The sequence below is a fragment of the Phaseolus vulgaris genome, chromosome 7 (assembly GCF_000499845.2).
Source record: "Phaseolus vulgaris cultivar G19833 chromosome 7, P. vulgaris v2.0, whole genome shotgun sequence".
NCBI classification, from domain to species: Eukaryota; Viridiplantae; Streptophyta; class Magnoliopsida; order Fabales; family Fabaceae; genus Phaseolus; species Phaseolus vulgaris.
In genome coordinates, this window is record NC_023753.2 from 23,066,409 (window position 1) to 23,138,497 (window position 72,089).

Sequence of the window (72,089 nt, forward strand, 5' to 3'; positions counted from 1 at the left end):
CCAAAAATTTCATATAAAAGAAAAAAAACTTAAAAATATTTCATTGCTTTGTTAGATGTGTACTTTTGGAATGCAATGTCAAGGAAATCGCTCAAATTAAACCAGAATTGAGAGAGAATTGAATGGTAAATAAAAACTCAAATCTGCCTTGAATAAACATTTTCATAAAAAAATATAAACAAAATTAAGAAAGAAAAAGAAATAAAAATGTTTAAATCCTATAACCGTGAATGAAATGAAACTTTGAAACTTCTTTTATAAAACTCTGAATCTGTACTAATTATCTCGTTCATTTACATCTCAAACCTCAAGAGCCATTGAAACATTTTCACCGATTTTATTCCCAATCGATTGGCTTTCGCATCATAATCTCCACCCAAGCGACGTGGCTTCGGTGACTACTGCCAGCAAAGAACCTTCCAAAACTTCAAAAAGACACCGAGAGCCATTGAAACATTTCACCGATTTTATCCCCAAACGATTGGCTTCCGCACGTAGTCTCCACCTAAGCGATGTGGCTTCGTCATCTATTGTCAGTGAAGAACCTTCCAGAACTTCAAAACGACATAGTATTTGAAACAACCTTCTATTAAATAGTATTACTTTTAAATAATAAAAATTAAAAAGTAACCAAATATGAACAAAAAAACGGGCATAACTTAATCACTGGGACAAATGATCATTCTTGAAATATAAGGATTGTAGTATTGTCTTATTTTCTTACAAACAAGAAAAGATCTCTAGCTAAACTTGTAATTTATACACTGTTGGAACTCAGAATAGGGGACGAATATTTTGATAATTTTAGACAGTGTTTCTCTGCTAGGGTTTTTCCCTGCATCTTGCGATCTTATCAAGAATCCACCAATTCTTGTGGCGATCATCCTTAGACTTATCAAACTTTTTTTGTGGCGCCTTCCTTTATCCAGGTTTCTATTGTTACTGTTTTGAATTTATTCCGTTCCGTAACCCTAAATTCCTAATTTTATTGTTATTTCTATTTGGATTCATATCAGTTGGTATTCAGAGCAAAGGCTTTAGTCATAATATAATTGTGCATCCAGTATTTTTTTTTCTCCTCATTATTGTTCACATACTGTTCATGGTACTATTCACGATATTGTTCACGACACCACGGTATTGTTCATTTTTTTTTTAAAGCAGAAACAGAAAAAAAAATAGAAAAAAAGGAAAAAAAAAAGGAAGAAGAAGAGGAAAATAGAAATAGAAAAAAAAAGAACAAGAGGAAAACAGAAAAAAAAAAATGTAGCTCTTATTCAGTGCATACTTGGTGTTTGTTAAAAGTTCTAAAAGTGTCCTGTCTACATATTTTATTTTTTCTATATATTGTTTTGCTTGCTGTTTTTTAATTGTCTTGCTTGTTTGTTTATAGTGAAATTGTTCTTCACTGTTTTGTTCTTTACTATTATTTTTTAATTGATTCTGATTGCTACCTTTGAAAGTGATTCTGGATTATTGATTGCTTGATTCTTGTAAGAACCTTACATAGTGAAAGAGTGGTAAAAGGCAGTGTGATCATTAGAAAAAAAGCCTTATTGTGTGAAACACGAGTGTTGAGTGTAAACACGTGAGAAAGTGGTGTGAGGCCCAAACTTATTGTTATTTGTAATCTGTTTACTTGAGCATGGCAGGGGAATCGTCAGATAGTGGACTTTCTCAACTACAGATGCAAGCCTTAACACAACACTTGGAAAGGATAATGAAACAACAAAGTGATGGACTCCATGAGAGGTTGGATCAAATGGAGCAAGCACAACAAGTAAATCCAGAGAATAGAGGAGGAGATAGGAGGAGGATAAGAGAAAATGATGGAGAACAAAGAACTCTGAGAATTGATGGAATAAAATTATATATTCCCACATTCAATGGGAAAAGTGATCATGATGCTTACTTGGAGTGGGAAATTAAAGTAAAGCATTTGTTTGTTTGCAATGAGTACAATGAGGAGCAAAAGATGAAGTTGGCAGCAGCTGAATTTTCACATTATGCCTTAACTTGGTGGAATAAATACCAAAGGGAGAGAATTAGATATGAGGAACCCATGGTGAACACTTGGACAAAAATGAAAAAGATTATGAGGAAGAGATATATTCCAGCAAGCTACAATAGGGATTTGCAACTCAAACTTCAAAGAATGACTCAAGGGAATAGAAGTGTGGAGGAGTATTTTAAAGAGATGGAGGTGACCATGATTAGAGCTGGAAAGAATGAAGAAAACGAAGCAATCATGGCAAGATTTTTGAATGGATTGAATCGTGATATTAGGGATGTTGTGGAGCTGCAAGAGTATGTTGACATGAAAGAGTTGTTGCACAAGGCTAACCAAGTAGAACAACAACTCAAGAGGAAGGGAATCATGAAGAGTTCTAACAATGATAAAAATTTCAATTGGAAGGATAAGGCGATGAAGGATAAAGGAGTTCCCTCAAGTTCAGTCACTTCTTCAAGTGGGAAGTCACCTCAAAGATATAGTAATTCACCACCTAAAAGGAAAACACATGAGGTAAAATGTTTCAAATGCTTGGGAAGAGGACATTATGCTTCAGAATGTCCAACAAAAAGGAATATGATCAGTTTATCAAAGACACAAATAGTCAGTGAACCTTCAAGTGAAGAAGAGAAGGAAGAGGTAGAGGTGGAGTTGGATACATTGGAGGGTGATTTGTTGATGCTTCGAAGGCTTTTAGGAAGCAAAATGCAAGCTTTGGACCAAACCCAAAGGGAAAATATTTTCCATACTAGATGTTCCATTCAAGGGAAAATATGTTCACTCATAGTTGATGGAGGAAGTTGCACCAATGTAGCTAGCTCAAGACTAGTTACCAAATTGAATTTGGAGACAAAACTGCACCCAAGGCCATACAAGCTTCAATGGCTTAGTGAAGATGGAGAGATGACAGTGAGTAAGCAAGTGGAGGTGAACTTATCCATAGGACAATGTAATGATAATGTCTTGTGTGATGTGGTTCCAATGGAGGCAACTCACATTTTGTTAGGGAGGTCGTGGAAGTTTGACACCAAGGCTATTCATGATGGTTTCACCAATAAAATCTCTTTCATGCAGAATAATAAGAAGATCATTCTCAAACCCTTATCTCCTATAGAGGTGTGTGAGGATCAAATCAAATTGAGAGAAAAGAGAGTCCAAGAGAAAAGAGAGATGAGTGAAACACCTAAATAGAGCAAGAGTGAAACACTTAAAAAGAGAGAAACACATGAGAGAAAAATGAGTGGATTACTGAAAGTGAATGAAGTGAAGAAGTTGCTACTTTCTAGCAAACCTCTTTATTTACCTTATTGCAAAAACAACACTTTGGTTGCTGACCATTCTAACCAAATTAATTTTCTTCCTAGTGTTGATTCTGTTTTGCAGGAAATCCAAACTCAAGTTGAAGAATTGATGAACAAAGGATGGGTATAAGAGACCATGAGCCCATGTGCTGTTCCAGTAATTTTGGTGCCTAAAAATGATGGTTATTGGAGGATCTGCACAGATTGCAAAGCACTCAATAACATTACCATTAAGTATAAACACCATATTCCCATGTTAGATGATTTAATGGATGAATTGTATGGTGGTTGTATATTTTCAAAAATTGACTTAAGAAGTGGTTGCCATCAAATTAGGATTAGGAATGGAAATGAATGGAAAACTGTCTTTACAATAAAATATGGATTGTAGGACTGGCGTGTGTTGCTATTTGGGCTAACAAATGCCTCAAGCACTTTTATGAGATTAATGAACTATGTTTTGAGAGAATTTTTGGGCAAATTTTTTGTGGTGTATTTTGATGACATCTTGATCTATAGCACTAGTTTGGAATTACATGAGGAACATTTGTGTGCTATTTTAAATGTTCTTAGAACAGAAAAGTTGTATGCTAATATTGAGAAATGCACATTTCGTACTGAACAAATTGCATTCTTGTGTTTTGTGGTAAGTGCCAAAGGAGTTCATGTAGATTATGAAAAGGTGACAGCCATCCAAGAATTATGTTTACATCATGTTGAGTTTTCTTACAATATGGTTGTTGACAACACATCGTATTGTGATCCATTTGAAATTTTGTATGGATTAAATCCTTTAACTCCAATAGGTTTGTTAACTATGCCTAACATTTCTATTTTAAAGCATAAAGATACATAGGCTAAGGTTGACTATGTGAGAAAGCAACATAAAAAGGTTGAAGCACAAGTTGAAGGAAAAGGTGAAGGTTCTTCTAAACAAGTTAACAAAAGAAGAAAGAAAGTAATCTTTGATCTGATTTGTCTCCTTTTACTGCAGGTGATGAAGCTTTGGATTTAACTTCAAGTCTTTTCAAGAGGGAGGGAATGATGCGGACATCCAAGCCCAAGGGCGACTAATCTTTTGGAGGCCCACAGTTTAAAAAGACTAAGTTGATTACACGCACAACAAGATTGGAATATTAAAATAAAATAATATTATTATTTTATTTGGAATTAGTATTTGAACTCAAAACCAAGTACAGAGTATCAACCTAACCACTGGGACAAATGATCATTCTTGAAATATAAGGATTGTAGTATTGTCTTATTTTCATACAAACAAGAAAAGACCTCTAGCTAAACTTGTAATTTATACACTGTTGGAACTCAGAATAGGGAACGAATATTTTGATAACTTTAGAGAGTGTTTCTCTGCTAGGTTTTTTCCCTGCATCTTGCGATCTTATCAAGAATCTACCAATTCTTGTGGCGATCATCCTTAGGCTTATCAAACTTTGTTTGTGGCGCCTTCCTTTATCCAGGTTTCTATTGTTACTGTTTTGAATTTATTCCGTTCCGTCACCCTAAATTCCCAATTTTATTGTCATTTCTATTTGGATTCATATCACTCTCTCTTTGGGTATTGTTGATTCTCTTTAACTTTAGGTGTTCTCTGACTCTGAGGGACACTGCTGAACTCTTTGGTGAGTATTTGTGGTTTCATTTTGATTGCTTCCATGTTGAACTCGCGGTGCCTCCTTCCGTCCTGGATCTCTCATTGGCTTCCTCTCCTCTTAGTTGCCTTATAAATGAGACGCGTTTACTTTGAGCGCTCTGGGAAGTGTGAGGAGGAGGAAGCAATGGTGGTTGTTGTTGTTGTACAGCGGTGATTGAAGAGGAACTGAGACGGGTGAGAGTAGGTGAAGAACATAGAGCGTGAAGGAAGAGGGTTCAAGATGTGTCAAAATTTATGAGCAATTTTTCTTTGGAGTCGAAATATAAAAGAGAAAAGGAAGTGGATGTAACCGGTGAATCCTTCGTAAGGAAGTTAATGTTACTGGTGAAAACTACTCCTTCTAAGGAAGTGGATGTTACTGGTGAAGGTGAAAACTACTCCTTCTAAGGAAGTGGATGTAACGGGTTAAAAACTACTCATTCGTAAGAAAGTGGATGTAACCGTGGTGAAAACTACTCCTCTATAACCACTCAATAATAATGGAAAATGATAATATACTCAAGAATTTTTTTTCAAAATTGCTCACGTTTGGCCACTACGTTTCCTAATTTTTATTTCTCTCTCATAAAACAGACACTTCCTCTCATTATGCAATTAATTTTCAAAATAAATTATCTCTTTCAATTAAAACAGTTGCTCCATTTATTTCAAATATTTTTTTAAATTTATTTCTCTCATAAAAAAGACATTCTCTCATTATGCAATTAACTTTTAAAATAAATTATCTCTTTCAATTCAAAACGGTTGTTGTATTTATTTCAAATATTTTTAAATTTATTTTTCCCTCATAAAACACTTATCTTTTTCAATTCAAAACGGTGGCTCCATTAATTTCAAATATTTTTAAAAAAATAAAAAATAACGGAATGCCCAAAATACTGAAATAAAATCAAATATAAATCTAAGGATAAAATAGTAAAACATTTAAGAACTGTTAAAGTAGAAAATCTCCTTTATATATAGGTATAGATATATTACATAATAATATAATAAAATTATAATTATTAATAAACTTATTTAGGCCAATAATACAATAAGTCTATTAATTTGAAATAGCTTACTTTATATAAATTCGTAAGTTATACAGAGATTTTTATATCAATGAAGTTAGGCCTTTAAAAAATTCCTATAATAAGCAACTAAGTCAGATTCACATTTTATTTTTTTAGCAAAGGTCAAATTCAGATCTATAAAATATGTGATATAACGAGTTATTTCTAATCAAACATTAAATTTGAGGAGTTAAAATATTTTTAAAAATAACTTTAATAAATAGTAAATCGAAGAGACTAAAACTGTTTTTTCTTTTAATTTAAAAGGTTAAAACAATTTTTTTTCATTTGAGATTGAAAGTTGGATTCACCCTATTGTAGAAGGGTGACTTTAAGATTTTATATTTTTCTTAAGAAACAGTTGTCAGGAAGAAATTTAAAATATTGTGTAAACTTTTAACTAAAGGAATGTACGTAAATAAAATAAAATTACAGAATGATTTCTTGAAGATTTATAAAGGCAAAATTTGGTGTGGTGGATGACTAAATATAGCGTTTGAGGGTGTTTTAACCGATTAAGACCTTACCTTCTAAAGCTTCTAATGGTTAAGTTTTGTTAATTGGAACACCCTCTGATTAGTTCAGGGTAAAGTCATATGGTTCTTTTGGAATATAATTATTTTTTTGTATTTTATTGGAGATTCCTTGTAATATTCAAAATACACTTAAAAAAACTTCATCTTATTAAAAAATTCTTGCTTAAATATTAAAATTTAAATATAAAAGACACCACAGAAAATTATTTAATAATAATCACTACAAGAAAATTATAAAATAGAAACCAATTTTAGAGACAAAAAATAATTAGTTGTATACTGGCGAGACCTCGGACATCGGCTGAAGAGATCGACATCAGTGACATCGAACCTCGGCGGTCTAGTCACTTAATGGGCCACGTAGGTGGGCCCCATAAATAATAATGAGTTATTATTCATACAAGAGAGGGACCTAAGTCATGAGAGGATTCATGCATGCGGTGTGTATAGCATGTTCAAGTCTAGCACAAGTAAAATAATCCTTGGAGGCGCTAAGGCTCGTTAGGGTTAGGGTTTCCAAGGGTAGACTGCATGCATGACACGTGAATATTTAGGACACCCATAGAACAGATGACCCCGCAACGCTGGTACATGAGTTGGTACCATACTGTTAGAGATTTTGCACTCTAGAAGAGGCAAGTCCTGTTTCGCGGCTACGCTAAGCTTGTGCAACGCGTCACAGGATGCCTCACCAGTAACCCTAATTCCACTAAAGGAAAGATTTTCGTGGGACAGGGAGTTGACCTAGATACAACCTATATAAAGGGTGGTAAGAACCCTAGAAAATGTACGTCGTTTCTAAGAATGAAACTGCTTTACATACTTTACTGTTTCTTAGCCCAATACTGACTTGATCGTCGAAGTGCAATCAACAGGTAGGGCCCCCTCTGTTTCAACGGAGCCACTCTCAGCTACCCAAGGAGAGAGCGAAAACCACCATGAGATAGGAAGAGTCACCATCTGCCTTTGAAGTCAACGACGGCTGAGTCAACCGGTGAGAACAAGTTGCAATAGTAACTAAATTAGATATCACTTTAGAAACTAAAAAAAAAAAGTTGGTTTCTAAATTAGTTTCTATAATTGTTAGATGATTTCTAATTTGGTATCTAATTAGCGACCAAGATTTTTGCTACCAAATTTAGAATCTAAATAATTGGTAGTTAAAACATTGATTGCTAATTAGATACCAATTTAGAAACTATTTAACAATATAATAGAAATTAATTTAGAAATAAAAAAAAAATAGTTTCTAAAATGGTCTCTAATTTAGTTACTATTGCAACTAATTATTTTTTGCTCTAAAATTGATTTCTATTTCATGATTTTCTTGTAGTGAATTAATTTTAAATACAAAAATAATTAATTTTAAATATAAAGTAGTTAGTAGCTAAAACTTAATTAATATTTTATATCAGTTTAGAAACAATTTTATAATTTTTTATTAATAATAAAAACTATTTTAAATATCAATATTTTTTAATTTATAGTGTAATATCTAACTTAGTTACTATAGTAATTAATTTTTTTTAAAAAAAAATAATTATTGTTATATAATTTTCTTGTAATGAGAATACTTCAAAAAATAAAATCAATATACCAAAGAAAATTCAATTTAAAAAATTATATGATTAAGTGACAATCTTGATTCTTAAGTATCACAATAAAGAATATATTCTATTTAATATAGAAATTTATCTATGATCTATCATTATTTATTTGATGATAATTGTTTTTTCAAATTAATATACATATACATTACAAGAAAATTATAAAATAATTAAATTTAGAGAAAAAAAAAGTAGTCACTATATCAACTAAATTAGATATTATTTTAAAGACTAAAAAATTATTTATATTTAAAATAGTTTCTATTATTATTAAAAATTTATAAAATAGTTTCTAAAGTGGTATTTAAATTAACTATCAAGATTTTAGTTACTAATATTTTAGATTCTAAATTAGTTTATAAAAGACTAATAGACACTAATTTAGAATATAAAGTATAAGTACCTAAAACTTTGATAGCTAATGGTTAGATACCAATTTAAAAAATTATTTTATAAACTTTTATTAATAATAAAAATTACTTATATATAAATAATTTTTTTAGTTTATAAAATGGTATCTAATTTAGTTAAATAATAATGAATTATTTTGATATCTAAAATTAATTTATATTTAATAATTTTTTGTAGTGATATAAATATATATATATATATATATAAATATAAGTTAACTATTTTGATAATTAAATAATTTAAATTATAAAATAATTAAATAACAAACTTAGAACTAAAAGTATAATATAATTCTTTTGGAAAATATATTAACTTATTGTTTTTTCACAACCATTCATTTTCTAGATCGAAATGGTTCATAAATACACCTAGACTTAGCAGTATATATATACCCATGTTAGGGTTTAAATGAAGATGCATGAATTGAATTTCTTGGATAATGGAAACCTATACATTACTTTGAACTTATTTGTGATTCACAGACGTAAGCCTGAGAAAAAAAATTAAGAATGTTTATCCAAGGTATTGTAGTTGATGTAACTGACATTTATATAAAGAAATTATTAGAAATTTTGAGCTAAACAAAAGTTTATTTATGTGAATAGATCCTAAGCCATTGCCTTCTTAATTGCTGCAGCCATTTCATCATAGGCTATTTCCCATGCATTGCTCAATTCTTCGTTCCATTTGTCTCCAACTGCTTCCTTTATTGTTTTCAGCAGTGCTTCTTTTACCACCTACCAATCAATCATGTTAGCTCTTATTATGATCATTAAATTTCATATTAAACTTTTGAAATGAGAAATGCTATGATATCCTCATTTATTATCCCATCACATTGGCTTATTCATTTTATTCTTGGATGATAAAAAAAATATCATAACATTACAATGATTTATTATTCATCATATACCGCAAATTGAGCATCGGTGACTTTTTTTTCAGCATGAACAGAACCAAGTTTGGCATCAGCCACCACTGTTCCTTTTGTTTTAAGTTGGACAGCAGAGTCTCGCACCTGGAATTCAAAAATCATCATGTCATACGAAAGAAAGAAATAATATATGATTACATGCAAAAATACTTTTAGCAGGAGAAGATGTTAGATTTGTAAAAACACCGTCTAAAATAATGTTCATTGAAGTTTTTTTTCGGTCAAAAACTATTTTTTAATTTATTGAACTCAAGATTAATTTTATTTCTGCACAAATCAAATATGAAGTTTGGTACTAAATTGATTGCTTTGACTGATTAGATTATAATCACTCATCCCTAACGCAACCTGTCAGACTGTCATATTTTAATTAAATACATGTTTAATATTAAAATCAGGTGAAAATATTATAATTTTACTTGTCATTCTTAAATCTGTTATTATCACTGCATTACATATGTTTTACTTGTAGTTTTTTAAAATGCCAACAAAAGTGAAAATGAATATTAAGAAAATTTAGAAACAATGGAGTTGAAGTAATGAAGGAAAGAAGATAGTGTGAGTAAAATGGGACAATATATGCAATCAAGAGGGTTTGGAATTAAAGATATCAAGTTGTTAATATTGACTTATTAGGAAAATAGAGATAGTGGTTAGGTGTAGAAAAAAAGGGTTTGTGGAAAGTTATTTTGGAGTGTAAGTATTGATAGAGAAACTTAAATAACAGGGAAAATAGTTAGCAGGCAGGAATCTAGGGGGTGGGGGAATATTATGAAAGGGACAAGTGATGGACAAGGGGGAGATTGGTTTAAGGATAATATTGTGTGAAAGTTAGGAAAGGTTAATATGATTTGTTTTTTGGAATGATAGGTGGATTTTGTGAAGACCCACTTATTGAAAGATATCCAAGATATATGTCAATTCCATCAATAAATAAGTGACACTCGAAGATCTAAGTAGATGGAATAATGAAATGTAGGAGTAAACCTAGAATGGAGAGTGGTTTAAATGGGAAGTAACTTAGTTAAATAAAATGATAAATAACTAGTTCGACTTAATCCCAGTCTATGTCCACGATTATAAATTTATTATAAACAATGAGATTTCAACACAAAATTTCTCTCAAGTAAACAAGTGAATTCTCAACTCTAAGTTAAGAAAAAATTGTTCAGTACAAGATCCTTTATAAACAGACAAAATTTTCCAACTAACTCTCAACAAAAGATGCATCAAAATAAAAACGATTCACGTGCACAATGCTTCAGTGTTTTGGGACCATGAAAAACCAATGGAGGTTTGAAAGTTATACAGAAGAGATAGACAGTTTGAATAGAAGCTTCGGTTCAAAGAGAGGATCTTTTACCACAAGACAGTCTAAAGCCTCTAAATAGTCTACTACCTTTGAGATGACCTAGGAACCTTTGAACACGAATTTTTCTAAACCAATCTTCAAAAATCTTCATGTTGGTTTAGTACAAATCTTCTGAGTGATAAAACACTCACTTTCTCTAAACTCATTACAAGCATAATCACCTACAACTAGATTAAATCCAAAAAATGAAAGAACTTACTTTCAGGTAAAACCTTCGTGATCATATTAGAAGGATTATGATATGTTGAAACATTTGCCACATTCACAAATCCTCAAGCAATTTCTTCTCTCACGAAATGCAGTTTGACATCAATGTGCTTTGTTCTCTCATACTAGACTTGGTTCTTCAAAAGCTAAATAACGCTACTATTGTCATAGTAAATGATTACAACTTTGTCCTGCACTTTTAGCTCTTCTACTAATCCCTTAAGCCATAAAGCTTTTTTCGCAGCTTTTGCCATGGCAATATACTCTGCCTCAGTGGTTGAAATAGGCACTACCTTTCGGAAACTGGTCTTCCAAGTGATGGCAATACCATAAGCATTAAATACATAGTCAATGAGAGATTTTCTTGTGTTTAAAAACCCAAAGAAGTTTGAGATAAAAAAAAAACCCTTCTATCGAAACTTCTTCGATAGACCGTCTAGCTCCACCATAAACCAAGACTTTGAAGAGTGACATCTTCAAGTAACAAGTGATCCACTTAAGAGCTTGTTAATGTGCTCTACTAGGGTTAGACATAAAATTGCTTACAACACTCAGCATAAGTTATGCCAAGGCGTGTGCAAACCATATCGTACATAACAAAACCAACTAGATTAACATATCAAAGACCGCAAATATAGCATTGTTCCTCCCTCTTTTTAGGAGATTGTTCATCACTCAACTTGTAGTGGGAAGCAAGAGGTGTGGAAACAAATTTTAGGTTTGTCATGCCAAACTTATCAAGAATTTTTATGAGTCTCCTGAGACAAGTATAGATGCTTCAAATCACATCGTTTAGTGATCTCAATCCCTAATATCTTTCTAGTAGCTCCCAATTCTTTTATTTCACACTTGTTATTCAGCTTAGATTTAACCTTTTTTCACCAAGGGTTTACTATTTATTGTTATCTGAATATCATCTACCTATAGCAGCAATATAATGAACATACCATCTGCTATAAACTTGAAATAGACACAAGTATCATACTTGCTACGTTCAAAACCAATTCTAGCAATGAATTCATCAAATCGTCTATTCCATTGCCTTGAAGATTATTTCAGACCATACAAATATTTGCTTAATTTACAAACATAATATTCCCTTCCTTCTATCACAAATCCTTCTAGTTGCTTTATGTAGATAGTTTCATCCAAGTCTCCATAAAGGAAAACATTCTTAACATCTATTTGTTCCACCTCAAGGTTAAGCTCAATAACCATGGCTAACAACATCCTTGTGGATCTTTGTTTCTCAACAAGGGAGAAAACATCATTATAATTGACTCATTCCCTTTGTGTAAACCCTTTATCCACCAGTTTCGCCTTGAATCTTGGTTTATCAATTCCCGGAACCTTATCTTTTCATTTGAAAATCTATTTATAGTTTACCAACCTAGAACCTTGGGTCTACAAACCAGAATCTAGGTATTATTTAGATGAAGCGACTTCATCTCCTCAGTCATGGCGTTTATAAGTCATTGAGTCTTGCTCTACAAGAAAAATTGGTATTATATACTACACCAATCCGTATGTAAGACACTAAATTTTTTATGTAAAACATAGTTACATACGGATTACATATAAAAAAAATTGTATGTAAAACTGTCGTAGGTAGCTGTTACATACGGATTTAGAATTCGTATGTAATTACACCAGAAAGTTACAAACGGAAATATCCGTATGTAATTACTAATGTATTACATATTGAAAAATCTGTTTGTAACTGTAATTTTGCTTTTTTTTGCATATCCAACTTTCTTCATCTCCCCTCTGAGCTTAGCAAGCATTGCCTGAATTACAGAGTTCTTTTCATGAGAACTATCCTTTGCTTGGAAAACATGGACTCTATTCTTTACTACAACCCATATATAACTAACATTTTTTTAATACTAATATCTCTCATTTCCTTCCTAATAGTAGTGGCTTTTTCCCATCTGCATTTAGGAATTACGAGAATTAGCAAAAGAACCATAAACAATGTTAATTCAAAAGGAATAGACAATTTTAGTTTTAGCTAAACATGTTAAAGCAACTGCAGAAAAATGAAAACCACCACAACAATAATACTAGCCTTATCCTACTAGATGTAGAAAAATGAAAAAAGAAAGTAAATTCTTTTGAAACTAATTAGGATGGGCTACTTACTCTACAAAATAAAATGAACAATCCAGCTAACTTGTCAATTCTATTCAAGAAGGAAACTTAGTTATCATAATTGTGAAGTTTTACCTGCCAGTAGATGCAAGCATGTTGGAAAACATTACATGGTTGCTAGAGTCATTAGGATCAAGCTGGAATAACTTTTTTATTACAATTTTCCCCAACTTTGTGTTCCCAATCATCTTACATGATCCGAGTAGAGCTCCCCGTACAAGTATTGGCATTCTTTTAATAAATTCATATGCACGATCTACCGAACCAGACCTCCCTAGAAGGTCCACAATACATGCATAATGCTCAGCGCTCGGTTCAATTTCATATTTCCCTCTCATGGCTTCAAATATATGCAAACCTCTTTCCACTACCCTTGCCTTACTACACGCTGACAATACCAAAACTAGTGTAACATAATTTGGTGTTATACCAAGCTTCTTAGTGTCATCTCCTCAAATAAACTCAATCTCATATCAACATCGCCTAAATGTGCATATCCATCTATCATTGCATTCCAAGTGATTAGGTTCTTCTCAAGCATTTCTCTAAAATTTGCTTTGCGTTCTCAATATATACTTCCGCATTTTCCATACAAATCAACAAATGCACTCCCAACAAATATATTCTCCTCGACACATGCTTTAATAGCAAGAGCATGAACTGGCCTGCCCAATTCAAGCCCTCCAAGCTCTGCAACGCACTGAGTACACTCGGTACAACATATTGGAATGAACCGTAAAACTGTTTTCTATTCCATTTTCATCATGAAAACCTAAAAATAAGTGTTGAAAAACACTTGAGTATGATGTTTCACACTCTTCACCTCCAATCTCGTTAAAACTTTGTTTGCCACATCTTTCAGCTTCCAACAATGAGATGGTGGTCGTAAAAACTAAGGTTGCGAATGGAGCTGGAAGAAATCGTGAATGGAGCTGGAAGAAATGTGTGGTTTGGGAATGAGGGTTACAGAAAATTCTGTGTGTAATGTATATTTACACATTGAATTAAATTCGTATGTAAATATCCGCATGTAACGCTCACTTTACATACGGATTTAAATCTGTATGTAATAATCAATATGTAAATAAACAATTTCTTGTAGTGTTGTCCTTATTTCCAAAGGCAGACGATACACTATAATGTTCATCTTCCAACACCTCACTAGCAACCACCAAGGAACAGGTTGTAAGCTTTGCATAACCATACCCCCTCTAAAGCTCTGATTGTTCTTCTAGTTCTGTCTCTTTTAGAATGTCTTCCCATTGCTACCAGGCCATCTCCAAAATTGGACGTCTTCATGTCAAACTTTTCATTTAATCTTTTGGGTTCAAGGAAACCTGAACCTCCTTAAGAAAAATGGTTTCTCTCCCATACAACAAGGTCTCCTTAAAATGATCATGCACATCTGGACAGATCATTACTCATCTTGTACAAGTACAACGCCTACTTGAAGTATGGACGATTCACTAGGGAGTTAGTCATATATAAGATTTTAAGCTTTGTCCATATTTTCACTACGGTCTTCTTCTTCGAGACTTACCTTAACACCTTGTCACCAAGACTCACACAATTGCACTATATGAGTATTCTCCAATAGCACAATCATGCCTTTTTCTATAATGGTTCTGTCAAGTTTGGATTCACTTTCCAAAGCTTCAAGGAGGTCCTATTGAACCAGAAGAGCATCTTCAACCGTCATAGCCCAAAATCATTCAAGGTAATGAATTTCTCAACCCCATACTTTCTTCGTTCCACACTCACTGAACCAATTTGTAAAGAAAACTCACAATTCACTGAACCATTTAATACACACAAACGCAAAACAAATAATAGAGGAAATCTCAAGAATTGAGAAAGTAAACAAGAACAAAATAAACAAAGAACTACATAGAGAAAATTTAACATGGTTTGACTGAAACTCAGTCTATGTACCACTATAAGAAAATCACTAAATAAAAACTAGGTTTAGAGACCAAAATAATTGGTTACTATTTGATTAAATTAAAGACCATTTTATAAACTAAAATATTTATTGGTATCTAAAGTAGTTTCTATTATTAATACGGATTTATAAAACGGTTTCTAAATTGATATCTAATTATTAGTTACCAATGTTTTAGCTACTTATTACTTTGTATTCTAAATTAGTCTTTTAGAGACTGATTTAGAATCTAAGATATTAGTAGCTAAAACCTTAATAGCTAATTTAGATACCAATTTAAAAATCATTTTATAAATTTTTATCAATAATAGAAACCACTTTATATATAAATAATTTTTAGCGACTAATTTTTTTTGTCTCAAATTTTGGTTACTATTTAATGATTTCTTTTGTAGTGTACATGGTCAGAAATTCACTATGGACAGAATCTGAGATTACAACAAGAAGTTTCTCTCAAGTCTTACAAGTGAATCTCAACTCAGAGTTAAGAAAAAACTATTTAGTACAAGGTCCTATATAATCAAACAAAATTGTCTAACTAACTCCCAACAAAAGACATGCCAAAACAAAAAATACATCACGTACACAATGATTGCGTTTGGGGAGCGTGAAACACCAACTAACACTTGAAAGTTATACATAAGAGGTAGACGGTTTGAACAAAAACTCCAGTTCGGATAGACAATCTTCAATCACTAGATGGTCTTTCGTCACAGGATACTCTAAAGCCTCTAGACAATTTACTATTTAAGAACTTTTAAACATAGATTTTTCTAGACCAATTTTCACACATCCAATTTTTTCTCTTGGAATTGAATGACAAACAAAATAATGTATGGAGATGTGCGTGGATTGAATTAATTTGGGTTATAGGTATCACTTTTAGAAACAAAATTAACACATGACATAGAGCTTTTCACGTTGACACGATTAAAAACATGGAAGTCGATGGAAGTGGATAGACAACAAATATCCAAGAGAAGTTTTCACATGTACACTTAAAAACATAGGGGTGCTTAGATAACAAATATCCAAAAGCATAGTTCACATTCTCTGGTGCCTTTTTTTTTTTTATCAGCAATGAATAAATAAAATTAAAGGGGATACTTCAGGGGTATCCCAACCCATATACAGTAACCAGAAGTGGACTTCCTATATCATCCACAAGCGAAACTCTCCTTTATGGTTGGAGCAGAACAACCTTAAAGTGAGAAAACCCTACCCAAAAAAATAACCAACATCGGCGACCACCGATTACACATATGGTGAACGCCGCTTCATCGATCGGCGATCAGGTTGACCTATGGAGAACGCCGCTTCATCAACCGGCGATCATGTTGATCTTTGCATACCTACGGCGACCACCGACTACGCACATGGAGATCGCCGTTTCTTCAACCGGCGATCATGTTAACCTTGTATAACTTCAGCAACCTCCGACTACACACATATGGAGAACGCCGCTTCTTCGATCGGCGATCATGTTGACAGAACGCCGCTTCATCAACCGGCGATCATGTTGACCTTTGCATACCTTCGGCGACCACCGACTACACGACCGGCGATCATGTTGACCTTTGCATACGGCCACCGACTACGCACGCTAGGAGATCGCCGTTTCATCTAATGGCAATCATATTGACCCGAACGCCGCTTCATCGACCGGCGATCATGTTGACCTTTGCATACCTTCGACGACCACCGACTACGCACGCATGGAGATCGCCTTTTCATCGACCGGCGATCATGTTGACCTTGCATATCTTCGGCGACCACCGACTACACACATATAGAGAGCGCCAAATCATCGACCGACGATCATACCTGTTCCTTGTTACATCATATCAGGTTCAATTGATACACATAAGGCACTGATTAAGATTCAAATGCCAATCAGAAAATGAATATGAGAAAGAACCTGCCCTATATTTCAACCATAACCAAGAGAGAAGCTGAGCCGCTTGAAAGATTTCCTTAGAATCGGGGACCCCTTGTCTAAAAATCACCCTATTTCTATGCTCCCATATACAACGTACAATCGCTGCCCACACTCCCTTCCATACCTGATTCTGTTTCTCGGTCATGTGAACAAGGTGGAAGTTCTCAAAATGGCTGCCAATATCCTTATTATTTGCTCCCAAGATACCGATCCATCTGCAGCATAACATCCACACCCGATGTACATAGATACAGTCTAGAAAGAGGTGCTGAGTGGTTTCTTCTGCCATGTTACAGAACACACATAGAGCTGAATTTACTATAATGCCCCGTGATTCCAGGTTCCTTTTAGTTGGTATTCTGTCCCAAAGAATTCTCCACGCAGTAATCATAACTTTTGGTAAAGCTTTGGTCTTCCACAACAAACTAAACACATCACTATTCGGTCTAGTGTCTTGGTTGGTCAGTAGGTTGTATGCAGATTTCACAGTGAAAATCCCCTTGGTATCCCCTCTCCATGTAATAAAATCCTTTACATCTTTATGTAAGACTTCCTTATCTAGAATTTCCAATAATTCCTCCTCCTGGTCCATTTCCCATTGGAACCTCTCCCTCCTCCATTTTAAGTTCCATTGCCATCCACCTTCTCCCCATAAACCGATCTCCCCCACTGTCATGCCTTGATGTAGGGACAAAGCGTATAATCTGGGATATAAATCCTTGAGCTTACTGTGACTAACCCAGTGATCTTCCCACATCCTAATTGAGTCACCAGACCGAACTTTCCATTCTACAGCCTTTTGAAACCACCATTCGCCCTCACCTTCTCTGCAGATTTTAAGTAGATCACTCCACCACCTTGATTGTTTTTTCCTCTGGCCATTGGTATTACTAGACGCCATTACATATTTAGACTTCAAAATATCTTTCCATTTTCCTTCTTCTTCACTCATCAACCTCCACTTCCATTTCGCCAATAGAGTAGAGTTGAATTTCCTAATATCTTTGATTCCTAACCCACCTTGTTCAAGAGGCTTACAAATGTTCTCCCACCTCTGGTGCCTTAATCCTATAGTATATATGTTTAAAATCTTTTAGGTAGCAGAAAAGACTTACAAAATAGGAAAACAGGCTGTAAATTTAGGTGGCAAGGTGAAATGATTAGGGGTTGTGAAGCTCGGATACGGCTAAAAAGGCGTCGTCGGTGTTTCCGATACACCGCGGACACGGACACACGGCGGAAGCGTGCCCGACACGGTGTGGGACGCTTTTTATTGGACCGGAAACGACCCTCTTTCTGGATACGCCGGAGGAGGCACGTTTCCCTCCTTGGACACGCTAGAAAAGCTAGAAAAAAAAAACGCGGTTCAGTGTTTTAAAGACCTCTTCTCTTCCACACTAAATCTCAAACAAAATATTAAAATTTCCAAAAAGTAAAAGTTAAACATTATGTTAACAAAATATATTACTACATTTTAATTTATATATAGCCGTGTCCCGTGTCCTATAATTTTCAGTTTAGCCGTATCTCCGTATCTATGTCCGTGTCGTATCCATGTCCGTATCCGTGTCTGGGCTTCTTTGCAAGGATAAGCACAGGCTTTGTGCAGGAAAGCTGAGCACTAGGAGGTTGGGGCAGGTAGCCACTTACTGCAGAATGGGGTGAGAGCTGAAATGGATTTGTGGGTAGGAAAAGATTCAATGCATAGTGAAATCTGAGTTGTCAATGGGGCAAAAGGGTAGGTACCTGATCACCAAAGACTCAATACAATGTTGACAGTTCAGAAACTGATTCTGAGGGAGTGTAAACACAAAAATCAAACTTTGGGAGAAGGAATGATATCACAACAAAGTCTACTAAGAACCTCATCTGTTTACAAGTCTTTTGGGGTTTTAAAAGAACATAAACCTGAGATTATTGGGGCAAGGTCTAAGTGGCCCAAGCGGTTTTAGCTGCTAAAATGTATTGGATAGGTATAGTGTCTTGCAAGGTACATAACCATAATTTTAGTTGGATGAGACTTACCAATCCAAAAAGCTTTTCAGCATGTTCGGCGATCTTAGGATTATTGGGATCTACTCCATTGTGAAGAAATGAGAAGATGTTCTTTGCTTCTGGTTCCTTCTCCAGTATCCTTTTTATTTAATCAAACAAAAAGCAAAATAAGAAATTCTATATAGAGGATCTACTTCATATAATAAGAGTGAAAACTTACAAGGTGAAGAACGTAACACTATGACGAGAAAGGTTTCCCTTGAATGCCTCCCATGAGCTATTAACCAAGGCCTCTTGTTTCTCTGTGAAAGCGCCCATATTTCTTTCTCTATTTCTTTTCTATTCTTCTTCTATGCAACAATTTCACTTTCACATCCAATTATTCTCTATATATATGTATAGATGGTTTCGAGAGTGAGAGAAACTATAACTTCTTTTCTGTGATTCTAATTCAATATCTCTCTTCCCTTGTGGCGTGTGGAACATGTCAATCCAAATGATGAGGTGAATGTCAACTTTTCCAAAACATGTGATAAAAATCACTTTTAAATTAGTCAAAGTAAATACGGAATTCAAGTATTACTATGAATTTTTTAAATCTTTAATTTATTTTTCCTTTCAGCTTTGACGTAACTGTAATTCACGCTGTTACCTGCACAATTCACGCTGTTGAGTTTATAATATATAACATTTTTGTATATCATTACAATTTTAAATATTATAAATTATACTTTAATTTGATATAAACATATAAATATTATATTATGAATATTAATATCAAACTATATAGTTAAAATTTCAATCATAAAAAATACTCTAACAAATTTGAATAAAAGTATACATGTTATCCTTTTAACTTTTACTTGGTATAATTATCTTAATTAGTATAACGATAATTTTTTTTTAATATATGTTATGAATATATTTAAAGAAATTATTTGAATCAAATATTAGAATAACAATAACAATGTGTCATCTTAGTTCTTATTTCTTTTTAGTAAGAATAAGTTTGTATATAGTTTCTTGTTAAATTATATGTTTTGAATTAACAACTTATAATTTAATGTCAATTTTTATTTTTTTCATGTTAACATAAACTTGATTAAAGTAAGAAAATATTGATTATATTTAACAATATATAACTCTTCATTCTTCCCTTAATTCTTTATTTTAAGTGTCACAACCTTCTTAGGAAAGTATTTTTAGAGAATAAGAAGAATGCAACAAGAGACAAAGAGAGCACATCCTTACCTAGTTTCCACACCCAATCTCACGTATAAGAAAAATAACTTTCATCTCGAGTCACTTTATGTTGCCTCACTCACTATGACAAAATTTGAAATAATTAATTGTCTCATACATTATCCACATATTGATCGAGATATCTCTTGTGTCGCTGACAGTGAAAAAACTGAAGAGGAAAACAAGAGAAACATAGTTGAAGAAATTGAAGAGAAGAATGAGAGATTAAACTCAACAGTATGATGACAAGTTTCAGCACATCCATTTTTTTCGAATTGAAGGAGGAAGAAGATTGAAGTGATCATGAATTTAGAGATTATTTATTGTTATTTCTATTTATTTGTGGAGTTAGATTCGTTGAATTGTTTTTGTATGTTTTCTTGTTAAACTAAAGTTTTGGAAGGAAAACATGTTTCTTGCGGAGTTTTATGTGATAAATATAAATATATATAATGATAAAAAGTAAAAAAATATGAATAGAAAGGGTATATGTGTTTCCTATTAAAATAACTTCTTTAGAAGATATAAATTATGGATCGCAAACAGAACACTTTGTAAATACATAACTTGAGATTCTTTATCCAATAATAATATATAAATTAATTATTTTGAGCAACATTTTGAGCAAAATTTATTTATTACAGTTTAATTTAGGGCAATAGAAGCCAATTTATGCCTTTTTAATAGCTGCTGCCAATTCATCGTAGGCTAGTTCGAGAGCAGTGCTGAGTTCATCAGTCCATTTGTCTCCAACTGCTTCCTTTAATGTTTTAAGCAAAGCCTCTTTTACCACCTGCAATTCATACATACCCATGCTTTAGCTCTTATTTCATATCAAACTTCAAAATTTAACACTATAAAACAATATTCATTAACGCTACCAGAAACTGAGAATCGTTTACTCCTTTTTGAGAGTGGATAGAACCAAGTGCAGCATCAGCCACCACTGCTCCATTTGCTCGAAGTTGTGCAGCTGAATCACGCACCTACAATTTCAAAAATATCATAATATTATTATTAATTCATGAAACATCCAAAAATGACAAAAATTCACATAAAATTTGATTTGGTTGAGACTTACCAATCCAAAAAGGCTTTCAGCATGAGCCGTGAGCTTAGGATTAGTGGGATCTACTCCATTAGCAAGAAATGAAAACAAGTTCTTTGCTGCTGGTGCTTTCTCCAGTATCCTATTATTTTTATATATATTATTTCGTCAAACCAAAACACAAACAAACAAAACACACATGTTTAAACAAAACACTTACGAGGTGTAGAACACAACACTGTATTGTGGAATGTTTCCCTTGAATGCTTCCCATGAGCTGTTCACCAGAGCCTCTTGCTTCTCAGTGAAAGCACCCATTTTTCTTTTCTACTTTTCTCTTATTTCTATCTCTTCAATTCAAGTTATGCAACAACTTCACATCCTCTACTTCTTTATATAGAAACCTAATTGGAGTCAGAAAAACTAAATCATATGTCTCTTGTAATTGGCTTGTTGAGTTGAGGGTGTCAATTGGCATGACGAAAAGCCAATAATCTTTTCAAATAATAAAAGAATTCAGTTAATCAAAGTAAATTCGTAATTTAATTACAAGTGTGGTTAACACATGCCCTAAGGACATTAATTAAGAAATTAAAAGAAAAAAAGATTCTGCATTTTTTGTATTACAAATTATACAACAAATGCAACACCCAAAAATAATCTATACTTGTCCAGTATATGTAAAAATCAAAACTAATATAAATATATATTTTATACATTGTTTTTAACCACATGTTTTCAAAATATAGAATAAAAGAAATTAGAAATGAAATATTACATCTCTAAATCTGCATGTGAGCACCTAGAATCAAACATCAAATATTGTCATTATATAATTATTAATAGACTTATTTAGACCAATAATTCAATAATTTTATTAATTTAAAATACCTTATTACGATATATACATTCGTAAGTTATACATAGATTTTTATATCAATGAAGTTACACCTTTAAAAGATTTCTATAATAAGCAACTAAGTCAGATTCACATTTTATGATTTTAGCCAAAGGTCAAACTCACCTATCAAATATCACAATAAAAATATTATTAATAAAAATTAATATAATAAATAACTTTAAAAATGTTATTTTATATATAATATAATGAATTATTTCTACTTTAATCAAACATTAAATTTGAGGAGTTAAATTATTTTTAAAAATAACTTTAAATTCCTAGACACTAACACTGTTTTTCTTTGAATTTGAAAGGTTAATACAATTTTTTTTTAATTTGAGATCAAAGTTGGCTTCACCCTATTGTAGAAGGGTGACTTTAGGATTTTCCTTTTTCTCAACAAACAGTTGTCAGGAAAAAAATTTAAATGTTGTGTAAACTTTTAACTAAATAATGTACGTAAATTAAATAAAATTACAGAATGATTTCTTGAAAATTTATAAAGGCAATTTAGTGTGGTGGAGGAGTATAGCGTTTAAGGATCTTTTACCCGATTAAGAGTGTGTTAGCTTCTCACCCTATTAGAAAATTATTAAATAAAAGCTAATTTTAGAAATTAAAAATAATTAGTTGTTATATTGATTAAATTATATACTATTTTAAAGACTAAAAAAAATTTAGTTTATAAATTATTTTCTATTATTGATAAATAGTTTTTATATCGGTACGTAATAGTTACTAAGGTTTTAATTATCAATTATTTAAATTCTAAGTTTGGTAGAAAAAATCTTGATTAGTAATGAAATATCAATTTAAAAAATATTTATCAATAATAGAAACTAATAATTTTTTTAATTTAAAAAATAGTATCTAATTTAGTCAATATAACAACTAATTATTTTAATCTCTAAAATTGATTTATATTTAATGATTTGATTGGAGTGTTAAGCTTTTAAGGGTTGAACTTTTGGAAATTGGAATACAGCTTAGGGTAAACTCATGATTCTTTTGAAATATAAAATTTCATTACAAGCATGTAATAGAAACCAATTTTTAGAAACAAAAAATAATTAGTTGCTATAGTGACTAAATTATAAACTATTTTAGAGACTAAAAAAATTTGGTTTCTTAATAAGTTTCTATTATTGTTAAATGATTTCTAAATTGATATGTAATTTGCTACCAATGTTTTAACTACCAATTATTTAGATTCTAAATTTGGTAGCAAAACTCTTGGTTGCTAATTAGATACCAATTTAGAAATTATTTAACAATAATAGAAACTAATTTAGAAACCAAATTTTTTTGGTCTCTAAAATAGGCTCTAATTTAGTCACTATAGCAACTAATTATTTTTTATTTCTAAAAATTGATTTTTATTTCATGATTTTCTTGTAGTGTTTATTGTATTTTATTGGACATCCCTTCTTGTAATTACATTTTAAAAAATTCATATTATTCAAAATTTCCTACTATTAAATATTAGAATTTAAGTATAAGAGAATACTTCAATAAAAAAAACTAATTCATTAAGGAAAATTTGGGCAATATTTAAACTAACCAAAGAAAAAATCAATCTAAAAATTTATATAATTAAATGACATTCACTACAAAAAAAAGTTATTAAATAAAAATTAATTACTATAATAATTGAATTAAATATTATTTTATACACTAAAAAATTATTAGTATCTAAAGTAGTTTTTATTATTAATAAAAAAAATTATAAATTAGTTTCTAAATTTATATTTAATTAGCTATGAAGATTTAAGTTATTAATTACTTTATATTTTAAAGTTGGTAGGTAAAACTTGATAGATAATTATATATCAATTTAAAAATTAGCTTATAAATTAGTTATTTTGATCATTAAATCATTTAAATTGTAAAATAATTAAATAATAAACTTAGAACTAAAAGTATAATATAACTCTTTTGTAAAATATATTAACTTATATTGTCTTTTACAGCCATTCATTATTTCCACAAACCAAATGGTGGGACACTCTTTCAAACCTGGTTAATTTATTGGGTGATGATATTTTGACACCCTGCTCCACTTTACACCCACAACAAAATATTAATATATGTAATTAAAAAAAATTAAAAAATGAAAAAATCTCCTTAATGAAACTATAGACAAAATGTAAAATGTTAAAATAATTTTTAAAATTAAAAATGATTAAAATATTAATATTTAGTGGGGTGTAGGGTGGAGCATGAGGTGTAAAAAAACCCATTTTCCTAATTTTATACACCTAAACTTCGCATTATATATCCCAATGTCAGAAAACTTCGTTAAATTTCATGGGGTGAGGGATGCAGTCGCTCTTGAAAGAGCATTAGAGTCCATTTGAATAGGAACTTGGAAATTGTAAGGCAAACAGACCCAAGTTCGGAAGGCAAGCGAGCATAAATTTTGTAAGGTATGTAAGCTCTAAGAATGACACAATTCTCTTGCAACGACAGACTCAAGCTAAGAAAGTATGGAGTCAAAAGACTCAACGACCCTTTGCCCAGGATGTTAAGAGTGGGAACATGAGTTCCAATCGGAAGGGTGATGAAGACCACACGCCTATCTTCAGGGTTGAGGTGGAGTCGTCCACGTGGTTGAAGAATTGCTTTGTTGGAAGGTTGTTGGTGGCAGTGTACGTGCAGTTTGTTGAGAGTTTCCTCCTTAGAGGGTTCAACTTTGTGGAGCAAACCGTGTTTTGAACTCATAGGGGTGTTAGTCAGTATGCTCGTAGAGATTGATGAGGTGACCACTGAAAGAGACGATTTAGAATACGCAAGGTTACATGTTAGTATTCCGGTAGGAGAGGCGGTGAATATGGTAAAGTTAGTGAAAATAAATGATACTCTATGTCAGGTGTTCCTCGAAGAAGAGTTTTACATCCCTGATCATTTTTTAGGGTCGTTCTTGGAGAAGTGGGGCGTGACCTCTGAGGCTGAATCGAAGGTTTAGTTGGGCGCCAACGATGGTGAAGATTTTTATGAGTCAGAATGTTCTGATTACGATGGTAGGACTAGGAGATGGGTGGAGAAGAGCAAACAATTCAGTTTTCGCTTGAAGCAGGAGTGCCTCCAAGTGGCGGCGCAAGCTTTAGTGGTGCAATTAATTATGTCTCGAAAAGCCAGAATATTACTTTAGAAACTAGGAAAGAGGGTATAACATTAAGGTTGTGTTTGGATTGAGGGGAGGATTTGAGGGAGTGAATTTGGAGTGATTTGAGATAAAAGTGTAAAAAAAGTGAGGTTGTTTGGATTAAGGTATGTTAGAGTGAATTTGTGAAGAAAGTTTATTGAAATTTGTGAGTGATATGATGGTTGTAAGATGTTTTTTTATTATTTTAAAATATATAAAATGTAATTTACAAATTTATCCTTTCCTTAAAAAATATTTAAATAATAAAGTATGAGATATTTTGTGTAATTTGTAGTTAATTAAAATTTTATATATGCATATAAAATATATTTTCATAAAATTAAATCAAAATCAAAATTAACTTTTATTATTGTTAATATTATTATTTAATAAATTTATTTTAATTATTATTAAATATGTAATTTATTTTTATTTTTATTATTATTTTAAAAAATTATTTTAGTTACTAGTATTATTTATAATTTTATTACTTTTTTTGTATATTATTCCTATTTTAAATTTTAAATATATTACTATTATTTTATAGTTTTTACATTTATATTATTGTTATATGAATATATTTATTTTATTACTATTATATTATATTATTAGAATTAAATTTTTTTTTATGTTATAAATATATAGTATTTTTTTTTTATAATATATATATATATATATATATATATAAAGTGTTATTTTATATGTATATAAAAAGTAATTAAGGGTAATTTTGACTTTATACGTTACTATGTGAATTTTTGTAAACTTTCGCTCCTATTCTTCTCATGACACTAGGGATGGCAAAGCGGGGTGGGCCATGTGGGCTGGCCCGCAGCCCACTGGTAAAAAACGAGGGGTGGGTTGACCTTTTCAACCCTCTAACCCGCATTAGCCCGCCCCACATTAGCCAGCGGCCCGCTAACCCGCAAGAAAAAAAAATTGTCATTGTTTTACTGTGTGCAGATGTCGAGGAAGATTATAATTATAAAAAAATAGATGAAAGTTCTTCTAAGGCGGGTATCCAATGTTATTGAAATGGAAGAATGTCAATAATGTTTATGTTTAATGTTTTGGAATTAGGTATTTTTAATGTTTTAGAAGAGGAAGAATAATGATATTTGATATTTATCTTAATGTTTAATTTTTTTTTATGTTTGACTATGTTTGAAAAGGAAGAAAAAAAAATTAGGTTTGATAATAACAAATATATAGGTTTCATTTGACAATTTTTTAAGAACAAAATGTAAAAAAAAAAAATATTTAATTTAAAAAAAAAAGAATGTGGGTTGGCCCGCAAACCCGCGGGCTAGCTCTTATGCGGGGTAGGTCGGGAATTCTAGCTCGCAATAACTTTGCGGGGCGGGCCAACCCGACTCGCATTTTTGCGGGCCAAGCGTGGGGCGGGTCAATGCGGGGCGGGTTGGCCCGATTTGTCACCCCTACATGGCACATGAATTTATTTTATGCCTCTCCCCTAAATCAACGTCTTTTCATCTTCTTAAATCATTGTAAACAAATCAAAACATTCATTGCCTTGAGTGAACAGTGTTTACGGGATCCAAACGGAGCCTAAGTCAAAATTTTGCTACAGAAACGAGGAAAGAGGGTATAACATTGTCCGAAATTGTAATAGATTATTCTGGTTGAAGGATAACAGTAGTGAAGCTAGGAGAATGTGGACATCGGGAAGGAGATGGGCTTCTTGCTTGTTGGGGAGGAAGAAGTCGCTATAAGTAGGTTACACTCTTTGAAAAATCGGGACAATAGGAGCAACAGGAGGGAGAGAAGTGTTTCTGATAATGAAAACTATTAGCCTGAATATAAGGAGGTTAGAAGGAAGTGTTAAAAGAAAATATTTAAGAGATATGATACCTAAAGAAGAGGTAGGATTGATTTGCTTGCAAGAGTCTAAATGCTCAAGGTTCAGAAGGGAGAGTTGTTTTTACCTATGGGGTTCTAATGAAGTTGATTGGGTTGAAAATGATGTTGTTAATAATGCAAAAGGAATTATTTCGATGTGAAGAAAAAATTGCTTTCAAATGATAAGTTTTTTTAATGGTAAAAATTATTGTGTAATTTAAGGGGTTTGGGAGGGTGGTGATGAGACACAAGTCACTATGGTGAATGTTTATGACTTCATAGTGCTTAGTGTGTTGTACGTGACCTTAACTCTATTCGACAAAAGGAGGAGAGAAAATGTTTAATTTTGGTATTTGATTATAGTAGAGAGATTAAAGGGTTCAATGAATCTATCGAAAAATCTGACCTGTTGGATATAACGATGGTCGGAAGAAAGTTCACTTAGTATAAACCGAATGAGTCTGTTAAGATCATAATCGACAGATTTTTGGTCTCTAGGGAATGGCTAAATGTTTGACAAAAGAACATTAACCACTACACCAAACAAAACAAATTCTTAAGTACTATTATGATTTTTATTATACTTATTATTATTAATAATATGAATTATATGAATATTATAAATAATATAAATAATATGAATAATATAAATAATATGAATAATATAAATAATATGAATAATATAAATAATATGAATAATATTAATAATGTGAATAATATTAATAATATGAGTAATATTAATAATATGAATAATATAAATAATATTAATAATATTAATAATATTAATAATATGAATAATATGAATAATATTAATAATATTAATAATATTAATAATATTAATAATATGAATAATATAAATAATATTAATAATATTAATCATATTAATAATATGAATAATATTAATAATATTAATCATATTAATCATATGAATAATATAAATAATATTAATAATATTAATCATATTAATAATATGAATAATATTAATAATATGAAAAATATGAAAAATATTAAAAATACGAATAATATTAATAATGTGAATAATATGAACAGTATGAATAATATTAATAATATGAATAACATTAATAATATGAATAATATTAATAATGTGAATAATATAAATAATATTAATAATATGAATAATATAAATATAATATGAATAATATGAATATAATTTATATTATTATTATTATTAGTATTAATAATAATAATAAGTATAATAAAAATCATAATATGATCAAAGAACTTGTTTGGTCTAGCGGTTAATGCTTCTTTGGTCACTAAAAGGACTTGGGTTTGAGTCCTGGCTGCTGCAGTTTGCTTTCAATTCTGGTCGGGTCTAGTAAATGGGAGTCCGACGACGAAGTTTATTCCGAAGAAAGGTATAAGACAAGGTGATCCCCTAACACCTTTCTTTTTCCTCATTGTGGCGGAAGGCCTTGTCGGGGTTGTTAGGAAAGCAATTGAGAATGATTTGGTTGAGAGCTTGGAAATCGGGAGCAAGAAGGTTAAGCTAGTTATATAAGTGTGTTTATCATTAAGGAAATGTTGAATTATTTTGAGTTGGCGTTCGGTCTAAAGGTGAACTTTACAAAGAGTAAAATTGGTGGGGTGGGGGCCGATCAGTTCATGCTCCTCAGTTTCGCAGCAATCTTAAACTGTGACGTGATGAAAACCCCTTTCATTTATTTAGGGATACTAGTAGGGGGTGTCATAAGAAGGGTGCTTTTTGGGATGGTGTGGTCAACAAAATTAAGACTAGACTAGGCAAGTGGAAGGGTAGATGTATTTTGATTGCATGGAGGATTTGTTTGATAAAGTTAGTGTTGTCATCAATTCCTTTATTTTGTTTGTGTTTGTTTAAAATGCCTTCTACTGTGATGAAAAGAATTGTGAGTTATAGAGGAATTTACTTTGGAGGTGGAGGTCTGAAGGGAGGAAAATTGTTTGGGTTGCTTGGGAAAAGGTTTGCAAGTCTAGGGAAGCAGGCAGTTTTGGTATTATCAATATTAGACTTTTTAATTAGGTCTTACTTGGTAAGTGGATTTGGCATCTGAGTTCGAAGAAGGGTGGGTTGTGGTTGGAAATCATTGAATCCAAGTATGGAGGTTGGAGAAGGTTGAGTGAGCAGAGAGACAATAACACTAAAATATCTCTTTGGTGGAAAGATTTGAAAGAGATAAGGAAGTTTGAGGAGTGGGGAGGAATGTTTAAAGACTGCTTTAATTGGGAGGTAGGAGATGGGATAAATATTCTCTTTTGGACTGACAACTGGGTGGGTTCAGGTGCCTTGAAAGATAGGATTTCGAGGCTTTACTCTTTGTCTGTTGATAAAGATGAGCAATTATTTAATTGTGGGGATTGGGTTGATGAGGTCTGGGTATGGAATTTTCCTTGGAGAAAGGATCTTTTCGACTAGGAATAGTTCCAGGTCAGTCAACTTCTTGATGTGGTTCTTAGTTCGTATCCTTTTGTGGAGTTCGATAATAGATGGGTTTGTAAGGATAGTGATTCTGAGGTGTTCTCCGTCAAGTCTACTTACACTGTGCTAAGAGGGAAAACTGAAGGGGAAAACTTGCGGTTGCATAATTTTTTCTGGAAGACTAAGGTTGTACCTTTTGCTCAAGTCACTGCTTGGAGGGTGATTGAAAACAAGATTGCTTCTAAAGCCAACTTGGAGAGACGTGGGGTTGAGATCTTGAATAACCTTTGTTGTCTTTGTGGGGCATTTGAGGAAACGACAAGTCATCTTTTCGTTGGCTACAGAGTGTCCTGGCTTGTTTGGAATCTTTGTTTCGCTTGGTTAGGAGTGAGTTTGGTAGATCATGATATGAATCCACTAGCAAAGAAGAGATGATTCTTTGACATTCTATGGACTCAACTTGAGTTGGAGATAGCTTAGGCACTTATAATAGAATTTGATCAAGGTTCTATGTTTCAAGAATTCACCAAGACTTGCACCAAACACCAAACTCATACGGAGGAGCCATCTTTTGTCAATTGAACCGAACAAACTAAGTAAAAAATGCAATTGCACCGATTGAAATGCTCAAAAACAGAAATGCACCGAACAATTAAGCTAGAATTGAAGAAGAAACAACTAAGAACAGCAAAAGAAATAAGAACCGAAACAAAACTAGAAAATAGGCTGAAATGCCGAACCAAAAAGGAAGCTAAGCATGTTTTAGGAATTGCATATGAATATGGAGATGAAAGAAAGAAGAACTTATGGAGATGGATGCTTTGGTTTGTTGTTCACGCCACTTAGAGGATGAAGACTCCAAGATGAGTGAGCTAATGCCGCCACTTGAGAGAACCAAACACACTCAAGATAAGACAAGGTGAAGGAGAAGCAAGCTCTCACAAATTATCTCTCAAATTGAGTAGAGTTTCTCTAATACTAATTTCTAATATGAATTGTACAAGCTAAGCATCTTTATTTATAGCCTAAGAGGTGCTGAAATGAAAAGCTAATTAAATTCAAAATTCCCCCCAAATGACATAAAAGTGGCGCCAATCCTAGAGCATGAGGAAGGTGTGACTTCCTTTCTTGGTTTGGCACCTCCCTATTACGTCTACACCTCTCTACTAACGCACACCCCCCTAAGTTTCCTGAACTAAAGACCTAAAGATGCTTTTACAAAAGAGGTTTCTTATGTTTCCCTCTAAGCACCTTCAAACAAAGATATTACAAAAAGAGAAAACAACCGTCCATTATTTCCTAATGCTTTGAATTGACTTCTTGTAAGCCTTTGAGGTGGGCTACCAACTCCTTGAGCGTCTAGCACTTGTGCCTCTTCCTCTTCTTGTCCTTAAGTATTTGCCTCCATTTGGTCTTGAACTTGATCTCCATCATACTCCCCGAGTTGGAGAGAATTCAACCACGAATTCTGGAGACCTACAGAAAAAGGAGTTAGATCACTGATATTAAATGTATGACTACAAAGGTATGTATCAGGCATATCTAACTCATAAGCATTGTCATTAATCCTCTTGAGGACTTGGAAAGGTCCATCACCACGAGGCATTAGTTTGGACTTTCTTTGAGTAGGAAAACGATCCTTCCTCAAATGAAGCCAAACCCAATCACCTTCCTCAAACAACAATGCTTTTCTCCTTTTATTGGCAAGTTCAACATACTTGCCAACCTTCTTCTCAATTCTCATCTTGATATCTTTATGCAAAGTTTTCACAAAAGAAGCCTTTTCATCCCCATCTTTGCACAAGACATCTCCAAGAATGGGAATAGGAAGAAGATTAAGAGGTGTTAAGGGGTTAAACCCATAGACAACCTCAAAAGGAGAATGTGAGGTGGTAGAATTTACTACACGGTTATATGCAAACTCAACATGGGGTAGTAAATTCTCCCACACTCTAGGATTCCCGGAAATGAAGCATCTCAATAGTTGTCCTAAAGTTCGATTGACCACTTCGGTTTGACCATCGGTTTGTGGGTGACAAGTGGTAGAAAATAAAAGCTTAGTACCAAGCTTACCCCAAAAGGTCTTCCAAAAGTGACTCAAGAACTTTGGATCTCTATCGGACACAATAGTTCTAGGAATTCCATGCAAACGAACCACTTCTTGAAAGAAGAGGTTTGCAATATGACATGCATCATCCACTTTGTGACAAGGAATAAAGTGAGCCATCTTTGAAAAACGATCCACTACCACAAAAATGGAATCCTTTCCCTTTGATATCTTGGGTAATCCTAAGATGAAATCCATAGATATGTCAACCCAAGGCATTGAAGGGATAGGGAGAGGAGTATATAGACCATGGGGATGCATCCTAGATTTAGCCTTGCGGCAAGCTATGCATTTATCACACAAACTATGAACATGTTTATGCATATGAGGCCAATAGAAATGTTCATGCAACACATCCAAAGTTTTAGCAACCCCAAAGTGACCCATTAAACCTCCCTCATGTGCTTCTCTAACAAGAGATAATCTAATTGAGCATTGGGGAACACAAAGACGTTTTCCTTTGGAAAGAAAGCCAGATTGTATAAAAAAATCTTTGTGTCCTCCTTTAAGACACTCTTGATAGATAGGAGAAAAATCAAGGTCATCATGATAAAGATCCTTAATGTGATCAAAGCCAAGATATTGAGAACCCAAAAGGGTAATCAAGGCATATCTTCTAGAAAGTGCATCGGTCACAATGTTTATTTTGCCTTGCTTGTGTTTGATCACATAAGGAAATTGCTCAAGGAATTCCACCCACTTAGCATGCCTCTTGTTAAGCTTGTTTTGGCTTTTCAAATATTTAAGAGATTCATGATCACTATGAATCACAAACTCTTTAGGAAAAAGATAATGTTGCCAAGTAAACAAAGCCCTAACAAGTGTATATAACTCTTTATCATAAGTGGAATAGTTGAGATGACTTCCCTTCAATTTCTCACTAAAATAAGCTATGAGGTGGCCCTCTTGAAGGAGAACAACCCCAATGCCTATGCTTGAAGCATCACACTCAATCTCAAAGGTTTTAGCAAAATTAGGAAGGGCTAAAATGGGAGCATTAGTCAATTTTTCTTTCAAAATATCAAAAGCTTTTTGTTGTGCTTCTCCCCATTGAAAAACCACATCCTTTTTTACTATATCATTGAGTGGTGCGACTATTGTACCAAAGTTAGGTACAAATCTTCTATAAAAAGAAGCAAGTCCATGGAAACTTCGGACTTCATTCATGGATTTAGGTGTAGGCCAATTTTGAATGGCCACCACCTTAGCTTGATCCACATGGACCCCTTTGCTACTCACAACAAACCCTAGGAATTCTATATGATCAAGTGCAAACATACATTTAGCAAGGTTAGCATACAAATGTTCCTTCCTAAGGGTTTCTAAAACTTGCCTAACATGCAACCTATGGTCTTTCAAAGATAAGCTATAAATGAGTATATCATCAAAATAAACAACAACAAACTTACCAATGAAAGGTCTCAAAACATGATGCATGAGGCGCATGAAAGTGCTTGGAGCATTAGTTAAGCCAAAGGGCATAACTAACCACTCATATAAGCCAAAGTTGGTCTTAAAAGTCGTCTTCCATTCATCACCCGGTTTGATACGGATTTGATTGTAGCCGCTTTTAAGATCAATCTTTGTAAAGATTTTTGAACCATGCAATTCATCCAACAAATCATCAAGCCTAGATATGGGATGCCTATACTTAATAGTAATGTTATTGATAGCCCTACAATCCGAACACATTCTCCATGTGCCATCTTTCTTAGGGACAAGGATAATAGGCATAACACAAGGGCTCGTGTTATCTTGGACCCAACCTTTTTCAATCAAAGCCTCTACTTGTTGGCGAATTTCCTTGGTTTCACTTGGATTGGTTCTGTAGGCTGGACGATTTGGTAAGGAAGAGCCCGAAATCAAATCAATTTGGTGCTCAATCCCTCTCAAAGGTGGAAGGCCTTTTGGAGGATCTTGAAACACATCATGAAACTCCTTTACCAAATTTTCCAAGTCATGAGAACTATCAACAAGTGGTTCTAATTTAAGAGGTCTAGGGATAGCTAAGAAGATAGGATTGTGAGCCACTATTCCCTTTGAACCTCATGCCTAGACACAAGAAGTGTAGGCTTAGGACTTTTTTTTATCTTTTTCACTCTCCCTCTTTTTCTTTGTAAGGATTTGGTCCTCATGAACTTCTCTTGGAGAGAGAGATTTTAAAGTAACCTTGTGACCATGGAAATCAAAAGAAAGTTTGTTGGTAAAGCCATCATGAAAAACTTTTCTATCATATTACCAAGGCCTTCCCAAAAGAACATGGGTTGCTTCCTTGGGCACAACATCACATAATACCTCATCTTTGTATTTTCCAATGGAGAAATGGATGAGGACTTGTTTATTCACAACTATTTCTCCTACTTCACTAAGCCATTGCAATTTGTAGGGCTTTGTATGAGAGATAGTAGGCAATCCAAGTTTATCTACTACTCTTGTACTAGCCACATTAGCACAACTACCCCCATCCACTATTAAAGAACAAATTTTGTTTTGAATAAGACATCTTGTATGAAAAATATTTTCCCTTTGACTTTCATCAAAAGGTTGGGAAACTTGTCGAAGAAGTCTTCTCACAACTAACAAATCTCCTTCAAGTGGACTCTCACTCTCATTCTCACTAGACGCCCTAGAAGTTGAAGAATGCCTAGGTGAATCCGAATCATGCTCACTCATGACAATGCCATTATGCACAAACATATTCCTTTTAGAAGGACAATTAGCCGCAATGTGACCATAACCCATACACTTAAAGCATTTCTTACTAGACGATTTAGTTGGGGATTTAGGCCTAGAAGTAGAAGGCTTAGATTCCTTTAGTTTGAAAGAAGAATCTTTGGAAGGAATTTTAGAAAAAGACTTTTTGTTCCTCCAAGAATTGCTGTAGTAACCATCATTGGGAGCATTTTTGAAAGAATTTTTCTTAGCAAGTTGGGCTTCCACCTTCATTGCAAGATGAACTAAAGAACCCAATGATGAATACTCTTGTAACTCAACAACATCTTGAATATCCTTCCTTAGACCACTCACAAACCTAGCAATCATAGCTTCATCGCTTTCTTTCAAATCAACTTTAAGCAAAAGCGTTTCTAATTCCTTATAATAAGCATCCACACTTAGCGTGCCTTGTTGAAACCGTTGGAGTCTCAACATGAGGTCTTTCCTAAAGTGTGGTGGCACAAACCTACGGCGCATTTGATCCTTTAAAGAGTCCCAAGAGTCCACGGGAGGACCCTTGTGATAGATAATGTCCTTTACAACACCATGCCACCATTTCATGGCATAATCACTAAATTCTAAGGTGGCTAGCTTATATTTGTGCTCATCTAGGATTTCATGGAGGTCAAAAATCTGTTCACACTTAGCCTCCCAATCTAGATACACATTAGGATCACTATCCCCATTGAAACTAGGAATTTTCACCGAAGGTAGCTTGGCTTTTGCATCACGGTAATAGCCATCTTCTCGTTTATCTTCATGAGCATGAGGTGGTCTATATCCATGAAAGTTTGGTTGAGGTCTCCTTCTTCTATGTTCTTCTTCACGGCCATGATCATTGGAAGATCCTCTTGATGAAGGTCTATGAGAATGCTGTGAACCATGGTGAGAATGAGACGGTCTAGCTTGCTGCACTTCAAGGCTGTGCAATCTTTCCTCCAACCGTCTAATAGCTTCAGCTTGTTGTGTAATAACTTCATCCTTTTGTGTAAGTGTTCGCTTGGCCTCCTTTAAATCACCAAGGACAGAAGCTTTGCTAGGAGGATGCTGGTTGTAATACTCATCACTGGAATAAGCAGCCATTTGGAAAAGAAAACAGCAAACAACAAAACAGCAAACAAAGTTAGCTAAAAAATTGTAGAACCAATTGCCGAAGTGAAGTGGTCACTGAAAATCACTCTCAAAGAAAGAATACTCTCTGCACCAAGATTATCTTGAGGCCTTAGTAATCCTCAAATGAAAGATGCCAAAGCAAGAGCACACAATCTTCAAAGCACTTCACCACAAAACCAAGGAATAAAGAAAGACAAGCAAGAAAAGGTATAAGCAATAAAAGGCTATAACAAAAAGAATACTAGATGTATGACAAACTCAAAGATTAATGAACAAAAGACAAGCAAGAAAAATAAGGAACTCAATGAAAAAGAAGGCACACAAAAGATACCTAAAGAAAAGTACTAGAGTAGATGAAGAAAACAAAAACAGAGCTACTGGAAAATATTTTTGATGCAAACTGTGCTTGATGTTCACTGATTTAACTAGAATGATATAAAGCGAACTGGATAATGAAATTTTAACCACAGAAACTTCAAGATCTTAGCTCAACAATGGCACTAGAATTACTCAAAAACAGTAAGCCAATTAATTGAGATAAATTTTTCAAAATCGCTGCCAGATTACCGTATTTTTTTCGGCAGAATTGCACACTTTTTGTTTTTGATTTATCATTTTTTTTGTACTTTGAACTTTTGAGTACTTATTTTTTCTACTGTTTTATAACACTTTGAAGAACACATATCCAGAATTTCAGAAATTTCCAGTGAGTAAATCAATTGCAATAAATCGAAACAGTAAGCACGTTTTCAGAAAAACAGAGAAATCCTAACAGGAATGAAAAACAGAATTAAGAACTAGCAAAGACATAATGGAAAATGATGTATAGGAACTTGTATAGATCTAAAATACAAGTATGAACTCAATACTAAAACAGAAAATGCACAAAGGATCAATTATCAAACAAAGAAAACTGTATTACACCAAAGCAAGAAACACAAATTCAATAAAAGTACTACAAGAAGTGATGACATTAATGGAAAAACATGACTATGACAAAACTTGTATGGATTTAAAAAGGAAAATACACAAACATATGATAGGCACAATTAAGAAAACAGCAATAAAACTCAAAATAAGCCTAAAAACAGAAATGTAAACAACAAGAATTATAGAGCTCTTGAATTAAAGTGCAACACAACTCAAAATTAAACAAGAACACACCTAAACTCTAGATACCACATGATATGAATCCACTAGCAAAGAAGAGATGATTCTTTGACATTCTATGGACTCAACTTGAGTTGGAGATAGCTTAGGCACTTATAATAGAATTGGATCAAGGTTCTATGTTTCAAGAACTCATCAAGACTTGCACCAAACACCAAACTCATATGGAGGAGCCATCTTTTGTCAATTGAACCGAACAAACTAAGTAAAAAATGCAATTGCACCGATTGAAATGCTCAAAAACAGAAATGCACCGAACAATTAAGCTAGAATTGAAGAAGAAACAACTAAGAACAGCAAAAGAAATAAGAACCGAAACAAAACTAGAAAATAGGCTGAAATGCCGAACCAAAAAGGAAGCTAAGCATGTTTTAGGAATTGCATATGAATATGGAGATGAAAGAAAGAAGAACTTATGGAGATGGATGCTTTGGTTTGTTGTTCACGCCACTTAGAGGATGAAGACTCCAAGATGAGTGAGCTAATGCCGCCACTTGAGAGAACCAAACACACTCAAGATAAGACAAGGTGAAGGAGAAACAAGCTCTCACAAATTCTCTCTCAAATTGAGTAGAGTTTCTCTAATACTAATTTCCAATCTGAATTGTACAAGCTAAGCATCTTTATTTATAGCCTAAGAGGTGCTGAAATGAAAAGCTAATTAAATTCAAAATTCCCCCCAAATGACATAAAAGTGGCGCCAATCCTAGAGCATGAGGAAGGTGTGACTTCCTTTCTTGGTTTGGCACCTCCCTATTACGTCTACACCTCTCTACTAACGCACACCCCCCTAAGTTTCCTAAACTAAAGACCTAAAGATGCTTTTACAAAAGAGGTTTCTTATGTTTCCCTCTAAGCACCTTCAAACAAAGATATTACAAAAAGATAAAACAACCGTCCATTATTTCCTAATGCTTTGAATTGACTTCTTGTAAGCCTTTGAGGTGGGCTACCAACTCCTTGAGCGTCTAGCACTTGAGCCTTTTCCTCTTCTTGTCCTTGAGTATTTGTCTCCATTTGGTCTTGAACTTGATCTCCATCAAATCATCTTGATCTTATTTTGCATTTTATGCAGTTTTAGTTACTCAATGCGCTTACGTCACGGTTAATCTTATATTTGGAAGTATTTAGGTTGCGATGGTAAGTGAGATTTGGAGGCATAGAAACAACTGTATCTTTAAAGGTGGAGTGGTTAACCATTTTGAAATTTTCTCATCGGCTCAATTAAAGATTTGAACTTGGGTTTCTTCTAAAGTTCCTTCGATATGCTTCTCCTTCTCTGATTGGTGCCTTGAACCCCTCGTATGTATGCTTTCGATTAAAAGCTTGTGACTGGTTTAGGCCGGTTGGGTGGTCTTCCTTGTGTTGTTGAGGGGTGCTTGTGTTTGAGGGGGATTTAAGTAGAAGGTGTTCAAGTTTTATTAGTTTGACGACTTGATTAGGGTTGTTTGTTTGGTAGGTAGGTGCTCACACTCTATTGGGGTGTGCTTAGGTAAGGTGAGTGGTATGCCCTTAACTTTGCTATGTATAAGGGTTGGTCCACTCTGAAAATGAGCCATAATTATTTCCTTTTTTCTTGCTAATAAAAAAAACCATGTTAGGGTTTAAATAAAGATGCATGAATTGAATTTCTTGGATAATGGAAACCTATACATTACTTTGTACTTATTTGAGATTCACAGACGTAAACCTGAGAAAAAAATTAAGAATTGTACCGTCCTGGTAGTCGGGAGTGATGACGTGGCATCAAGCTATTGTATAGGCGTGTTGATGGGACGCCTGGCTGGCAGAAGGGAAGGAAGTCGGGGGGCTCGTGTAGTCGCCAGATTATTAAGTTGGCGTGCTCCGATCTCCATCATGCCTAAACCGGCGGTCACCGAGTTGAGGATGAAGTCGCCAGATGTAAACCCAGGCGACTAAGTGATTAGAGATCGTCGAAGCAAGGACATCGCCGAAGATGAAGGCAGGAGGTGCAAATCATGAAGGTGGCCGGCGAGACCACAGGGGAGGTGTGTACGAAGGCACCCGAACTCGCCATCCATAAGAGATCACGCTCCAAGGCAACTATGCACTGAGTAGTATCATGCATAAGTAACTTAGCCAAAGAAGAGTCAGAAGTAGCGCCCAAGTCAAGGATGCTCCAGATGAAGGCACGTGTACAGCTGGATGAGAGCCACGTGTCCAGGTGTGTAACTGCCAGGAGGGAGAAAGTATCCAGGTATATAAGAGTTTCCAACGAACTTCTGAGGTACGCACGTTCAAATTGTCTTCTTTACGCTTGCGAGTCTTGAGTATACTGAGAGAGAACTGGTTACGGTTCCCTGAGAGTTCTTGAGTGTTACTCTTAGTAATTGGTGGTTCAGTCGCTGACTTGAGCGTCAGAGCGTGATCGGCCGCAGCGGCGCCGTTATGTTCTTTTGCAGGTTCTTGAGGTGAATCGCGGTGAAAGACGGAGGCTGACACGGAGCACACGTCGATCCAAGTTTGACGAGGCAAAGCTCCAGCGTTCTAGTCAACAGGCAGGATCATCAGGCGCCCACTGTGGGGCCGTGTAAAACCTGTTCCCATCCACAGCGCGAGTTCTTGGAGGTTTCTGCAGTTTCTGTATGGTTGTGTGCTGGTGCAACCATTGTCCGCTGTTCATCTAGGTTTTGTTCGGTGATTTCGCGTTTTTCACCGTTCGTTTGGGTTTTTGTTTGGTGAGGTGAAGTTTTCTGCTGATTGCGCGAGTTTCGATCGGTGAGATCTGAGTTCTTTGGCTCGTTTAGTTTTTCGTGGGAGAAGCGTCGGTTTCTGGTGGAGTTGCAGGTTTCTGTGGAGGTTCGCTGTGTTCTTGAGGTTTCTTTCGAAGTTTCGCGAAGTTCTGACCGATTGATCGCTGAATCGATCGTCGCTGAAGAAGGTGTTGTTCATTACTCTCTGTGATTCGTCAAGTTTTCATGAGAAAAATGAGAAGCAACCGTTCAAATCCAGTTGCTCCCGTTGCTGCTGAAGGCGCCATGACTATGGCGCAGATGGTGGAAATCATGCGTTCGCTGCAGGCGAATGTGGAAGCCTCGCGTATAGAGCAGGCAAGAATGCACGAGGACCTGGTCGCCTCTCGGGCCAGGAATGATGAGCTTAGCAGAGTGACTGAAGAACTGCGTCAAGCTCTTCAGGAGCAGCGAGGGCGTCCAGTCGCTGAAGAGGTCGCGCCGTCAACGCCGCCTCGCGTTTTTCCCATGCCTTTCGCTCAGGCGATTACCGACACGCCTATCCCTGCGAGTGTGGTACCTGTTAAGGCGGTTTTTACCGGCGTGGAGGATCCTGAGGCAGATCTCACCACGTTCCATACGCAGATGATGCTGTCAGGAGGATCAGACGCCGTGTACTGCAAGATGTTTGTGAGCACACTCCAGGGAACGGCGCTGGAATGGTTTGTGAGCCTGCCTACAGGTCACATAACCAACTTCCAACAGTTTTCAAAGATCTTCGTCGAGCAGTACATCGTGAACAAGGCACCGCCCAGGGTGTCTTATGATTTGTTCGACATAAGGCAGTATCAGGGAGAGTCCCTCAGGGACTACCTAAATCGTTTTGGGGCGCAGATGGTCCGATCGCCGGCCAAACACGAAGAGATGCTGGTCTACGCCTTCAAGAAGGGCGTGCTGCCGGGAACATTCTGCGAAGCATTGATCAGGGCTCACCCTGCCACGTTTGCTGAGGTCAGGCGACTTGCGGTGGCCCACATCGCCGATGAGAGTGAGGTCGCCGAGAAAAGGGGAAGCGTGGCTCCCGCTAGGCCATGTGCCCAGACCAGGATCCAGCCACAGAGGGTGCTGGAGACAGCGGCGGCCAGGAGGGATCAGAGGACTCGCCATCCTTATGATCCAAGGAAGAACAAGGGCAGGGGCCCAGGGCGCCCTCAACCAGCACGCCGGGAGTACAATCGCCCGCCAAAGCACAAGTTTGTCATGGGATTGGCGGACCTGATCGCCATTCCCAATATATCAGCTAGGTTGAAAGCGCCCGAGAAGGTGGGCGACAAGGTGCTGGGACCAAAGCCAGACGCCTGGTGTGAGTTCCACCAGGGCTTTGGCCACACCGTGGATTCGTGCTTGGCTTTAGGATACCAGCTCGACGATCTGGTCAAGAGCGGGTTCCTAAACGACTACTTGCTGGACAGAAGGATGGGGGGCGCGTCGAGCTCCCAACCAGCAGGTGGTGAGGCTCAGCAGCACGAGATGCCTACCCACGGGGAAATCCACACCATTGCAGGGGGTTTCTCGGGTTGTGGATGCACCGCGTCACAGAGGAAGAAGTATGCGAGGTCTGTGATGACAGTGGATATGTTTGAAGACCACTCGCCGGATGTGGACGTTACGTTCACAAAGCAAGATCTTCGGGACGTTGTGCCTCATGACAACGACCCCATAGTCATCTCGCTGATCACAGCAGGAAGGAAGGTCCACAGGGTTCTGGTGGACCAAGGAAGCTCGGCAGACGTGATGTTCTGGCCGACTTTCACGCAGTTGGAGCTACCCCTTGACCAGCTGAGGCCCTATGGAGGGTGTTTGTATGGTTTCGCTGGTGACCAGGTGGAGGTCAGGGGGTACATTGAGTTGAGGACTACGTTTACAGATGAGGCGGGTTCGAGAACAGAGAAAATCAAATACCTTGTCGTAAACGCTCCTTCAGCATACAACATTCTGCTGGGAAGGCCCACGCTCAACAGAATAGGCGCTATACCGTCGACCCGGCACATGAAGGTGAAGTTGCCGTCTATGGAGGGGGTGGTGATCACCATCAAATCCGACCAGAAAGAAGCGAAGAAGTGCTATGAGAATAGCCTGAAGAACAAGAGGTCGGTGAGTTACGTGACAACCACCCCGCCTCCTGGTGTGAAGCCAAGGCCGACGGTGATGGAGGAGACTGCCGGAAGCGACGTGGTGATGGTAGACGCTGAGCTGGGGGAGAAGAACGTCGGTCTAGAGGAAGAAGAGGCGAGGAATCGCCCTGAGGAAGCGAGGGAGCTGGGAATCGCCAGGGCGGTGATCACCAAAGAAACCAGGCCAAAACCCGTCGAGCAGTGGCTCGAAAGAGAGATCGGAGGGAAGATCTTCAAGCTGGGAAGATCTCTGGAGGTTGAGCTCCAGGACCAGATCGCCAAGGTGATAGAACGGCATCTGGATGCGTTTGCATGGTCCGCTTCGGACATGCCCGGGATCGATCCCGACTTCTTGTGCCATCATTTGGCGATGGACAATCAGGTGAGACCAGTGCGGCAGAGGAGAAGGAAGTTCAACGAGGAGAGGAGGCAGGCGATTAGAGACGAAATACAGAAACTCCTCGCTGCAGGCCATATCAGGGAGGTGCAGTACCCTGATTGGCTGGCCAATGTCGTACTGGTGAAGAAGAGCAACGGGAAATGGCGCATGTGCGTCGATTTCACTGATCTGAACAAGGCTTGCCCAAAGGATTCGTATCCTTTGCCAAGCATAGACGCCCTGGTGGACAGTGCTGCAGGGTGTAAGTTATTGAGTTTCCTGGATGCCTTCTCGGGGTATAACCAGATCAAGATGCATCCCATGGATGAAGAGAAGACTGCCTTCATGACCGAGAGATCGTGCTACTGCTACAAGGTGATGCCGTTTGGGCTGAAGAACGCGGGGGCCACGTACCAGAGGTTGATGGATCGAGTACTTGCGCCAATGCTGGGAAGGAATGTGCAAGCATACGTGGATGACATGGTCGTGACCTCGCCAGAGAAAAGCAAGCACGTTGCGGACTTGGAGGAGTTGTTCACTACGATCGCCAGGTTTAGGTTGAAGCTGAATCTCGAGAAGTGCATCTTTGGCTTGGAGGCTGGAAAGTTCTTGGGTTTCCTCTTAACTGAAAGAGGAATAGAGGCCAACCCTGACAAGTGTGCCGCCATCTTGGCGATGAGGAGCCCGACCACCGTGAAGGAAGTACAGCAGCTTACAGGTCGGATGGCCGCCCTGTCTCGCTTCGTGTCGGCTAGCGGAGAGAAGGGCCATCCATATTTCCAGTGTTTAAGGCGGAATAACAAGTTTGCATGGACGAAGGAGTGTGAGGAAGCCTTCATCAAGCTTAAAGAGTATCTGGCGAGCCCGCCGGTTTTGTGCAAACCGCTGGTGGGAACCCCTCTCAGGTTGTATTTTGCTGTAACTGAGAGAGCGGTGAGTGCGGTGCTCGCCCAGGACCAAGATCAGGCTGAAAAGCCCATTTATTTTGTTAGTAAAGTGCTGCAGGGCCCCGAAACGAGATATCAGGCCCTGGAGAAGGTTGCACTGGCAGTAGTCTTTTCGGCGAGGAGGTTACGCCACTATTTCCATAGCTTCACGATACTGGTGATGACCGACCTGCCCATCCAGAAGGTCTTGAAGAAGCCTGATGTTGCGGGAAGGATGGTGAATTGGGCAGTGGAGCTGTCGGAGTTTGATATTAAATATGAGCCCCGAGGCCCGATCAAGGGGCAGATCTTCGCAGACTTCGTGGTCGAGCTCTCGTCTGAAGCGACACGAGTTGAAGGGAATGACTTCCGTTGGGTGCTTTCAGTGGACGGATCGTCGAACCAGCAGGGTAGCGGTGCTGGGGTCATCTTGGAGGGGCCCAACGGCGTGCTGATCGAACAATCTTTGAGGTTTGCCTTCAAGGCCAGCAATAATCAAGCAGAATACGAGGCGCTGATCGCCGGTATCTTGCTGGCCAAACAGATGGGAGCTAGGGTGCTGATGGCTAAGAGTGACTCGCTGTTAGTCACGGGACAAGTAACAGGCGAGTTCCAGGCTAAAGATCCACAAATGGCGGCTTACTTGGAGTATGTACAGGAATTGAAGAGTTCCTTTGTCTCCTTTGAAGTGGTGCATGTGCCCAGGGAGCAGAATGCCCGAGCTGACTTGCTAGCCAAGCTCGCCAGTTCGGGCAAGGGGGGTAGGCAGAGGACGGTGATTCAAGAAACTCTGAAGGCGCCTAGAGCATTTGTGGCAGATCACCTGGTTCTTCAGATAAGCAAATCGACGGAGAAAACGGCGAGGAGTCACAGGTCTTTGACTCAAGAAACCTTGAGATCGCCGAGAATAAGAGCATGTCGGGGGAGAGGGTGAACATGACGCAGGTCTGCGCTACGCATGAGCCAGACACCTGGGTAACGCAGTACAAGCGGTGCCTGGCGGATGGCCTCCTCCCGCTGGATCCGACAGAGGCTAGGAAGATAAAGAAAAATTCTAGCAAGTTCACAATGATTGATGGCGAGCTGTACAGGTTTGGGTTCACTCACCCACTCCTGGAATGTGTGCATGGCGAGAAATGTACAAGAATTATGGCAGAGCTCCATGAAGGGATATGCGGAAGCCACGTCGGGGGTCGAGCTCTGGCCGCAAGGACTCTCCGTGCAGGTTACTACTGGCCAACAATGAGAGAAGATTGCAAGAAGTATGCGCAGTGCTGCAAGCAATGCCAGCAGCACGCCGACTGGCACAAGGCGCCTCCCGAGGAGTTGAAGTCGATTTACAGCCCTTGGCCGTTTCATACATGGGGAATCGACATCCTGGGACCATTCCCGCTGGCGATCAGGCAGATGAAGTACTTGGTGGTGGCGATTGAATATTTCACCAAGTGGATCGAAGCAGAACCAGTGGCCCAGATCACCGCAACAAGATCGAGGGTTTCGTGTGCAAAAACATCGTGTGCCGGTTTGGTGTGCCCAAGCGCCTGGTGTCGGACAATGGGACTTAGTTTGCAAGTCACCTGTTGAAGAAGCTGTGCGAAGGGGTGGGAATTCAACAAGTATTTGCATCCGTCGAGCACCCTCAGACGAATGGCCAAGTAGAGTCAGCCAATCGGGTGCTGCTGAGAGGGTTGAAGAGAAGGCTAGAGAAAGCCAAAGGAAGTTGGGCTGAGGAGGTACCCCGTATAGTTTGGGCGTACCACACCACCGAGCAGTTAGGGACCCATGAGACCCCGTTCAGCCTGGTCTATGGATGCGACGCAATGATTCCGGTGGAGATCCAGGAGAGCTCGCCGAGATTCCAGAACTTCGTGGAGGAAGACTCGAATGAGGAAAGAAGGCTGAATCTGGATTTGCTGGATGAGGTTAGGGAGGAGGCGAGATTGAAAGCTGAGGCGGTGAAGAGAAGGATTGAACGAAGATATAACTCGAAGGTGATGCCAAGACAGTTCAGAGAGGGCGACCTGGTGATGAGAAAGGCCCACCAGTACGAGATGGAGAATAAGCTGTCGTCTAAGTGGACGGGACCATTCAGAATAACCGAGGCGCTCGGGAACGGCGCCTACCGCTTAGAGACATTGGAAGGAGGGGCGATTCCTCGCACTTGGAACGCCACACACCTCAAGTTATATTACAGTTAAGAACTTTGTAAGTAAAGACAAACACGAAGTTATATTGCAATGTTTCTGTTAAAACAGTTTGGAGGGGGCACTCTTTTTTCCCTAAGGAGGGTTTTTAATGAGGCCACCCAATAAAGAAGAGTTTTCAAAGTTTAAAGTGTTTTAGATTGCATGCGTGTTGTTTTTCGAATGTTTTGAAGAAAGACCTTGTCACTTATATGTGATTTAAGGCAAGTTGAAGTTATGTTGCATGCTTTCTAAAAAGTTTCTAAGTCCCCATCGTCTTTCGGCGATTGGCGGCATCAGTTAAAGTTAAAGTCCTCATCGTCTTTCGGCAATCGGAGGCACCAGTTAAAAGACCTCAACGCCCTCGCGCGTCCCGAGGCGAGATAAAGACCTCCTCGCCGTCGAGCGAGTGCAGGCGAGGAAGAGTAAAAAGTCCTCAGTGCTTCCAGAGGAGAGAAGATGTAGCCTCTGGGGCAATGTAGACGCACCAGTAAAAAGTCCTCAGTGCTTCCAGAGGAGAGAAGATGTAGCCTCTGGGGCAATGTGGAGGCACCAGCGAAAAGTCCTCAGTGCTTCTGGGGGAGAGAAGATGTAACCCCTGGGGTAATGTGGAGGCACGAGATAAAGACCTTCTCGTCGATGAGCGAGTTCAGGCACGAGATAAAGACCTTCTCGCCGATGAGCGAGTTCAGGCGAGTTAAAGACCTTCTCGCCGATGAGCGAGTTCAGGCGAGTTAAAGACCTTCTCGCCGATGAGCGAGTTCAGGCGAGTTAAAGACCTTCTCGCCGATGAGTGAGTTCAGGCAAGATAAAATCCTTCTCGTCTCGAACGAGTTCAGGTATGGTGTAAAGGGTGGAAGAAGTTTGTTGGGTGGCTAAGGCAGGTTCGAAGAGAACGCCTAGCCACCCGGTCTTTTGTTCTGAAGCTCAGGAAGGTAGAGAAGGATCCGAAAGGTGCCTCTACCCCCAGATAAAGGAACAATGGCCAAGTTGTGAAGGCAGGAGGAAGCTGATATCGCCAAGAGTCTTTGGCGACCAGGAGAAGTTCAAGCAATAGCGAGAAAGTCAAGACCCGTTTTGATAAGGCAGATCAGATGAGCGGTGTCTTAAGCCATTAGTTGAGTTGAAGTTCGTTATTTGAAGAGCGATTTCACGCTAAGGTTCATTACCTTAAGGTTACAAGTTGTTCGAGTGTTATTGTTCGAAAGCTGATGGTTCGTAGCGGGTATTATATAATTGCGCTTACGAAGTTACTAAGTTAATTTCGTTGAAGTGAATTATACAAGGAGAGATAAAGCAGACAGAGAAGTTGTAAGGAGAAGCACAAAGACTTTATCATAAAGTATAATCAGTTCAAGATACATGAGCAGAAAAGGAAAAATTTGTTACAAGCAAATTGGGTAAGAGAGAGGCAGGTGAGTAAGTGGTGAAGGGAAGCAGCGAGCGGCTAGTCTTCAGAAGGAACAACCTTCCCGTCCACCACCTCGTTGTTCAGCGACACCATGGAGAGATCCAGGTCAGGGTACAGGCAGGCGAATTGTTCCCGGGCAGCCTCGAATCCAGCAGCGAGAATCTGGGCAGAGCTCAGCTCAAGTTCTTCAATCTGTTTCTTTAGCCCCTCATTCTGCTGCTTCAGCTCTTCAGCTTGTTTCTTGAGTTCTTCAATTGTTTCCCGAGCTTGAAGAAGGTCTTCAGTAACCTTCTTAGATTTCGCCTGCGCCTGGGCCAATTGTGTGGTGATCTTCCCATGCTCCTCTTTGGCCTCGGCGAGTTTGATCATGGTGTCGTCTCTCTCCTTCTCAACTTTGCCCAAAAAGACCTCTCGATCTGCTGACCTTTTCTCGAGGTTTTTTACCTTGGCGGCATCTGCTTTGATCAATGCCTCTAGGTCAGCCACTTTGACGCGATAGGGTACCAGCTTGCTCTCCAGCTCGATCTTCTCTTGAGCTAAGAGCTGCACCTTATGGCGTAGATCGGTGGCCTCCTTGCGTGCCTCCCGAAGCTCGGTGCTCATAGCATCCTCCACTCGGGAGTGATCGAGCAGCGCGAGCATGAGATTGCAGGATAACTTCTCCGCCTCGATCCTGATTAGGCGATTCTCCTCTTGGAGCACGGAGATGTCATCCTGGAGCTTCTTGTTGGAACTCTCCACAGCTTTGGATATGATGGAGGGGAAGTCCTCCGCCATCATCTTGAGTTTTGCTGAGAAGGGTTCCCACACCCTTTTTACCTCAAGTGAGAGGTTTGCTCGTGGGGGCACCAGGGGAGCTTGTTGTTGGTTCTCGCCGCCACCTTCTTGAGTTGGTTGTTGAATGGGTGCTTCTTGGCGTGGTGGCGACGTCGGGGATTCGGTGATGATGATAGGCGAGTTGTGAGCACCTTCATCCCCGCCTGGTGCAGCATCTGCGGTTGAGGCGTTTGAAGGAGGACTCCCTCCAGCTGATACATAGGGCGCGGAGGCGCTCGGGGGTTCTCCATGAAGTTGGGCTCGGCGGCCTCAACCACAGGAAGTGCAGATGCCAGAGGAACTGCTTGGACTGGCGAGGTGGGAGCTGGAGGAGGGAACAGTGTTGGAGGTGGAGCTGGTGTGGAAGGTGGTGTTGATGTTGGAAGAGGAGGTGGAGCAGATGGTGAAGAAGGCGCCACCCTCTTCCTCTTGGTGATAAGGCCATCTTCAGTCGCCTCATCGTCTTCTTCGTCATCCTCTTGGACCACCTGAGGGGTTTTCCTCTTTGGCTTCCTGAGGATGAGCTTTTTGCGTTGATTGGCGGGTTGGGCCTCTGAAGGAGTTGGGCCTTTAGGGGGCGACCTGCCCTGGGCAGCGGCGATCTCCACCACTGAATTTGGCACGGTCTGGGAACCCGATGCCAACCCATGGGCTCAGGCGAGTGCCCTCAGTTCAGCAAGTTTTCCCCTGCCCAACATACGATCTGCATAATACAAAGGTACATGGGTTAGCTCAGAGAGAAAGATAAACACATAAATCAGTATGCAACAAAAGCAGATAAGTGGTGCAGAAAATAAAACCAAAGTCTTGTGCACAACAGACAAGACGCCCAGAAACAGTTAGCAGAAGTAATGTCAAGGTAATGACTTAGACATGGAGGTAAGCTCTAACCTATGCGAACTTCGAGTTGATCTTCGAAGAACTCGAAGGAGATGAGCGCAGTGGTGAGGAAGGTGATATTGGCGTCTGCCACGCTCTTCCAGAAGAGGCACAGATCCTTGTCCAAAACACCCATGCTGTCAGGACTTCTTGGCCTCCTGAAGCTTCCTTTGGCGTCTTCGTTTCCCTTGTTTACCCAGTACAAGGGAAACCCGTCGAGCATCGAGGCATCCTGGTCATTCTGGCATACTTGGACGAATTTGCCCTTCCAATCCTTGTAGGATTGCTGGAAGATAGAGAGGATCGACCTCCCAACAATCCCGTTCAGACTCACCCACAGGCGATCTCCCGGGTGTTTGGCTTAAAAAAGGAAGAGAAAAACGTCCACTGACGCTGGCAGCCCCAGATGGTCGCACATGATCTGGAACGCCCTTACGAACGCCCAACTGTTGGGATGAAGCTGGGCGGGGGCGATATCGAGCTCGGTTAGCAGCTCTCGCTCGAAACGGGTGAAGGGAAGTCGGAGCTTCACCTTCTTGAAGAACGTTGTGTAGAGGAAGCAGAACGACTCGCCACCGCTCACTTTGTCGTCAGCACAGATCGGCTCCTCAGGGTGGCAAGGCAGCACGGTCACCTTGTTATCATGCTCGTTGTGAAAGGAAAGATCCGACTGATCCCCTTTCCTTAGGCGGAGTACCGCCGTTTCAGAGTTGATCGAAGACGTTTCTTTCAGCAGCGCCGAGCTGGCCCAGGGGTATAGTTTTTTGAAGTCTGGGGAGGGAATGGAGGCTCCTCCGGCGACTGGTGGAGTAGCCTGAGCCAGGATAGGGCGGGAGGTTGCAGGCCTCTCAGCCTGGGAAGAAGAAGCACCAGGTGCTCGTGGTGGGTTGTGAGCTTGTGATGAAGGGTTTCGTGACGAGGGAGGAGGATTCGCGGTGGTCTTTGTTCGAGCCATCGCGGAAACTGCAAAGGAAAAAGAAAAGGAAAGGTGGTCAGGGTTCGCAGAGGCTGACTCGATCGTGAAAGAAGGGTGAGAAACGAACGAACGAAGGTTCGTTGTAACGAAGACAAAGCCCTAAGTTACAAGAAAGGAGAAATAGAAGAAACAGCCCACATCGTATGCACCAGACAGTTAATGGATGATGCGAATCGGTTAAAATGCAGGAAAAATCAGCAGAAGAAGTAAAGGGGGTACCTTTTTATGATCGGAAGAACGATGAAGAAAGTTGAGGATTCAGGAAGTTGAAGAGCGTCGTGAGCTTTTGCAGAAGAAGCTTGAAGCGTTTGAGAAAGCAAGAAAGTGATGGAACAGTAGAAGTGAAATGGGTTTAAGGGTTTTTCGAATGGGTTTTGGAAGCGCAAACGACAATTAAAAGTAACCGTTGATGAAGCCACGTGTCGAGCGATTGGAGGAGTGTCTGGCGGAGCGTCAGAAAAGCAGAAAGTACAAACGTTTGGAATTCTGCGCCAGCGCCACGTAGATCGGTAGTGACGTGACTCCTTTAGTCTTTTCGCTGGAGAAGTCTTCGCTTAAGACTGGGGGGCTTGTGTACCGTCCTGGTAGCGGGAGTGATGACGTGGCATCAAGCTATTGTATAGGCGTGTTGATGGGACGCCTGGCTGGCAGAAGGGAAGGAAGTCGGGGGGCTCGTGTAGTCGCCAGATTATTAAGTTGGCGTGCTCCGATCTCCATCATGCCTAAACCGGCGGTCACCGAGTTGAGGATGAAGTCGCCAGATGTAAACCCAGGCGACTAAGTGATTAGAGATCGCCGAAGCAAGGACATCGCCGAAGATGAAGGCAGGAGGTGCAGATCATGAAGGCGGCTGGCGAGACCACAGGGGAGGTGTGTACGAAGGCACCCGAACTCGCCATCTAGAAAATATCACGCTCCTAGGCAACTATGCACTGAGTAGTATCATGCATAAGTAACTTAGCCAAAGAAGAGTCAGAAGTAGCGCCCAAGTCAAGGATGCTCCAGATGAAGGCACGTGTACAGCTGGATGAGAGCCACGTGTCCAGGTGTGTAACTGCCAGGAGAGAGAAAGTATCCAGGTATATAAGAGTTTCCAACGAACTTCTGAGGTACGCACGTTCAGATTGTCTTCTTTACGCTTGCGAGTCTTGAGTATACTGAGAGAGAACTGGTTACGGTTCCCTGAGAGTTCTTGAGTGTTACTCTTAGTAATTGGTGGTTCAGTCGCTGACTTGGGCGTCGGAGCGTGATCGGCCGCAGCGGCGCCGTTCTGTTCTTTTGCAGGTTCTTGAGGTGAATCGCGGTGAAAGACGGAGGCTGACACGGCGCACACGTCGATCCAAGTTTGACGAGGCAAAGCTCCAGCGTTCTGGTCAACAGGCAGGATCAAGAATGTATATCCAAAATATTGTACTTGATGTAACTGAAATTTATATCAAGAAATTAATAGAAATTTTGAGCTAAACAAAATTTATTTATGTGAATAGATCCTATGCCATTGCCTTCTTAATTGCTGCTGCCATTTCATCATAGGCTATTTCCTATGCATTGCTTAATTCTTCGTTCCATTTTTCTCCAACTGCTTCCTTTATTGTTTTTAGTAGTGCTTCTTTTACCACCTACGTACCAATCAATCATGATGGTTAGCTCTTATTATGATCAGTTTTATGTTTTTCCTACATTGTCATTAAATTTAAGATTAAACTTTTGAAATGAGTAATGCTATGATATTCTCATCATTTATTATCCCAAGACATTGGCTTATTCATTTTATTATTTGATGATAAAACAAAAATATCATAACATTACAATGATTTATTATTCACCATATACCGCAAATTGAGCATCGATGACTTATTTTTCATTATGAACAGAGACAAGTTTGGCATAAACCACCACTGTTCTTTTTGTTTTAAGTTGGACAAATGAGTCTCCCACATGCAATTAAAAAAACATCATATGTCATACTAAAGAAAGAAAGATAGTAAAATAATGGAAAATGTTGGTTGAACAACCGCTTATCTAGTTGCTCTAGTGTACAACTGCCCAGGTGGCAAAAAAAGTAATATTTAATTGTTGTTGTGGAGCCCACGATTTTTTTTTGAAAAAGTTTAATCTTTGGTCCAATTTTCCATTAGGGTTAGGGGAAATTGGAATTTACATTTAGTTGTACTCTCCCTCTTCCAATTTCTTCTTCTTTTGGTCCCGTGGTTCTCCAGTGCATCATTCCCTCTTTCACTTTCTTCTTTTATTGGTTTCCTATCAGGTGATTCCGTGCTCTTCTTCTTCGTCGTCGTCGTGGGTCGGTGTTTGCAAAGTGGACGCCCATCATCTCTTTTCACGGTGGTTAGGTGATAAAGGTAATACATTTTTTATTCAATGGATTATGAAGTGATACATTGTTGTTGTGTGATTTTCATGATGTTGTGTGATTTTGATGTTGTTCTAGAGAGTTGACTAGGATTGTCATGTTACAACAGTTGTTAGAGTGACAATAACATGTATTGTGGACCTTTAAAGTATGGTTTGATGATTCAATTTTAGTTTGAGTTTCCTGTTGAAAGAAGTTTGAAGCTTTTCTCCCTTGAATGCTAAATGGTTGGTATTGTTGTTATTACTAGACACATTGATATAAAATTGATAAATGTTTTTCACAGTGATGAAGTTAGAGCATATAAATTGTATGCTCTAATCATTAAACAAACGAGTTTGGTAATTGTTGGTAATATTTGGTAATTGTTAAGACAAAGGAGTTTTCCAATTGTCCCCCAAGACGTTTTAGGATTTCATTTTGTCTAAGATTGCTTTGCTAACTTTTAATTTGGACCGATCGGGTTGTGAATGAGCTTACAATCCATTAAGCTTGTTTTTTTTAAGATGTCCAAGGCATAATTTCTCAATGTTTTCCTTGGATTGAGCTACTTGTATTGCGATGAAGTAGATAGCAACCACCTTCTTCCTAGGAGGAAAAGTAACCATAAAACTAAGTCAACTGAGACAGTGGCATTGTCCAGTAAGGTTTTTAGAAGCCATGAGTGCAAGGCAGTGTCAAGTAAGCACAAAATTCACTCAACTTAGGGACTGATAGTATGTGGTTAACTTAATAGGAATATGTGGTTGGGGTGGGCATGATGTGGGCAGAAAGTGCGTTAGATAAGATTTTTAGAGTCCATCAGCTTATTGAGTGTGTTTGTGTCAGTTGGGAGACAATGAACATTTGAAACACTTTACAGGCAAGGCCAATGGCCGATGTAAGAATATAATTCCAAAAGCCCAAATTAAAACAGCTTCGTACAACTAGATTATTTGAAAATAAAACACGATAGGGTAACCTCATCATAAACACTACACGTAAATTACCTATTACCCCAACTCTGTGTTCTCCACAGATATGTATTAGGTCTTTCATGCTGATGACAACCTCTGAATTCTGTCAAGCATTGTAGCAAGTATTATAAGGGTTGAGAAAATACATAGCATAAAAAATCAGAGGTTTTCTCTATAGTACTCAACATTGTACATACATTTTGAGCTAGAATTTAATACCATACCTGCAAACATTTCACATATCTTTTAGAAAAACCCAAGTCATCTATCAATACCTTGATGAAAAATAAACATTAGATTAAGATTTGAAGTTTGAGTCTAGTGTCATTGTAATTGTTTGTTACCTAGATGTGACGTAGACTATTCTAACCAGCAGATACTTTTTAACCAAGCATTGTTATAAAATGCTCAAAAAGAGAGTGTGGTTGACAAAAAGGGAATGGGAATCTGAATTTGTAATCTATATTTAAAAAATTACCATGAGATGCTTTTAATTTTGAATAGCATCATTGTAAAAATATGAATGTGTGACTTTGCATCTTTGTATGTGTAAAAAATGTTATTTCTGTGAAGAAGGGCACCGGAATGCAACCAAACATGCCCACAGGGTAAAATCTCATACTACAATAAGATCTTTTTGTTTCCAATTTTACGGTTAATGATTTCCAACAATAATTTTTTCCTCTGATTTTGCCTCTGGTTATATACAGTTGGATAGTCGTTCAATAAACCCAATAAATATGAAGAAACATAGTTTGCACCATATCCTTTTTGTAGAGTTGTTTTTATCCATCTATATACCGAAATCACAATATGTAGCATGAGTGTAGGGTAGTGTCCAGTTATCACAAACTCACTCAACTTAGAGGATTGTTGTATGTGGTGACCCTAGTAGGAATATGTGGTGACCACATTAGACTTTCTACACAGTCCCTTCGCAAACTTATTTTGGAAATGTAAAGTGTGTGTTGGTGTTGGATAGGGTGGGCATGATGTTGGCAGAAAATGCGTTAGATCATATTTTAGAGTCCATGAGTGTAGGGCAGTGTCCAGTGCTCACAAATTCACTCAACTTAAGGCATTGTTGTATGTGGTGACCCTAGTAGGAATATGTGGTGACCACATTATACTTTCTACACAGTCCCTGTGCAAACTTATTATGGAAATGTGAAAAGCGTGTTGGTCTTAGTTGGGTTGGGCATGATATGGGCAGAAAGTGTGTTATATCAGGTTTTGAGAGTCCATAAGTGTAGGGCAGTGTTCAGTGATCACAAATTCACTCACCTTAGAGGATTGCAGTATGTGGTGACCCAAGTAGGAACATCTGGTGACCCACATTAGACTTCCTGTACAGACCCAGTGCAAACTTATTATGAAAATGTGAAGTGCGTGTTGGTTGGGGTGGGCATGATGTGGGCAGAAAGTGAGTTAGATCAGGTTTTGAGAGTCCATGAGTGTAGGGCAATGTCCAGTGATGAAAAATCCACTCAACTTAGAGGATTGCAGTATGTGGTGACCGAAGTAGGAACATCTGGTGACCCACATTAGACTTCCTAGACAAACCCAGTGCAAACTTATTCTGGAAATGTGAAGTGCGTGTTGGTTGGGATGGGCATGATGTGGGCAAAAAGTGAGTTATATCAGGTCTTTAGAGGGCATGAGTGCAAGGCAATGTCAAGTGAGCAATAATTCACTCAACTTAGAGGATTGCAGTATGTGGTGACCCAAGTAGGAACATCTGATGACCCACATTACAATTCTTGGACAGACCCAGGGAAACTTTTCTTGGAAATGTCAAGTGAGTGTTCGTCTTGGTTGGGGAAGGGCATGAGGTGGGGACAAACTGAATTAAATTAGGTGTTCTTGCACAAACACATTTTCATAATACGTTGTCTTTTAATTTGTTTATTTTCTTTTGGATGAATTGGTTGATATATTTTCTTTTGGACAGTTTTTAAATGGCTTATCCTGGTTGGATGGGGAAGTATGACGGTGAAAAATTGGATCATGAAGGAAGCAAAATGAAGGTTTGATTTATTATATTACTAGGTTGATAGCTAATAGTTAATTATGAAATTGTGTAATTATGTTCAATTTAAACATTTCCCTTGCACGTTTATTTTGTAGATACGAGTAAGACACCGAGTGCAACCTGAACATATTGTTAACATGAATAGAAATTTAACTTCATTGCAGCGACAAAGAATAGTGGCAACCCCCTTTAAGTGAATGTTGCACTTAGAACAAGAATTAGACATATCAAGTCCCCTTCTTCGCAAATTGATTAGTAGGTGGAGTGTTGATGATAATTGTTTTAGGATCAGACAACATTTAGTACCTTTTAAGGTTGTTCATGTGTGTTTCACGTTGGGGTTGCGGGTGGTGGGTGAAAAATTATATTTGCAGGATGATGGTGGTGGGTTGGTGAATAAGGTCTTTGGAGGAGAGGACATAAAGATAGATATTCTTTTGGAAAAATTGGGGAACAAAGTTTATAGGAAAAAACAATGTTGATGAATTCTGCCGATTGTACATACTTATTTTATTATATGTTTTCTTTTTGCCTAGGACTTATAGAACTTTTTCTTCATTTCCTTTTAAGGTTTTAGATAATTTAGATGCATTGGATGGATACAATTGGGGCGGTGCAGTGTATGACTTAATAGTTTCCAGTTTAACATGGTTCATTCGAGGTATATAACAACCAAACGAATGGCCATGAAATTTATTTGGCTGGTTGCGTTCCTGTTCTGCAAGTTAGTGGTAATTATGAGAAATAATTATGTACTTTAACTTTATTACATTTATTTAGTTTTAAATTACTAACATTAATTTTTTTTGAGTAGCTTTGGCCTTGGCATCCTTGTAGAAACCAATACAATATCTTTTTCGAGGTTTTTGCAGTGGCCGTGTGTAAAGATTTGATCAAGCAATTTAAATGAAGTGTTCTCTATTGCTGAGGTATTTAATTGTGTGTTTAAGACCTTCCCTGACATTTGTGTATTTTTATATGTTGATCATAACAAAGAAGTTGTTATTGTAGATTGTATGGGATTGGGCAGTGACTGAAATCGAGGAAGGACTAAACATTGTTAAAGAAGCCCTCGAAATTGGAGAGGAACATCATGAATATACTGGCTATTCTCCAAGTGAGTGGGAGAAAGTTTGTAACGAGCATAATATGTGCGAATTTGTACTTCTTCATAACAAAAAGAGGATACGTGATGTTGAGGACAAATTACGAGTGGTGAAAGAACTACTGCACAAACAAAACCATTCGTCATGTTCCACACCTGTACCTAAGGACAACACGAGGTCACGTCCTTGAAGGTCACCTCCTTCAGACTCAGATGGTCGAAGCCCACACCCTATTGACATGTTAATATGTATACAACGTTGTGTTCGTTGGTCGGAATTGCTAGAAACCGGTAAGTTAATAAACTGAAGAACCATTACTTTTTTATTTTTGTATGCTGAGGAATTTATCTTCTTGTTTTAGTGTTGTTGTTAACATTGAAGGCAACATATTGACCGGTTCGGACCTGCAGTCTTTATCTCCGGAAGCCAGAGTTGACAACATGGTATAATTAGAAGTGATAGTTGTGTGTTGTATTATGTAATTGTTTGAAAACTTAATTCGTTGGAATCTTTTTTTAGGTGATGTTCTTTGCAACGGGGTTGTTCATGGTTGATCAACTTCAAAAGAATGGAAGGGTCCAGCGTTTTTCCTTTAACCCTTTTTTTGCTATGAGTGGATTGTGGTATTTAAGTTTTTGTTTTCATATGTATAGTTTCTGTTAATAGCACTACATTTGTTTGTTGCATAAAGGATCGTGTTATTGAAGAAATGAAAACAACTTCGGAAAAGAAAGAGTGGGACATGAAGGATTACTGTTCGTTTGTAAAAGATTTGATTCCATTTTAATCACTATCATATTGAGATTTTGTAAGTTTGTATTATATAATTTTCTATAATATTTTTGGGGCATAATTTTTTATGTGTTTAATTAAGTTATATTATTGACTTTTAGGTATTCATCCCAACGGTGCACAATGACCATTGGTGGGTCTACACGTTTAATTTTCATAGTAGGGAATTGCATGTCTTGGACCCCCTCGGTCATAGAAGGGGACAACGCAACAAAATTGATAAAGCCATGGTAAAGAGTAAAAGATGATGTTTAGTAAAGAATGAAGCGATGAATTTGGTATTTCATTTCTGATTTCTTGTATTGTACGATGCAGACTGTGCAAGTTGACCATGTGTACAAAATTCTTGACAAGTTCGATGGAGTGAATAGTCCCCCGTCAAAGTAGTCAAACAAAAACTTCCTATACAGCCAAACAGGTTAGTATTGAAATGAAAACTTTTGTTATTTTTATGCATATTCATATGTAATTATTTTTATGTGATTTCCTCTTTGTAGTTATGATTCTGGAGTTTTGGTTTTGAAATATATTGAGGTGTGGAATGGTATGGTTGACGATGAGGGGAAGACGATGCCTGAATACAACAACGTACGTATTTGTTCCCTTCACTCTTAGAGTACAAGTTATAAGTTTTATTCTGCACTGAAAATTGATTTTCAAAAATAATTTCAGGACGAGCTTCAAGCATTCCGTGAGGAAATGGTTTGTAATTGGGTCCTTGATGCACGTAATGCAGAACGGGAAAATGTGTTGAAGGAGTTCAACTTTCGTGGAACTTCAGAACGATGGTGGTTGAGAGTGCGTTGGATGTGAAACTTCATGTTCTACAATTGTGTAGTTATTTGTTACATGTTTTAGTGGATCCTAGGAGCATTCATAACTGTAGAAACATAATGGATTACATACACTTCCATTAAGTTGAACAATGTGCGAACTTTTTAATGCTAAGAATTGAAGACGAATATTGTTGTACAACAAACCTTCTAATTACACTTTATATTACTTTCCATCATTTGTAATTATGATGACAAGTTTTTTCACAAATGATTTTATTCGTATTCAAACCCAAAGGATCCATTAGCAGGTACCACATACTGTGGAAGGTTAATACAACGATCGTCCGTGGTTAAGTATGACTTTGTTCTTAGTTCGTTGGACTCAGTAAAAAAAAGTTATAAATATTTACATTTGCCCATTTTGCTACACTAAAATAAGTTTAATGTTAACAATATTAAGTTAAAGTTCAAAATTTGGCAACTTTTTTACCAAGTCTTTGGGTAAAACATATACAACTACGATCCAAGCGAGGAAGACAAAATTTCATGATATTAATCCTAAGCAACATTCCATTCAAAACTTGTACTCAATGTTTCTCAAAATTGATCATACAATTTTAAAATAGCAAACAAAAGAAAATTACGGTCAAGTGTTACAGAATAAGTGGTGATCCATGAAGGAAAATGTGGTCAGCTGTAACAAAGTTTCTGCACACATATTACACTTTTCTAGGTTGTTGACCCATATAGAAAGGTGCATTCTCTGGGAAGGGCAGTGCATGACCATGATGTTCGTGTCAAGTAAGTGAGGAGGGCCACCTATAGTCAATAAATTTAGAAATTTAACACTCATTCAATTCAAGAGTGTTCTGAATTCAACAATTTGGAGGAGTAAACATACATCAAAGCATAACTAGAAGTAAATCATGTAATAAATAACTACAAGCACAAAGTGTAATAAAGAAGCATAAGTGCACAACATGTTCATACATCACAAGAATAAATTATTATATATGATTGACGCCATAATAATATTATTATACATGTAAAATAAGAAAGATAGGTACAAAAAGAAAATAACATATGTAATAAATTATAGAATGAAAGCACAAAGCACAAAAGCTGAATATGTGATTAATTAGTCTACATTTATATGCTTTTACTTCACTTCTTTCATTCTGAATTATGTTGCAGAAAGCGTTAGAGTAACAAAAATAGAAAATAGTGGAACACAATAAATTTTGAAATTTAACCCTAATTTAATTTTGATTCAACAATTTTGAGGATTAAAAATAAATCGAATCATAGGTAGAAGTAAATCATCTAAGAAATAACCACAAATTCAAAATGTAATAAACAAGCAGAAATACATAGGCTATTAAGCAAGATGAAATTAATGTTGTCAAGGAAATTCGTCCAACATTGTTGTTGTAGGCGTCATCTTAATCGTCATGAATTTCTTCATGACTTTCTTTCGATTGTGCAGCGAAAACAGTTTCTTCACCAGGCCATTTAACCAAATGCTCAAATTCTTTAGCGTTGGGCCAAACCGATTTGCTTTCAGTCGAGTGATGTTAAGCATATGAGTGGAACGACCCATTCAGGCTGACCATTGCTTTGTGGTTTGCTGCTTGTTGCATTTAAACATGTTTCTTGTGACTAATTTTTTCATGTAAGCAACCATATTCATTTCAGGAAGAGTGGGTGAATGCAATTGGTTTATTGGGGGTACGACTACTTCATCCTCACCTTCTTCACCTTGTTGTCTTTGCGATTGTTGTTGGTCCTTGTTTGAGCATATCCTCTCTATGAATTTTTTGTCAATTGTAGGTCTAATTTTGGTGGAAAGGTTTATTTGTATACCTTTTTCTGCACATAACGAAGTAATAAGAGATGGAAACCCCAAGCCTTTTCGATGATGAGGTTTAGTCCCACTTTGTTGAAGAACAAAGTGATGACTAGAGTCAGATATCAGGGTTGCCACGTCCACCTCATACTGTTTCAGTAAACAGAGCACAATATAACACTTTCCCATACTCAAGTCTGAATTGTGCTTGTTTGCGATTACATTAGACAATAAGAACGATGTCCATATCTGGGTCAAAGTTGTCATACTCAACCAAATAATTCTGAGTGCCTTTTCATTGTTGTTAGTCTCATAGGTCCGACCAGGAATGCATAATAGCTCTGATGTTTCCCTATTACTGAACGAAGTAAAGTTAGTTCCTCGTTTTAGCATACCATATGTACACAACTCACCTTAATCCAATTGAAGGGGATTTCCCAAAAAGTCATTAATGGTATGGAATCCACATGCCTCTTACTTTGGATCTGAGGTCCGTCTCACCCTTTTTCACTGGCCACGCATTAGCATAAAATTCAAGAACAAAATCTGGATTGTATTTGTCAACCGATATAACTAGTTGTCCCCATTTCCTCCGTGTTAGTTCTTCAGCAAAATCAGAGTATTCTCCTTCCTCTAGTTTAACTTGTCTTTCTGGAATAATCGTCCAATGCTTTATGGCTTCATATCTTTCCTTGCGAAACTCATCCCTAAACAATTTATGTCTGGAGGGTTCGACCATTGGTTGCTTTCCTTAAGCATGTGATGTGGACACCATCTGTGACAAGTTCCTTCATAAAACAGTGCATATTTTCCGAAATAGAAAACATTAGAAAGCCATAAGCAATATATTAAACAGTTACTGTGCATTTAAATTTGTCACATATAAAAGGCATCCATATGTATGTCACATATAAAAGCCATCCATAACAATGGGTGCATATTTTCCTAAATAAACAACATTTGAAACACATAAGCAATATAAAAAACACTTAGCGTGCATTTAAATTTGACACATAAAACCCATCCATATGTATGTTGAATCATAATTTTGTGTAGAATTAAGGACAACAACATAATTATGTTCATGCACACATGGATGTATAAATTACCTCGACCTAGTGTAGGGATAATAGTCTGGAAGAGGGTAGAATGTGGTTGAGGGTGAACGATCCTTGTGGAAGAATTTTTTTGGGTGAACGGTGATTGCTTGGAGCACGGTCGACACAGAGAATGTCCCCAAATTCTTTGGTGAACCCTAATTTTACCTTCCCACTCTATGCATGTCGGAGAATATAGTGGAGAAGGAAACCATTCTTGAGTCTAAAATGAAAAATATTGATTGAGAGAGAGAAGGAAGCGTAACTTAATTCAGAAATATTGGCTCAGTCCAATATTTTTAGTGTAACCTAAAAAGCACCCCCTTCACCACTGCATATTTTAGATCAATGAAATATTTATAGTGCAACCTATAGTTGACCCGTTCCAGCACTGGACCTTTTTGGCGTAATCCAAAATTTTTGGTGCAAGCTAAACTAGACCCATTGACCATTGGCCCATTTTCGCTCAATCTAAATATTTTCGTGCAAGCTAAAGTGAACCCCTTCAGCTTGTCCCATTTTCGCTTAATCCAAATATTTTCCTGTAAGCTAAATTGGACCCATTGACCACTGGCCCATTTTCGCTCAATCCCAATATTTTCGTGCAAGCTAAAATGGACCCCCCTTAAGCACTACCATATTTTCGCTCAATCCAAATTATTTTCGTGCAAGCTAAAATGAACCCCTTCAGCACTGCCCCGTTTTCACTCAATCCAAATTATTTTCATGCAAGCTAAAATGGACACCTTCACCACTGCCTTGTTTTCCCTAAATCTAAATATTTTCGTGCAAGCTAAAATGGACCCCTTTAGCACTGCCCCGTTTTCGCTCAATCTAAATATTTTCGTGCAAGCTAAAATGGACCCCTTCACCACTGCCCCGTTTTCGCTCAATCCATTTTTTGTAGTAGAACCTAAGTGGACCCCTTTAACAGTTTAATATTTTGGCCCAATCCAATTTTTTAGTAGAAGCTAAAGTGCAACCATTGAGGGAAAATGCATGATTGCTAAGACTACTCACAAAATTGATCGATTTAGAATAAATTTTCTGCACTTTGGGGATAACCATGTACATTGTAATCTTACAAAATATTTTGAATACAGTAAAAAAAACTTTAATACAAACATACACAACCAGTCATTGCATGTTGGTGTTTAAACATCTACCACAAATGTTCAAGATTACATAACAAAATTGTACATGTTTCATTCATAAACTCCATCCTTAATACATTGTTCACATCCGTCAAAATTTACTGAGTGCGTTGTTTTTTACCTGCAACGGAATAACAAACATGACTTCAAAACATATTCATGTATGACAAATTTATTGAATAACACATTCGAATAAGTTATAGTACAAATAACTGAATGACCTGAGGTGTACTTCAGTGATGTCAAATATTTAAATTACTATGTAATGATGTCAATAGCGAAACAAAGCCAATAGAAGGACTGTTTGAGACCTAAGAATAGATACAATAACATTAGAGTTTTGTACATATTATTTAGAGATATACATCATATGAAAGAGTTCAATTCTTCAACAACATTCATATTTTGTACGTACCCCCTTATCTGAATTACGTATCTCATTCAGTGTACTTAGGTTGACTTCACTTTCAGCCATGACCCTAGAACACATAACTTTTGAATTCACAGCCTCATTTGTGACCTATAGAAAGTACAAGTATCTTCAATTTAAAAAGTGTTGTGCATAGTTATATGGATAACAACTGTTTTAAGAAATGGAAATTAAGTCGAAGGTCAAATATGTTATGCATTTTATTAACCGTAGTGCGATCAATGGGAATTTGGCATGCGATAGAAGATTTTTTCCGTTTTCTGCCCTTTTCGGAGCATAATTTCTTTCGTGTTGAGCGTGGTCTTCCCTTTCGTTTGACAATGATGGAGCTACACACTTCATTCACCGGGTTATTCAAAGTTGTACGAGTAGGTGATATTGGTTGTTCATTAAAATCACGTACGTGTGGCTGGCCAACATTTTTCTTTGTTCTCCAATTATGGTGTTTGTTGAACATGTATGACGACAAAATCATTAAGATGTTTGTCTAAAAGTTTTGTTGTATCAGTTGTCCCACTAGCACTTTCAGCTATATCATAGAATTTCTTGCATAACCCATCATATCGTTGAACTTGTGCATCTTTCTCCTTGCTCCCATATGAAGCTTTGATATATGTGTGCTTGCGGCGAACATTTTTACTCCACCTGGTCAAATATACTTAGTCGACACTTCTTTCACTCTTTCTTGTGCAAGGACAACCAAGCAATGTCGACACAAGATCCCCCTAAACTCAAATAATAAACATGTGCAACAAACATCAAGGTTTTGGCGGTCAAATAACACTACTCAATTTGAGTGGTTTGTTTGGCCATCCCGGAAAGACTCTTCCATAACATTGAATCGACAGGTATGTCTGTCAACAAAAAAATTATTAACAGCACAATTCATCTTCCCTCTGAATTCAGCTTGGACTTCGTTGAATTTTGCATGAGTGTATTCTACTTGAAACCGTCTTTCAATGGTGGATTGTGAGCTACAAGGAATAACTTTGTTGAGAGAAGCAAAGTCCACTTCACACACCAATTCTGCCTTATGTTGCAGTGCATTATCAAATTGGTGCACAAATTGTTGGAGACATGTCATGGAATTAATATACCCATCAAAAAATGCATTCATGCTCTCACTTCGTTGTGTTGTGAACATGTCTGCCCAAAAAAACCTTTTAAGGTAACAAGGAACCCACCGTGCTCGTTCTTCAAATAACTTGTTCAACCAAACATTGTTGCATAACTGATATTCACTTATGAAATTACCCCACGAGGACATAAAAACATCAACATTTGTCGACTCATACACTACAAATTTTAAATAACGTTTCATATCTTTATATTGCGTATATCCATGAAGGTTTTCTGATATTTTCTTCATTATGTGCCATAAGCACCGTGCTTTGGGAAAGACAACTTCAACAACATTTTTTATTGCCCTACATTGATATGTGACAATGCCTTGGGGTGGTCTATGTGACATACAACAAAGCCAACTTTCAAATAACCACACGGATGCATCGGTGTCTTCCGAAGAAAGGAGTCCACATCCTAACAAAATGGACTGCCCGTGATGATTAACACCGATAAATGGTGCAAATGGCATATCATACTTATTCGTCAAATATGTCGTATCAAAGCACAAAACATCTGCAAAACTATCCCATGCTACACGACTTCTTGCATCTGCCCAAAATACATGACGTATACGATTATCATCATCTAAATCTATGTCAAAGTAAAATTGGAGGTTAAGTTCCCTCATATGATAAAAATGATTTAAGAGTGCTTTGCCATCTCCTTCCTTCCCCAACGCTCTTCTACTTTTGACAACATAATTACGGACATCTCGTTCAACAAATTACATATTGTCATACCCACTTGCTACAAAAACAAAAGACTGAAAAGTCTTATTTATCTGAACTCCAGCGTCGGTATTTATATCAACCACTCTTTTTGCTTGTAAACTTATTCTTCTATTTCCTCTAAACAACCTAGACTTCGTTGGGCTCATGTCGTGTGAATATTCTTCGTGCACCGACATGATATACAACTTATTGTCTTTGATGCAACCAGTATTACGGGCCGGACATTCATGCTTCTGAGTTGGAAGGGTGTTAACTTTGGTGGGAATTGAAGACGTATATTTTCCTACTCTTGCACAAACCAACATGAAGTATCTTCTACTTCCTCTAAACAACCTAGACTTGGTTGGGCTCATGTCGTGTGAATGTTCTTCGTGAATCGACATCATATATCACTTATTGTCTTTGATGCCAACAGTAATACGAGCTGGACATTCATGCTTCAGAGTTGGAAGGGTGTTAACTTCGGTGGGAATTGAAGACGTATATTTTCCCGCTCTTGCACAAACCAACATGAAGTATCTTCTATTTCCTCTAAACAACCTAGACTTGGTTGGGCTCATGTCGTGTGAATGTTCTTCGTGAACCGACATCATATATCACTTATTGTCTTTGATGCCAACAGTAATATGAGCTGGACATTCATGCTTCAGAGTTGGAAGGGTGTTAACTTCGGTGGGAATTGATGACGTATATTTTCCTGCTCTTGCACAAACCAACATGAAGTATCTTAATTCTTTGTCTTTTCCTCTCTTCGAACTTCTTGTTCTAATTCCAAAACCTTTTCTGATGACATATTCTCTGTAGAAATTTTTAACAGCATCTACACTGTCAAATGACATGCGAACTGTAGGAACTAATTCACTAACATCATTAACATCAACATCTATGTTATAAATTTCTTGAGAAGGCGGACCGTCTTCAAACAAGGAAATCTCATCAAGAGAAATATTATCCATATCTATCCAAAGCTGCATTATATACAAATTTCATATCCCAAATTAAGACATGTTATTTGTTAACAAATATGTCCAAATTTTTATGAAAACTAAGGTTTTTTTTGTGTGACTTTGGAACTAAAATATGTAATAAGGTCCCACAATATTTGGTTCAAAAAATTACACATCAAAGACGTTTAACACAACTCATATGTAACAATACTTGATATTGTCATCACATTTTACAGATTATTTTTAAACAAAAACATTGTTCAAAATTATTGGTTTTGGAAATAGAATGACAAGTAGGGTTGTTGTTTTTGCTGTACAAGTGAAATGTCCAAATATTGCATGTTTTGGCATAAAAAAGGAAGGTTCATGCATGAACTCCAGCTAAACAATGAAAACTTTAATTAAAATGCCCTAACATTGTGTACAACTCTAATAAATGCATCTTTAGAATCATAACAAATGCATGCGTATTAAATATGTGCAAAACTTGTGGGTCCTGCACTCAATGGAGCAAATGGAATGAAGGAGGTGGATGGAGAGTCAATAGAATAGAAGGTGTGGGTGCCACCTTCAACAACACGCAGAAAATTAAATTTTTGACGTTGCAAAATGTGAAATGCTGGTGGTGGGTGTTCTGAGCAATAAAGGCACCAAAATGGTGGTACTTACGGGAAAAGAGTTGCATTAATGCAACTCAACCACCATTGTGCGAAAGTGACTATTGTGCCAGGAATAATAAATACGTTGGTAATGTTGTCATAATTGATCTAAAAAGAGGTTCAAATAAATGCTATACATATGTCAAAGTAAAATTCAAGAGTGCACCAACGTCATTTGGATGCTTCTTTCTTACACTATTCGCTCATACTTTAGCTTTGCTGTCTTCACTACCACTTTGAATGTGTTGAATCAAGTGTGTTCAAACTTTGAAGAATCCAAATCCTTTGAGTTTGATGGAAGGCTGGATGTGCTTGGTGTTGCTGAGGTGGTTTAGAATAGGATCTGGAGTAGATTATTTTTGTAATCTAATTTTTGTTGAATCTAAAACTTAAGTGTTTTCAAATCTTATAAGTTTAAAGTGTTTTTCAAACTAAGTGAAAAACAACCTGTTGTTTTGTCGAAACAACCAATTGTTTTATACTTAGGTGTTTTTGAAAAAGTTTGAAAACTGTTTTGGATGGTTGACTTGCTGTCAAACCCAATCAACCGATTGATTCACTCTTTCAACTGATTGTTTGTTTGGAATCCTAACAGAAAAACAGTTTTGTTTGTTAAAAGAGCTTTAATTGATTTCATAACTGAATACGCTCCTGCTTTAAATGCTTTGACCAAGAATTGAATACAATAAATAGTTTGTTAATGTTTTATAACAAACAACAAGACATAAAAACAGATTGGTTTTTTCAAAGAGTTTTGAAAGCATTTTGTGTTTGAACTTGAGTTTTGGTTATTCAAGAGAGAAGTGGAATAGGATTACTCAGTATTGATTTCAGTTCATTCTGTACTAGTGTAATTCGTACTAAGATTTGTGTACATTCTGGTGTTGTAAAGCCAAGAAGGCTTGTGTGCTCTTGAGGTTGTCAAGATCAACATTCTTGATGGTGTATGTGCTGAGCCAAAGGAAGTGTGTGTCTTGAGGAGATCAAGGTCACTTCTTTGGTGGTGTGTGTATGTAATCTAGATTTGATTACCTAGTGGATTCCCTAGTGGTTTTTGGGAAACTGGATGTAGCTCTTGGGTTAAGACTGAACCAGTATAAACTGTTTGTGCAATTCTCTCTTCCTTAAACTCTTTAATTTCAGTTGCTGTTATTTTACTGGCATAAACAACCGATTGTTTCTACGAAACATCTGATTATTTTTCTGTTGCTTTTCTGTTTTGAGCTTTGTTCTTGGCAAACTGAATTCCTAAATCTGGTTTCTTGCAGAGAATTTCATTCTATCCTAAAAAGTTTGCGAAAATCCCATTTAAACCATTCACCCCCCCTCTAGTTTAAAGCCATACATTCTAACAGAATGTAGCAATGGGAAAACCTTGACATTGACACCAGTGACCTTGCAAGCTTCGTGTGTCGTTGTAACACCAACACAAGTGTCATTCTGGGCCCAGCCGGTAATGTGCAAGCAGTTATCCTTAATGCAACTCTAAAGAAGCAGTCAACACACAACAATTTATAAAAAATATAGCTAATGAAAATCATAGGCGTGATTTTGATTCCAACCCATGGAATTGGGCACAACATTTTCTTCACTTTCATGGTAATGTTTATGACAATCATTTACATTTTAACAGTTATTGGTGTGCAAAATGTAATATTTTGTTTTTTTAAGGCCAAATTGATGGACATGATTGTCAGCATATATCTTCTTTGGCTAACCTTAAGCAACATTCTATTTTCCCCTTGCTTACTTGTGTTGTCAAAGGATGTCAACCAAATGGTTTAGCATACATGTTAATAACTATTAAGGTAATATATGGCTTATGTACTCTTTCGGTCCTTTCATTTTATGCAACACAAAAATGACTATTATACACCTCTTTATTATAGGATCCAACAGAAATAGTTAGAGCAAGTGTACACGCAAAGGTGTTAAAAGATCCGGAATTTGGATCACAAATTGAAGTAGGATCAGTCTTAGTGTTAAGGAATGTATTTAACTTCCATAAAACTCTTTTTTCAAATAACTCCATATCATATTTCATGAAAGCATTAATGTTGTTATAGGTAGACATATTTAGTCTGAATCAAAGAGCATTCTACCTTAATATAACCGTAAACAACATTGTTAAGGTACGTGGCTTTCATTATAACTATAGTGTGAGCCTTTCGTTACAATATTCCTGCCTATAGGTTTTAAAATTTGACATATGTCCACCATCTGAAGAGGAAGTTCATTGTCGTCATCCATTAATACGCGATCCACTGACTCTAGGTACAGTTCCAAAAATTGTCTATACTTAAAAAACAATGTCCTATATCCAATATTGTAATTCACATTTCAATATTCAAAATATATCCAGATACAAAGCAATTGAAGTTATTGAATAAGTTGGAGGAAGACAAAATCTGAAGTTCAAGGATGGTTTAAACTTCCACATCTTACAAACATGCCTATATGCACAATGAAGACTATTATTGTATAATTGAGGATACAAAATTGTATTTATAATTTATAAGCACGTGTTTGAACAATACTTATTACATGTCTTAACTTAATTTGTTGGTTACTTGTCCTTCTTAATTTGTATGAACTTAGTTTCTGTGTGTTGACACTGCCATACATTCAAATTTTAAAATTATGTTCACTTCATCCACATAAATGGAAGACAATTAAAATTCAAAAACACTTCAAAACGTCCAACCAATTTACAGTTAGTAAAATTAGAATGCAGTTGCTAAATACATGTCTTAAATTCTCTAACCACATCACCCAATGAAACAAACATGTATCATTCCTAACAACTACTTCATAACAAACATACTTAAGTACTAAACACGTCATGTATGATCCCTTTCAATTATGACTAACAAAATCATTTTTCCCCTTCCATACCTAGTCCATGGTGATTTCATCACAACCGACTTCACACGTTTCCTTCCTTTATGCTTGACTCGGGTGAATATGTTACTTTTTTCTTCTCCCCCATCTTGGTCTTCGGGTACGTCTTGCTCTTGGGATACGTCTGGCTCTTGAGGTATGTCTTGGTCTTTGGGTACGTCTTGCTCTTGGGGTACGTCTTGCTATTCGGGTACGTCTGGTTGTTTGGGTACATCTTGCTCTTCGGATCCGCCTTGCTCTTCGGGTACGCCTTGCTCATCGGGTACGCCTTGCTCTTCGGGTATGCCTTGCTCATCAGGTACATCTTTATCATCAACATAAGACGTCTGCAGATGTTCGTCATCATCTACAGAAGGACTATCACGCACAAAAGATTTTGCACGTGCACTTAAATATTCTTGTAACTCTTTCAACTCCTTCTCCAAATTGTTGATGACAACCTGTTGTTCCTTCGCTTGGCGAAACATATCAACTACTTTCACCTTCATTTTACCATAGTCCTTTTTTTTATATGTCGGTTGTAAATCCACGTCGAGCTACCTCAAATGCTTGTACAACGAATTCATTTTGAAAATCATCATTTGACGCAGATAAGTGCACAATAACCTGTTCATGCACACAACAAATACCAACATAAATGACAAAAAAACAACAACTATTGTACATTGAATAAAAAATTTCTATGTATTCTACACATCACATTCTGTTGCAGTCCAGATGCAATTTCAATGTCACCCAGCCTAACATCCATCCAATGTGTGATACGAGGATATCTATTTTCAATCCTCAGAACTTGCCGCTTGTAAGAGAAGAAATGTTCAAGAGCCCATATCTACACAATTCATGTCAAATTAATGCCACTAACCAAAAAATGTATGGGAAGCCATTACACATGCGAAGTAAAAATTTTAAATTACTTGCATCAAGTACACACAACCACGAACAGGGATATATGTAGCATTAGTTTTCCTCCTCACACACATTGAAGCTGAACACAAACTCTGAACCAAAAAGTCATAAACTAAACCTCCCCAATTAAACCTACCCAATTCACCCAGATCATCCACAACCCTAAACAACCCACCAGAAACTAAACACATTCTACTTGGAAATCAAAACTCTGGCATTCCTAACAAGATGTATAACCTGCAAAAGTCATGTATGGTACATTCGTTGCGACGTTTAACAATTTCATCATAAATCATTTTCACGGATACATGACTAGTTTTGAAAAAACTCATACTCTTACAATTGTTTTCTATTTTTTCTAAGTCAAATTTGTCTCCCACAACTCTAAGACCTATACCTAAACAAACATCTAACAAAGTAAATGGGACAACATTAGAGCTAACTACAAAACCATGACTTCTCTCCACCCACCTAGTACATAACTCCCTTAAAAGGAAATGACTCAATTTCAGGTTCCCATCCAACACAATTAGCCAACCAAAGGGGGTTGACTGAATAATAAACTTTTCTTCACCACTTAAGGTTTTGTTCAAACTTCCCAAAAGTTTTGGTCTGCAATAATGCCTAAAGATTTGTATTTATAAATACGTGTACAGTTTACTAAGAATGTGATGTCATTGTATGCCTAAAAAAGATTTTGCATGACTACTTTCCTGACTTGTCATTATATCCTACAACACATAAAAATTTAACAATGAATACGTTATTCAAAACCAAACAACAATGAAAGAACATCAATCTTTAAAAAATCAAACAATTCACAGTTAATGTATTCTATAAATGTGCTTCTACAATAAACTAACTTTGGGTTAACACAAGGAACATAACAAAGACAAAAAACTTACATTATTCCCCACCCCACCCTAACTAATAACAGAACAAACCTAACATTTTAACAAAAAGTTACCCTTCCTCTGTGATACAACTATATTGTGGGTCACCACATATTCCCTCTAGGGTCACCACATTCTACAACTGTTTAAGTTTAGTAAATTTTGTGGTTAGTTCTCACTTTCCTACTCTCATGGGTTGTAAGGAATCCATTTAACACACTTTCTCCCCACCTCATGGCCCACCCTTCACCAACACGAACACTCACTTCCCATATCTAGAAAGAAATTTCACTGGGTCTGTGCACAAACTATAATGTGGGTCACCACATATTCCCTATAGGGTCACCATTTGATGATATTATCTTAGTTGAGTGAATTTTCTGCCCACTTCACACTACTCTAAACTCATGTCATCTAAAGACCTAAATTAAAGCACTTTGTCCCCAGCCACTACCCTGGATATGTGCAGAAAGTGTAATCTGGGTCACCACATATTACCTATAGGATCACCATTTGATGATATTCTCTTAGTTTACTGAATTTTGTGCCCACTTCACAGTGCTCTACACTCATGAACTCTAAACACCTCACTTGAACTACTTTGTCCTAAGCTCATGCCCCACTAAAACCAACACGAACACTCACTTCCCATTTCTAGAAAAAGTTCCCCAATTGCGTCTGTGCAGGAAGTGTAATGTGGGTCACTACATACTCCTACTAGGGTCATTGTATACTGCAACCCTCTAAGTTGACTAAATTATTGCTCACTTGACACTGCCTTGCACTCATTCCCTCTAAAGACCTGATTTAACACACTTTCTCTCCACATCATGCCCATCCCAACAAACATCAACACTCACTTCATATTTCCATAAAAAGTTTCCCTAGGTTTGTGCAGGAAGTGTAAAGTGGGTCACCGCATATTCCCTAAAGGGTCACCACATATTGTCACTCTCTAATTTGACTGAATTCTGTGGTTACTTCACACGGTCCTACTCTCACAGCCTCTAAATAACTCATTTAACCCACTTTCTACCCACCTCGTGTCCCACCCTAACCAACACGAACACAATTGACATTTTCAGAAAATGTTCCCCTACTGGGTCTGTGTAGGAAGTAAAATGTGGGTCACCACATGCTGCAACCCTCTAAGTTGACTGAATATTTGCTCACTTGACACTGCTTTACACTCATGCCCTCTAAAGACCTGATCTAACACATTTTCTCCCCATATCATGCCCATCCGAACAAACATCAACACTCGCTTCATATTTCCATAAAAAGTTTCACTGGGTTTGTGCAGCAAGTGTAAAGTGGGTCACCACATACTCCTACTAGGGTCACCATATATTGCAAGCCTCTAAATTCACTGAACAATGTCATTACTTTAGACGGTCCTACTTTGATGGCCTATAAAAAACTGATTTAACCCACTTTCTCCCCACCTCGTGCCCCTCCCCAACCAACAACAACACTAACACAAACACTAACACTCTCTTTTTACCTTTCTTATCCATGTCAACATTACAGAATTTCCTTAAAAATTTTGGTACCTCATCAACCTAACATTCTAAACAAACAATCTGCATTATTTATACACCAAGACACATATTTCCAACAACAATATTTTCCACAAAAAGTTAAGTCATACTCAAGAAAAATGGGTCCCGATTTTTGGACAACTCTAAATGAGTTGCTCCACCGATCCCTTTTCTTTGTGTATCCTAACATGCTACTATGAAATAAAATACTACAATATTAGTCAAATACAAACCCACAAAGTAAACCCAACGCGAAATACGAATATACATTTATCTTAACAATATGTGCAAAAAATTAGCTTTGGGTCACCACAGAACAAATAACACGAATGACCTAACAACAAAAATCACACAAGATCAATGTTACCCTAAACCCTAAACAAATGAAAAAAATGAATGTATTACCTTTGAAAAGAGGATGTCCAAGAGGAAAACGCCACCCAACCACCGTGAAAGGAGGATGTCGAAGACGACACTGCCACCAAACCACCCTGAACACAGATGCACCAGGACGACGATGAACGCTGCTGTAGAAA

General features: G+C 37.2%; 5 protein-coding genes across 5 annotated transcripts; 2 read left to right on the forward strand and 3 right to left on the reverse strand.

Annotated features, from left to right (window-relative positions):
• The first annotated feature begins 1,645 nt into the window (after positions 1-1,645).
• On the forward strand, positions 1,646-3,202 carry LOC137829274 (uncharacterized). Its single transcript, XM_068636076.1, has one exon. The coding sequence runs from the start codon at positions 1,646-1,648 to the stop codon at positions 3,200-3,202; it is 1,557 nt and encodes a 518-aa protein (XP_068492177.1).
• Positions 3,203-8,987: 5,785 nt separating this feature from the next.
• On the reverse strand, positions 8,988-19,599 carry LOC137828855 (leghemoglobin 4-like). The gene is made up of 4 exons (XM_068635593.1): positions 19,351-19,599; positions 19,161-19,269; positions 9,504-9,608; positions 8,988-9,327 (listed from the first exon to the last, which is right to left on the reverse strand). Exons 1-4 carry the CDS (start codon positions 19,446-19,448, stop codon positions 9,199-9,201), a joined length of 441 nt encoding a protein of 146 aa, XP_068491694.1. The 5' UTR covers positions 19,449-19,599; the 3' UTR covers positions 8,988-9,198.
• Positions 19,600-20,945: 1,346 nt separating this feature from the next.
• On the reverse strand, positions 20,946-21,801 carry LOC137828856 (leghemoglobin alpha-like). The gene is made up of 4 exons (XM_068635594.1): positions 21,641-21,801; positions 21,454-21,562; positions 21,254-21,358; positions 20,946-21,165 (listed from the first exon to the last, which is right to left on the reverse strand). Exons 1-4 carry the CDS (start codon positions 21,736-21,738, stop codon positions 21,043-21,045), a joined length of 435 nt encoding a protein of 144 aa, XP_068491695.1. The 5' UTR covers positions 21,739-21,801; the 3' UTR covers positions 20,946-21,042.
• Positions 21,802-29,188: 7,387 nt separating this feature from the next.
• On the forward strand, positions 29,189-30,180 carry LOC137829275 (uncharacterized). The gene is made up of 3 exons (XM_068636077.1): positions 29,189-29,320; positions 29,365-29,703; positions 29,803-30,180. Exons 1-3 carry the CDS (start codon positions 29,189-29,191, stop codon positions 30,178-30,180), a joined length of 849 nt encoding a protein of 282 aa, XP_068492178.1.
• Positions 30,181-62,634: 32,454 nt separating this feature from the next.
• Positions 62,635-63,600, reverse strand: LOC137829276 (protein FAR1-RELATED SEQUENCE 5-like). The gene has a single exon (XM_068636078.1). The coding sequence runs from the start codon at positions 63,598-63,600 to the stop codon at positions 62,635-62,637; it is 966 nt and encodes a 321-aa protein (XP_068492179.1).
• Positions 63,601-72,089: the final 8,489 nt, after the last annotated feature.

Bases quoted from the DNA above. Each gene is read 5' to 3' on its own strand.
- LOC137829274 (XM_068636076.1), top strand. From the start codon at position 1,646: ATGGCAGGGGAATCGTCAGATAGTGGACTTTCTCAACTACAGATGCAA.
- LOC137828855 (XM_068635593.1), bottom strand. From the start codon at position 19,448: ATGGGCGCTTTCACAGAGAAACAAGAGGCCTTGGTTAATAGCTCATGG. The intron at 9,609-19,160 runs GTAAGTCTCATC...TTTGAATTCCAG, and splicing joins CTGAAAAGCTTTTTGGATTG to GTGCGAGACTCTGCTGTCCA. The intron at 9,328-9,503 runs GTATATGATGAA...ATTGATTGGTAG, and splicing joins TCACCGATGCTCAATTTGCG to GTGGTAAAAGAAGCACTGCT.
- LOC137828856 (XM_068635594.1), bottom strand. From the start codon at position 21,738: ATGGGTGCTTTCACTGAGAAGCAAGAGGCTCTGGTGAACAGCTCATGG. The intron at 21,359-21,453 runs GTAAGTCTCAAC...TTGAAATTGTAG, and splicing joins CTGAAAGCCTTTTTGGATTG to GTGCGTGATTCAGCTGCACA. The intron at 21,166-21,253 runs GTAGCGTTAATG...TATGAATTGCAG, and splicing joins TAAACGATTCTCAGTTTCTG to GTGGTAAAAGAGGCTTTGCT.
- LOC137829275 (XM_068636077.1), top strand. From the start codon at position 29,189: ATGCCTTCTACTGTGATGAAAAGAATTGTGAGTTATAGAGGAATTTAC. The intron at 29,321-29,364 runs GTATTATCAATA...TTACTTGGTAAG, and splicing joins TAGGGAAGCAGGCAGTTTTG to TGGATTTGGCATCTGAGTTC. The intron at 29,704-29,802 runs GTATGGAATTTT...CCTTTTGTGGAG, and splicing joins ATTGGGTTGATGAGGTCTGG to TTCGATAATAGATGGGTTTG.
- LOC137829276 (XM_068636078.1), bottom strand. From the start codon at position 63,600: ATGAGGGAACTTAACCTCCAATTTTACTTTGACATAGATTTAGATGAT.